The sequence below is a fragment of the Mustelus asterias genome, chromosome 10 (assembly GCF_964213995.1).
Source record: "Mustelus asterias chromosome 10, sMusAst1.hap1.1, whole genome shotgun sequence".
Taxonomy (NCBI): Eukaryota; Metazoa; Chordata; class Chondrichthyes; order Carcharhiniformes; family Triakidae; genus Mustelus; species Mustelus asterias.
Window position 1 is genome coordinate 55597429 of NC_135810.1, and position 64469 is coordinate 55661897.

At 46.3% G+C, this 64469-nt stretch overlaps 1 protein-coding gene across 1 annotated transcript; it reads left to right on the plus strand.

The window, feature by feature from the left end:
* Positions 1 to 36262: 36262 nt before the first annotated feature.
* On the plus strand, positions 36263 to 48070 carry LOC144499603 (collagenase 3-like). Its single transcript, XM_078221746.1, has 10 exons — positions 36263 to 36355; positions 36470 to 36726; positions 37595 to 37743; positions 39018 to 39143; positions 39657 to 39818; positions 41643 to 41766; positions 42756 to 42889; positions 43345 to 43504; positions 43595 to 43698; positions 47509 to 48070. Exons 2-10 carry the CDS (start codon positions 36527 to 36529, stop codon positions 47607 to 47609), a joined length of 1260 nt encoding a protein of 419 aa, XP_078077872.1. The 5' UTR covers positions 36263 to 36355; positions 36470 to 36526; the 3' UTR covers positions 47610 to 48070.
* Positions 48071 to 64469: the final 16399 nt, after the last annotated feature.

Here is a 64469-nt window from a genome sequence, read left to right on the forward strand (position 1 = left end):
CTCTCTCTCTCTCATTCAGAGGCATGTACACAGCCTGCTTGTTTCTTTTAACCCTTTACTCCCCTCTTTGGTCTATCACGCTTCAAACGAACCAATTTAACCTAATTTGAGTCCCTTCTGTCTTTGCAGCGGCACTGGCGCTGGTGTCTGTTATATTCCTCGGGGCAATGACGGCTACCTCAGATTTCTGGTGATTATTTACACTGGGTCGATTCCACCAATCCTCCTCCTCCTGTTCATCCATATCAGTACTTTGGAACAACATTGGCAAGCCAGATATTTCCGGTTTTTTATCTTTCCTTTGTTCGGCTTGCCGTACTAATCCTTTTTTCTCGGTCTCGTCTTTCCTTTGCAGTCTCTCTTGTTCTGCTCTATCTCTTTTGTCCTTCTCATACTTCTCACATTCCCACTTCAACATTACCCAAGTTTTAGGGTTTCCCTCATGATCACATACACTGATCCCTCTTCTACATGCATTCTTCCCCCTCTTAACTGTTTTGTTGTTGTATTTCTGCTCCAGGAAGTGGGAGCATTCCCTAATACCCTCTGAATCTACTCTCTGAATCTCTGTTTTAAACTGGGTGAAGGGTTTATAATTTGCTTTTGGCTGCGCATCTGTTTCCCTTCGGGTTACGGGCGCTAAGTTGTGTTCTAGCACTTCCCACTCCTCTGGAGGAGCGGTTGGTCCCTGTTGTGTGGACTCATTAGGAGATAGAGGAACAGTTTCCCCTCTCCATTGCTTGTCTTCTAACATGTGGTTTTGTTTCTCCAGTTCCCTTATTCTGGATTCTAACTCTCTAATCTTTTCTTTATCTTGCTAAATTAGACCAGCTAACTGATGTATTAACAATACTCCTATCTTCTTTGTCTTATTTCTCTTTTCTTTATCTATCCACTTTCTGTGCTGTTCTAAGGTCTGGGACATATCCCAGCCATCCTTTTGCATCCTCTTTATTAATGCTTGTTTCTCTGTCATGTACACTTTAATGAGAGAACCTGCAGATCCCCTCTTTACTTCATCATCTGCCATTTCGCAGACTTCACTACCCCCCTTTGGAGCCCTACAGTCTCAGGCGAAGTGGCCTGGTGTTCCACAATTGTAACAGGTACCTTTTGATTTAGTGGCCAATTGGTGAACTAAGAGAACTCCAATTTTCTTAGTTCTGTCTTTCTTTTCCTTTTCCAACCATTTTCGTTGTTGGTCTAGTGGGTGGTCTAAATCCCACCCCCCTTTGTTCATCTGTTTAATGAGTTTGTCCCTCTTAGTCATATATTCCTCTATCAGGGATCCCGGGGCCCCCCACTGTCCTTGTCCTGCCATAACATCGATAAGGTTATACTCACCACCTGGAGTCTTCTACTCTCCCTTCTCGCTCTCCCCCTCCTAGGTGCTCTTATCCGAGTTCGGTGATACCTGTCAGGGGTGATCAGATCCCTCCGTACCACCACTTATACTATATTTGTTAAGCTGGCTTTTACATGAAGGCTTTTCCTTCAACACCGGCGATCACTCAGACAGTTTCTTTCTCACTCACGTCTGAACATCACACCTCAGGCAACCTTTTTCCAAACTCTAACACCCATTTCAATTTCCTGACCATCGCGTGGGGGATTTCCCCTCTTAACAACCAGTCTAAGGCTGCGTGTCAGAGTCAATTGCCTCCTTGTTTGTATGTGTTCAGTTCAGATATCTTTCATTAGTTCAGACATGCTCTCATCACAGATGATCACCTACTGTATCTTGACCCACTCTATTAAGTTCGGTAATCTATTCCGGTGCCCCGGTCGTGGCCATTCAACTGGACCCGTAAACAGATCCCGGGTTTCGGCACCAATTGTTGTAGGTAAAATAATACCTCTGAGACTAGGCGTGAGTCAAAATACAGTGGTTTATTTTCACAATTGTGGAAGAAGTCCGATCCATAACATGGTCTCCAGACTTCTTACTGAATACAGGTCAAGAGCAAACATTTATACATATATTTTCGCCCCTGGTCACGTCCTGATCTTCCCACAATTATTGCTGCCTCGGCGGTTCCGTCCTTCCCATGTAACCGTGGCCATCTCAAGGCTGCGAATATCTGTTTTGTCGCGTTACTTATCTATTACACAAGATTATAAGTTTGCATAAACAGGTTAACTAAAATACAGGGGCCTATATAACAATTTATATCAACAAGGATGAATGGTACATAATGAATATATATGAATCTATCATTATACGATCACAGAAGGCATGCATTTAAGCTCCACCATGTTAAACGGCAAAGTACATAATATAAAAGAACACAAAATGGATTCTAACTGAGCCACATTCCTGAACACGATTAGCTGGGAAACAGCATGGGCTTGTACTCAGCAGCTGCTTCTCTTATCTGTTTGGATACATGAAAACAAGCTTTACAGACATGAAAACACCGAGCTCTAACGAAAACATGAGCTCTACAGTGCTTCTCACAAAATCTCTAAGTATTACAGAGTTCATTAACCCACTCCCGTCTTCAGTGGCATTGCATTTGCACAGTGCATCAATAGAGTCTGTATCAACGTGCTTGGATGATAGAGGTGGCACAATGGGGATCTCTCATACACCTACTACCTATCACACAGCTACATGGCATCCATCATCCATTCATGTTGATCTGATGGTAACTGCCAATTAAATCACAGAATCACCACAGTGCAGAAGGAGGCCCTTCGGCTCATCAGGTCTGCACCAACAATAATCCCACCCAGGCCCTACCCCTTAACCCCATGTGTTTACCCTATTAATCCCCCTGACAATAAGGGGCAATTTAGCATGGCAAATCAATCTAACTCGCACATTTTTGGACTGTGGGAGGAAACCGGAGCACTTGGAGGAAATTCACGCAGACACAGGAAGAATGTGCAGACTCCACACAGACAGTGACCCGAGGCTGGAATTGAACCCAGGTTCCTTGCGCTGTGAGGCAGCAGTGCTAACCACTGTGCCACTGTCAGCCCAAATACAATCTCATACATGATGATTCAGCTCATTGAACCTGTACAGCAAAGATTAATTTAAATCTTCTCCAATTCTTGATTCTTCCCTTGACAATTCTAATTCAGACATGTCCCTCTGAAGATGGTGCAGAATCACGGTGAAGACTCCTCACAGAGGGTCACCCTGAGCCTGCACAATCACAGGACTCAGGGAGACCATGGGCCTACTTAGATATGGATCAAAAGTGAAACCAGACCAAACTTCCCCTGCCCCCAACACTTCAACCTCTAGTGCGGCTGTGAAATGTGCTACCAAAAAGTCCCTTGGGACTATCGCGTAACATATCGGTTCCTAGCTGTTTTAGGGTATTTGTTGATAATACAACAATATCTAACAAATACAAATATATAATCTGTCAGCAAAGCTTCTGAAGGAGTAGGACTGCACAGCAACTTTCTAATTTGCATGTTTAACTGCACTGGTGTGGTTGCAGGATGTTGTTATTGATTTCCATTTTAATAATGGTGACTGTGGATAGGCTCACTGGTATATTTACTACAAAGTCCAGGCCAATGTGATTAGGCTGTATTGACTGTAACGTAAAAGAGATTAATATACAGGTGAAATAACAGACTTCAAAAGCAGTATACAAATGTCCTCACGTTCATACATTCCGTCCTGTAACTCCTACAACTATGTTAATAATGGAAGCAAGTAGTTGGGATGTGTTTGTAGGGGAGATCGAGCAAAGAACTATGCGAGCAGCTTACAAATCAAACTCTGCAGTTTATTTATCTCGCTTCAGCAGCCTCCTCATGCTATTCACCATTTCCTGGCTGGCAGGATCATGGCAAATCTGCTGATTCAACTTTATAATGAGAGGCCACAAAGTGTTGCCAGTAAATTGTGAAACATGAAATGTTGACATATGATATCTGAATCACTGCTGCCACAAAAATGTACACAATAATCGCTTTGAAACCCACAAGAAGCAATGTCACAGAGCTGGCTGAGTGCTCACTGTTGACAAACATCTGGATGTCCTGTGTACTTCTTTTTGTTCACCAAATAAACTAAACCAGCAAAGTGTGGGATAAATTAAAAATGCAGCTCCTTAAAGGGATTCTGCATCAGAGCAAACACAATCTCAAAGGAATCTTAAAACATCAAGTCATAATGTGATTTCCAGTACAGGAGCAGGGATGTGTTGTTGTAATTATACAGGGTCTTGGTGCAGCCACGCCAAGAGTATTGCGTGCAGCTTTGGTCTCCTTTTCTGAGGAAGGATGTTCTTTCTCTCGAGGGAGTGCAGCGAAGGTTTACCAGGCTGATTCTGGGGATGGCGGGACTGATGTATGAGGAGAGATTGACTAGGTTAGGATTGTTTTCGCTGGAATTCAGACGAATGACGAGGAACCTCATAGAGACTAATAAAATTCTAACAGGACTAGACAGAGTAGATGCAGGGTGGATGTTCCTGATGGTGAGGTAGTCCAGAACCAGGGGTCACAGTCTGAGGATACAGGGTAGACCATTCAGGATGGAAATGAGGAGACATTTCTTCACCCAAAGAGTGGTGAGTCTGTGGAATTCATTACCACTGGAAGTGGTTGATGCCAAAACATTGAATGCATTCAAGAGATGGATAGATATAGCATTTGGGGCAAATGGGATCAAAGGTTATTGGGGAGAAAGCAGGATTAGGCTATTGAGTTGGACAATCAGCTATGATCGTGATGAATGGCGGAGCAGGCTCAAAGGGTGGAATGGCCTCCTCCTGCTCCTATCTTCTATGTTTCTATTTTAAGGGATCAATAATGAATCCCCAGTCCTCGTGGTACCCACCAGGCCAAGAAAGCCTCAATTGTGCTGCTCCCTTTCCAGGGGCACCCAACAGTGAACATAGCTTCGGAAGAGAGGCAGATGGTCAAGACGGATGAATCCCCCCTTGACCACCTGCTGCTTGGACCTGTTAATAATCAGCTTGGCTAGGTTAAGGAGCAGGCCCACGAGGAGGTCCTCCTTCCTCCTTGCCCTCTTCCCTTTCGTATCGGGTGCCAGAAGCTCAGGAAGGTGGGGCTGAAGTGCAACCAAAAAGGAAGTAACAGATTTTCCAGGAAACTATACTGGATGCCTTGTGTGTGCATGCTGGAAAATGTTACTCATAATTAGAGCGTCAAGGAGCACTAGTAGGAGATAAATTGCAATTTGCAAAGAGCTGTCCTGATTTGAGGAGGTGACATTTTGGACAAAAGTCATGGAAATAATCAGGGAAGACTTTCATTGCCTCATTGTTGGAAATACTTATTCTTTTACCCAGTATCCACGAAGCGTTCACTGCACAGGAGCAGTGAGACACACTGGAAAATACAGCTCTGTGCAGGCCAGGCTGCAGCAGATGGCATTGCTCAATAACAGGCTCCCTACTCATGCAGGGTTGGTGGAGATATATCTTCTTTGACATAGTTGGTCAGTAGTATTAGGCACTGTAGTTCTGGGTCCAGGTAAACCACACAGTTAAGAACATTGGTTATAACCTGATTCATTAGTCTTTGGAAAGTGGCTGGAGTAGTTTTTAGTTCAAATGGTATCACTCGATATTGGTACAGTCCATTCAGTGTGACCAAAGCCAACATCGCTTTATCTTGGGGTGCTATAGGTACTTGCCAAAGTCCTGTCAATAAATCTATCTTAGTGAGGAACATGACACTGACAATCCTTTCAATACAAGAGACTGGATAAGAGTTTGTTTTTGTTGCCGTGTTAACCTTTCAGCGATCAATACGGAATCAGATTGACCCAAATCAGCTTTAGGCAGGGTGGCACAGTGGTTAGCACTGTCGCCTCACAGCGCCAGGGACCTGAGTTCGATTCCTGGCTTGGGTCACGGTCTGTGTGGAGTTTGCACATTCTCCCCGTGTCTGCGTGGGTTTCCTCTGGGTGCTCCGGTTTCCTTCCACACTCCAAAGATGTGCGGGTCAGGTGCATTGGCCAGGCTAAATTGCCCCTTAGTGTCAGGGGCATTAGGTGGGTTGCGGGGATGGGACCTGAGTTGGATTGTAGTCAGTGCAGGCTTGATGGGCAAATTGCCTCCTTCTGTGCTGTAGATTCTATGATTTAGTGGAGAACTCCAATTGCTTTGACTCAGTTCAATTCAGCGATTGTTCAACATGTGCTGGGTTTTTACATCGACCTGAGCCTGTTTCTCTGGGCTTTCTCTGGGGTGTTGTTTCACAGGAGAAGACCTCCCGACACCCGCATCATGCGTGACTAAAGCTGTATATTTCAGTTCATCCCTGCAGATTCCTTTGAAATTCATAATTACCCTTACTAGATCTTCTTATTGTCCTGTTTATAACTGTCCTCATAGTTCAGAATTAGCACATCAAGTCGCAGGAGAATCAATTAGTGAATTGTCGAAATCTCCTTCTCACTGTCTCCATCATTTTCTTCGAATACTTATTTTCCCTATTTGATTCTGCAAGAAACATATTGGCCGTGATTCTCCCATCCTGCTGTGCTAATCTTTTAGCTCAGTGGGCTGGGAGAATCCCGCTGCAGCTGATTCGTGGGGTTTGCACGAGTGTTTGCGCCCCGCTTGCGTCCCCCAGCGCCGGATTTCTGGTGGCGTCGGCTCTGGTCTGGGAATCGGTGGGCAGACACACAGAACATTATAAAAGCCATTTTAATATTATTTGAATATGATTAGCGGGCCCAGGACTGAAGTCTCTGGGCCCACTAGCGACTCCCACCCCACCAGAGTGTTTCACTCCAGCGGGGATTACAGTAGCTCCCCGGTTCTGGGGAGCTAGGGGCCTGATGCTGCTGGTGTGAAGGGGGCAATTGAGGCCCCCCATGGGGTCGGGTGGCAGGGGAGTGGTGCCCTCTGGGCATTGGCATCCTAGCAGTGCCAGCCTGTGCCCCCTGGCACTGCCCATCGGGTATGGGGCAGTGCCAAAGGGGCAGGGCCTATGGATGGAGTGGGGCCTCGGTGGCGGGGCCTGATGGGGGTGAGGCCTAGAGGGCAATCGATGGGGGTGGGGTGGGGGGGGGGTGCCACTGCCTCTCTGCATAAGGAACGGTGGGGGAAGGAGGGAGGCCAGCGATTGGGGCAGTCTGGGGGGCCAGCCAGGCGGGGGGGGGGGGGAGGGGTCAGCCTGCTGGGAGAGTCGGCACTGCACTGGGGAGTGTGTTGGGACTGTGGGGGGGGGGGAGGGGTCAGGACCGCAGGGGAGGTTAGGTTGGAGATCGTGGCGGGCCGAGAGGGGATGTCGGGGCCAGGGCTGAGCCTGGGAATGGGGCGCCAGCAATCGGGCCGTGGTGGGTGGGGTGGAGAGCCAGTGTTGCGGGGGATGCGGGACTGGCCAGCGATCGAGCTGGCCAGCAATCGGGAGGCCGGCAGTGTGATCTCGGCACTGACAGATTGGTGCATGCTCAGTGGCCTGCTCAGCGCGCTGATTTCAGCCTCTGTAGCGGGGATAGGCTCCACCCCCTGAAATTGAACATGATTCATACTCGTGGCCTCTGCAGTGCACAGAGTGTGGGAGATTCTTCTCTAAACTCACACTGAAAAAAAGCAGCACGAATTACGCCAGTTTTCACACAAACTCAACACTTAGAATTTTCTTTGGAGAATTCCATTCATTCTCTTTGCCTGTTTTAAATTTCAATAGTCATATCGGCACTTCTGTCAACTCCACAGACTAACCTTCATCCTTTTTAAATTAAAGAAGCTGTTTATTAACCGCTCCAACCCTCACAGGTTCTATTCCCCTTCTTTCAGGCCCCTGAATACCCTTTTGCTCTCTGTACCTCTGCAGATGTTAGCTGTGTTTCCACGCTCTTCAATTGCAAATTGCCCTTCCCTAGTCACTCCAATCCTTACAGGTTCTATTGCCCTCTTTAAGGCCTCTGAACCATCCTTAGTTCCCTGCATTTCAACAGATTCCGAATGGCTTCTCCCAGCCCTTTCAGCTTCTTTTGATTCAAGTGGCTTCTCCGTGATGTTATCATTTTTGATCCCGTCAGGTCATTGCTGAGGATAAGGTTGATCCCATCCACAGACAGACTGGGGATGACTCTGATGGTGACCGGTCCTGACACAATGTTGCACTCCAAGTGCACCCAGGATTTAGGCATGTGTCCTCCTTCAGTACCCTTGACACTTACTGCACTTCCTGGTGGAAAAGGCAGGCCTTTGTCCAGCAAAAATAGTTTGGGTACCCCATGTATCCCTAAGTTTAGGGATACATGGGGTACGTTTACCTGCTTCACTTGAGGAATAAGGAGTAATTTTTCCTTCTGACAAGATTTCCCTGCTGCTTTCGGTTATCTTGTTCACTTCCCCTGCACTCCCAGCAATGTTCACACTTGGACTCAGCTACAGTTCATATTACAACTTGATCAGTTGCATTTTCAGTCATGGCTCTTTTTTCTGAATCACCTTTACAAACCTCAATAAATCCCATGGATTTCTCATGCAACTTCCAGCAATTTGCCCAAATGTGTCCCATTGTGTTACAATAGAAACACTTCGTCCTTTGGATGTCTCTTCCATCCTCAGGACTTTCCTTCCTGGTCTGAGGGGAAGATGTCAGCACATTCCCGGTTGTGCTTTCTTTTCCCTGGTTACTTGCTTTTCTTCAATTCTCTCACTTTCTATCCTTCTCGGGTTTGGAGGGGGGCGGGTAATAGAAAAAGAGTTCTGGATTTAGGAACAAGCATGGAATCATCAACCACTTCTAATGCCGACTTAATTGTTGAAGCATTCTGGTTCTCTGCGTGACATCTTACTTGTGGAGGGAGTGAATTTTTAAATTTCTCCAGGAGAATGATTTCCCCTAAGTGTCTCAAATGTGGCCTCTACATTTTGTGCCCACGTCCAACAATCAAAGTTAGTTTGCTTTCCCATCTCAAATTCAATGTGGGTGTGGTGAACCATCGTTGGTTCCCACTGGATAGTACTGAGCCAGGGTCTGGCCAGTACTACAAGGATGTACATATGTTACTGTTGGGTTGTGCTACTTGTTGCTGTTGGGGTTAGGGTGGGGTTGTTACACCTTTGTACTGTAGTGTTGTGGTACATCCCAGTCGGGCTCCGCCTCCTGGGAGAGGTATAAAAGTCCCTGCTCTGGCTGGGACCCCTCAGTCTGGGATTGTGTATATAATTATTGGCTTCCCGTACCTGGATAATGTCACCATCTGCGGCCATGACCAGCAGGACCATGACACGAATCTCCTGAATTTCCTACGCACTGCATCTCGCCTGAACTTGACCTACAACAGGGAGAAGTGTGTGTTTCGTACGCGCCGTTTAGCCATCCTAGGATACGTGGTGGAAAACGGGGTAATTGGCCCTGATCCAGACCGTATGCGCCCCCTTTCTGAACTTCTCTTGCCTGCTAGTGCAAAAGCACTGAGAAGATGCTTAGGCTTCTTCTCTTATTATGCGCAGTGGGTTCCCAATTACGCGGACAAAGCCCGTCCGCTCATTAAGTCCACGACTTTTCCCCTAACGCCAGAGGCCCGGGTGGCCTTCGATAAATTCAAAGCCGACATCGCGAAAGCCACGATGCACGCTGTTGACGAGTCCATCCCCTTTCAGGTGGAGAGCGATGCATCTGATTTCGCCCTGGCCGCCACACTTAACCAGGTGGGCAGGCCCGTCGCATTTTTTTCCTGCACCCTCCAAGGCCCCGAAATCCGGCATTCAGCGGTGGAAAAGGAGGCCCAGGCCATTGTGGAGGCCGTCAGGCACTGGCGCCATTACTTGGCGGGAAAACGGTTCATCCTGATCACGGACCAACGGTCCGTGGCATTCATGTTTAATAACACGCAGAGGGGCAAGATCAAGAATGACAAGATCTTGCGGTGGAGAATTGAACTCTCCACCTATAACTACGACATCATGTACCGTCCAGGGAGACTCAATGAGCCCTCGGATGCCCTCTCGCATGGAACATACGCCAGTATACAAGAGGACCGTTTGCAGGCTCTCCATAATGACCTATGCCATCCTGGGGTCACTCGGCTCTACCGCTTTATAAAAGCCCGCAACCTGCCCTACTCGGTGGAGGACGTCAGGTCCGTAACAAGAAGCTGTCGGGTTTGCGCGGAATGCAAACCGCACTTTTACCGACCTGACCGGGCACATTTAGTCAAGGCCACTCGTCCCTTCGAGAGACTGAGTGTCGATTTTAAGGGCCCCCTTCCCTCAACAGATCGGAATGTGTACTTCCTCAATATCATTGACGAGTACTCTATGTTCCCTTTTGTTGTTCCCTGCTCTGATAACATCCGCTGCCACGGTTATCAAGGCATTCCGTGATCTCTTTACCCTGTTCGGGTACCCCAGCTACATCCATAGCGACAGGGGCTTGTCGTTCATGAGCGATGACTTGAGGCAATTCCTGCTCTCATACGGGATTGCCTCTAGTAGGACCACGAGCTACAACCCTAGGGGTAATGGACAGGTGGAACGTGAGAATGCTACAGTCTGGAAGGCTGTCTTACTGGCGTTGAAGTCAAAACGTCTTCCAGTCTCCCGTTGGCAAGAGGTGCTCCCTGATGCGCTCCATTTTATTCGCTCCCTCCTGTGTACGGCAACCAATGCTACTCCCCATGAGAGGATGTTTTCATTCCCTCGGAAGTCTTCCTCGAGGACCTCATTACCGTCTTGGTTGACGTACTCAGGACCCGTCCTCCTGCGGCGACATGTAAGGGCCCGCAAGTCCGACCTGTTGGTCGAACAGGTCCATCTCCTCCACGCCAACCCTCAGTATGCCTATGTGGCATACCCTGACGGGCGAGAGGACACGGTCTTGATCCGAGACCTGGCGCCAGCAGGGGACGTAGCAACTCCTGTCGCTCCCATACCCCCTGTTACAAACCCCTTAACTCTTGTTTCTACCCCGGACACGGCGCGGGCAGCATCGGGACCATTACTTAACCCTTTTACTCCCGTGTACAGCTTGCCTGAGTCCAGAGGATGGTCGCCACTGCAGGGCGTGTCAGGACCCCACGGACTACTGTCACCTCAGGGTCAACCGGCCTGTGAGTCCGTGGAAGAATAGCTGGACGTCGCCTTGGGGAGAACGCCACCGCAAGTGCCTACTCCGGTGTCACCGCCGGTATTGAGGAGGTCACAATGACGGTGCGGTCCCCCTGACCGTCTGAACTTATAGACTGATGACACTTTATTCTGTTTTTTGTACCCCGCCGGCCTTTGTTCTCAAAGGAGGGGTGAATGTGGTGAACCATCGTTGGTTCCCACTGGATAGTACTGAGCCAGGGTCTGGCCAGTACTACAAGGATGTACATATGTTACTGTTGGGTTGTGCTACTTGTTGCTGTTGGGGTTAGGGTGGGGTTGTTACACCTTTGTACTGTAGTGTTGTGGTACATCCCAGTTGGGCTTCGCCTCCTGGGAGAGGTATAAAAGTCCCTGCTCTGGCTGGGACCCCTCAGTCTGGGATCATGTATATAATTATTGGCTGCTTCATTACAGTAAATAAAAGCCTTTATTTCCCGAGCATCTAGCCTCGTGTTTGATAACGCGCATCAGTGGGCCTGAGACCTCTGCCTATATGTGTAATATGCACTAAGAAAAGCTTTCTTTACTGCATCATAATCCACAGACAACCTTCTGAGAGTGATGCATAAACCTAATGAGCTCTGTCCACTAACCTGTTTTGCAGGGGCAAATGTCCACTTTTCTTTTGGCCACTCAGCTTAGCTACCTTTCAAATGAAATGAAGAATGCCTTTACATCCTTTTCCTCAAACTTTGGAAGGGCTTGTGCAAATTTAAACATCAGCCCACTGGGCTGTGATCGATTCTTCCATCTGCAAAATATTTCCCAACATCTGATTCCTCTGTTTTAAATTCCAGCCTTCTAAGCCGGTGTGCTAATCCCCAGGACTTGCATGGTGAATCACTTATTGACCTCCCTATAGGACTCGTAGAATACAAGTTCCATGGTAATTGGTAATTCCCTTACCAAATGGAGCTCATATACTGAGCCCTGTAAAAGCAAGCGCCTGAGTGGGTCCATTGATGTATATTGTCCCAGCTGGGTCCTGTTGTGTTAACCACAAGTTGCGGTTTTGCTTTACTTTATTTTGTGCAATAAAGCACTGATCCTTTACTGACTCCTGCAGTTATTATAGCCGGTATTCCCTTTCTCCTTCTATCTCTCTTGCCTGAAATTCCACTTCTTGCTTCTTAAATGCTCTTTCTTTTTCTCTTTCTGCTTTTTCCTGTTCAAGTTTAAGTTTCTCCATTTATTGTTCGTATTCCAGCTGCTTCATTTACCACAGAATCCAACTAAGTTGACTGATTCACCCCCCCTGGGGAATGTGGTCTCTCCTGTATCCCTTCCAATTTCAAATGATGGGCAGTTGTCAGCTTTGTCAGCTTTCCAAACCTCTTTCGGTAATTCTAACTGAAACGCCCCTGCCAATTTCCTTAGCTTAGGCTTGGTAACTTTCTGTAAAGCAGCCAGGGATAAATCTTCCATCTTTAAAAAAGTCATAGCAACTTCCAAAGCCATGTAGGTTACCAATTAATCAGAAACCAATTGGTTTCAACGTTCAATTCTAGTCCCATGTCTCCACTGGACGTAACAAAAGTTTAAAACTGACCTATCTTTGATACTGTTATTCTCCACATAAAAAGTCTCTAACCAGTCCTCTTTCAATAAACACAAAACGTTGATTTATTATAAAACTAACTTTTTTAAAAAGCAAGTTCTGAAACTGGTTAACATGCAAGTTGTAGTTTATACGCCTAACAATTTTCCAATTTAAAAAATAAAGATACTTGAACCTCCATACACTCACACACAAACACAAGACAAAGCAAACACAGTCCCCTGCCAAGGCTGGAGTATGGGACTACCCCTTTTAAAAAAAGTATAACGTTTGAGAATAATCTCAACGCTGTTAATCTGACAGAATTCTGTCGGAGATTTGGTGAAACTGTCCATGATGACTCTTGCTTATTGCAGATTTCCTAAAGTTATTCTGATGCAATGTTTCTGATGAAAGATGAACTCACTCTACACCACATACAACACAGATGGAGCGGAGAGCGAGGAAAAGATAGTCTTCCTGTAGACAGCTTCTAAAGCACACGCATACACACTCGGATGCATGGATGCACACACACATGCACACACACATACACACACACATATACATATACACATACACACACATGCACGCACACACACATACACAAACACACACAGATACATGTACGCACACATTCACACACTTATGTACACTCACACACTCTCTCCACTGAGAGCTTTTAAATCATAAAATGCCCACGGAATACTTCTCTCAGGCCATTTGCCTTTTACCAATCTGTGAGGGTCTTTAGTCTGTATAAACACAGTATAAACATAGACATGGAAAAATAGCAAATCAGAGCAGGAAGAAGCCACTCAGCCCATTGAGCCGACTCTGCCATATAATCTGATGGCTGATCCTCTACCTCAAGACCATACTCCATGCAATCCCCATACCCCTTGATACCTTTAGATTCTAGAAATCTATCTATTTCCTTCTTACATATATTCAGTGATTTGGCCTCCACAGCTTTCTGTGGTAGGGAACATCACTGGTTCACCATCCTCTGAGTGAAAAAGTTTCTCCTCATCTCAGTCCTAAACGGATTACCCCATATCCTGAGACTGTGACCTCTTGTTCTAGACCCCCCAGCCAGAAGAAACAAAATCCCAGCACCAATCCGTCCAGCCCTGTCAGAAGTTTAAACATTTCAATTAGATCCCCTCTCATTCTTTTAAATTCCAATGAAAACGGACCCAGTTGACCCAATCTCCTTATATGGCATACACGAGAGGTTGTGGTGTCGTAGTATTGTCACTGGACAAGTAATTCAGAGACCCAGGGTAATGCTCTGGGGACCAGGCTTCAAATCTCACAACAGCAGATGGTGTAATTTCAATTCAATAAAAATCAGGAATTAAAAGAAAAAGCCTTTGCTGATTGTAGTAGAAGCCCATCTGATTTGCTAGAAATCTGCTGTCCTTACCTACCTGTGACTCCAGACCCATGGCTGACCGTTAACTCTCCTCTGAAATGGCCCAGTAAGCCACTAATTTCAAGGGCAATTAGTGATGGACAACAAATGCTGGCCTTGCTAGCAACAATGCCCACATCCCTTGAAAGAATAAAGGAAAAAACCCTGCCATCCCAGGAATCAGTCTAGTGAGTGTTCGCTGCACTTGCTCTATTAAATAAGAAGATCAAAACTCCACAAAATATTCCAGATGTGGTCTTGCACCATGGCCCTGTACATTCTTGCTCTTGCACTCTGGTCCTTTTGCAATGAAGGCCATTTTCCTTCCTAACTGCTTGCTGTACCAGCATGCTTGTTTCAGTGACTGGTGTACTAGGACACCCAGGTCCATTTATACGTCAACACTTCGCAATCTATCACCATTTAAATAATACTTTGCCATTATGTTTCTCTGTCCAAACTGGAGAACTTCCCATTTATCCACGCTATACTGTCATGTATTGCCGACTCATTCAACTTATCTAAATCATCTTGAAGCCTCTTAACATCCTCCTCACCACTCACATTCTCACTAAGTTCTGTGTCATCAGCAAACTTGGAAATATTACACAAAAACAGAAAATGCTGCATCCGCAATACTTTGCTTTCATCTTGGAAATATTACATTCGGTTCCTTCATTTAAATCATTGGTGTATATTGCAGATAGCTGAGACCAAAGCATTGATTCAAAATCCCACTTATTCTTTATTGGGGGTTATCTGACAACACAATAAAATTCTCACTCTTATTCTAAATGCGTCCAGGCCATGCTTAAAATTTCCACATTTAACTGGTCATTGAGTTCCTATAAATCCATAATTAAACCTGGCATAAATTAACCTAGTAAGAAGTCTCACAACACCAGGTTAAAGTCCAACAGGTTTATTTGGTAGCAAATACCACAAGCTTTCGGAGCGCTGCTCCTTCGTCAGATGGAGTGGAAATGTGCTCTCAAACAGCGCACAGAGACACAAAATCAAGTTGCAGAATACTGATTAGAATGCGAATCCCTACAGCCAGCCAGGTCTTAAAGGTACAGACAATGTGGGTGGAGGGAGCATTAAACACAGGTTAAAGAGATGTGTATTGTCTCCAGGCAGAACAGCTCGTGAGATTCTGCAAGTCCAGGGGGCAAGCTACGGCATCTCATCCAGAGCCTTCAACATGTCATTGATGAAGACGAACATCTCGCCAAGGCCATCCCCACACCCCCACTTCTTGCCTTCAAACAACCGCACAACCTCAAACAGACCATTGTCCGCAGCAAACTACCCAGCCTTCAGGAGAACAGTGACCATGACACCACACAACCCTGCCACAGCAACGTCTGCAAGACGTGCCGGATCACCGACACGGATGCCATCATCTCACATGAGAACACCATCTACCAGGTACACAGTACCTACTCTTGCAACTCGGCCAACGTTGTCTACCTGATACGCTGCAGGAAAGGATGTCCCGAGGCATGGTACATTGGGGAAACCATGCAGACGCTACGACAACGGATGAATGAACACCGCTCGACAATCACCAGGCAAGACTGTTCTCTTCCTGTGGGGGAGCACTTCAGCAGTCACGGGCATTCAGCCTTGGATCTTCAGGTAAGCGTTCTCCAAGGCGGCCTTCACGACACACGACAGCGCAGAGTCGCTGAGCAGAAACTGATAGCCAAGTTCCGCACACATGAGGACGGCCTAAACCGGGATCTTGGATTTATGTCACATTATCAATAACCCCCACAGCTTGCCCTCTGGACTTGCAGAATCTCACTAGCTGTTCTGCCTGGAGACAATACACATCTCTTTAACCTGTGTTTAATGCTCCCTCCACCCACATTGTCTGTACCTTTAAGACCTGGCTGGCTGTAGGGATTCGCATTCTAATCAGTATTCTGTAACTTGATTTTGTGTCTCTGTGCGCTGTTTGAGAGCAGATTTCCACTCCATCTGACAAAGGAGCAGCGCTCCGAAAGCTTATGGTATTTGCTACCAAATAAACCTGTTGGACTTTAACCTGGTGTTGTGAGACTTCTTACTGTGTTTACCCCAGTCCAACGCCGGCATCTCCACATCATAAATTAACCTAGACACACGTTTCCAGGTAATTTAAAATAAATAAACTCTCTATTGAAATGGTTAACTTTCCTACAGAACCTAAAGGAGCGTAGTGTGGGCAGAGAAAACCTGGTACGCAATTGCATCAATTTACATAATTTTTCTCTCATTTTATTTTCTTCAATTTTGCTTAAATTTCACTTTCTGTCTTTATCCTTGTATTTTCAATGTCCTATGTTCACTACTTAATCTAGTTTGAAAGAAATCTTAACAATTTCTTTCCGTGCAAATAGTTTGAAAAGTTGAACTTGATCATTGCCAAACTGTAAGCTTTCCCTTAACTCGCCAACTTGAACAGAAACGCACAACTGCCTGAACTAAATGAATTTTCACAAGACTCAGATTCAGAGAGTTGAATGCAAGAAGTGTTTACCACAAGCTTGTATGTCATTTACATCCTATGTTTTCTTCTTTGGGGATGGGTACCTCCTAAAAGAACATTTGTCTATGTGCAGTTGTAAGAAGCACTGTTACGATGTTCCTCATCCATTGGCTAAGGGATCACATATGCCACAGGGCAGTGGAGTTTAAGGATTCTTGTCTGTTGCAAATAAAGGCTTAAAATTATGACAATGGCTTTGTCTGTCTTGTCACAAGTTTCAGCCTCCCGCCAGTTTTTACTGTACAGTGGAAGATCGGTATGAACCCGTCCTTGTTTTTATATTTTCTCAATTAGCTTGTGATATTTTCCAGCTAGATGAAGGGACTAGTCCCTTCACCTCGCCATTCTGTAACAAACTTGAGTTCCACCTTTCAGTATTTGGCGCCATGGCTTGCCGGCTCAAGGGAAACTTCACAACGAAAGTACTTTGTTTCCCCTTTACTCAGGCCCGCAGTACTTCAACCGCTCTGGGCTCACCCCACGGTTTGCTGCAACTTTTGGTTCAAGGGGAACATCATAATAACGTACTTTGTTTCCCTCAACTTCTCCCTTTGCCTGGTCTATGCACGGCTTGCATCCACTCTTTTAATCAGCTGCTGGTCCACAATAGCACTCAGTGGGGAGTATAATCAAAGAAAATACTCACCAATCCATGCATCAGCGCTCTGAATGGGCCACTGTGTACGTCAATTTGTCAGTAGGGAGATTGGTGCATGTGCATTGATCCCCATCACTGGCCTACCAATCACCGGTTTCCCAGTGTCATCCCCAATGCCCCCCCCAATCACAGGCCTCCCCAACCAGACCCCCATGATCAGCCCTGACCCCCCCCCCCCCACCAACCCCCCGTGGCCAGTCTTATTCACCCCCCCCTCCCTGCACCTCTGATCCACAGTGCAGACTGGGCAGTGGTCACCCCTCCACCACCAATTGGCCCCGCTCCCAGTAGGCCCTACCCACTCATGCCCCACCCCTTCGGCAGTGCCTGGTGCCAAGTGGGCAGTGCCAAGGTGAAGAGTGGGCAGTGCCAGGTTGGCAGTGCCAGGCTGGGCAGTGGTCATCCCTCCACCACCAAGCAGCCCTGCTCCCAGTAGGCCCCGCCCCCTCATGCCGCACCCCTTTGGCAGTGCCTAGTGCTGAGTGGGCAGTGCCAAGGTGAAGAGTGGGCAGTGCTAGGATGCCAGGTTGGCAGTGCCAGGTTGGCACTGCCCAAGGGATACCCCTCCTGCCTCCGATCTCCTAGGGGAGCCTCAATAGCCTCTGAACCCAGCAGCAAGGTCATAATTCCTCGTCCCCATTGATGGGGACCAGCTTTAATCCCTGCTGGTGGGAACCTCACTCAGCAGGGTGGGTGGGGAGACCATTAGCGAGCCCGGATGATACCATCCTGGGCTCGCTAATAAGATGGAAATTAAGATTTCCATGTTGTAATCAGTCTTGCGCTGATTTCCAGCACGAGGCTGATCACATTTAAAAACAAATGGCCTGGGAAAGTCGCAGTAGGCTGGATGCTGGTCGCAACTCCCACTCATGGGAGGCTAGTTAGGAAGGTTCAGTCGCTAGGTATACATGGGGAGGTAGTAAATTGGATTAGACACTGGCTCAATGGAAGAAGCCAGAGAGTGGTTGTGGAGGATTGCTTCTCTGAGTGGAGGCCTGTGACTAGTGGTGTGCCGCAGGGATCGGTGTTGGGTCCATTGTTGTTTGTCATCTATATCAATGATCTGGATGATAATGTGGTCAATTGGATCAGCAAGTTTGCTGATGATACAAAGATTGGAGGTGTAGTGGACAGTGAGGAAGGTTTTCAAAGCTTGCAGTGGGATTTGGACCAACTAGAAAAATGGGCTAAAAAATGGCAAATGGAATTTAACACAGACAAGTGTGAGATATTGCACATTGGAAGGACAAACCAAAGTAGAACGTACAGGGTAAATGGTAGGACTCTGAAGAGTGCAGTTGAACAGAGGGATCTGGGAATACAGGTACAAAATTCCCTAAAAGTGATGTCACAGGTGGATAGGGTCGTAAAGAGTGCCTTTGGTACATTGGCCTTTATAAATTGGAGTATCGAGTATAAAAGTTGGAGTGTTATGGTAAGGTTATATAAGGCATTGGTGAGGCCGAATTTGGAGTACTGTGTACAGTTTTGGTCACCTAGTTACAGGAAGGATGTAAATAAGGTTGAAAGAGTGCAGAGAAGGTTCACAGGGATGTTGCCGGGACTTGAGAAGCTGAGTTACAGAGAGAGATTGAATAGGTTGGGACTTTATTCCCTGGAGCGTAGAAGATTGAGGGGAGATTTGATAGAGGTGTATAAGATTTTGATGGGTATAGATAGAGTGAATGCAAGCAGGCTTTTTCCGCTGAGGCGAGGGGAGAAAAAAACCAGAGGGCATGGGTTAAGGGTGAAAGGAGAAAAGTTTAAAGGGAATATTAGGGGGGGCTTCTTCACGCAGAGAGTGGTGGGAGTGTGGAATGAGCTGCCGGATAAAGTGGTAAATGCAGAGTCACTTTTAACATTTAAGAAAAACTTGGACGGTTTCATGGATGAGAGAGGTGTGGAGGGATATGGTCCAAGTGCAGGTCAGTGGGACTAGGCAAAAAATGGTTCGGCACAGACAAGAAGGGCCAAAAGGCCTGTTTCTGAGCTGTAATTTTCTATGGTTCCACAGGCTCCCCACTGAGATTTCCTGGTGATTTCCATATTGAATCAGCTCCACGCCAATATCCGGCACGGAGTTGATGGTGCTGAAAAAACCTGGTTCCAGAGACGCACGGAGGCCGTGGCGCCCAGCGGGAAGCCCACGAACCTGCCTCTGCTAATGTCTCCCGGCCGCTGCGCTGCCTGGGAGAATCATCTCCAATACCTTTGGAGATTTAAAAACCAAGGAGTGAGCATGGACCTTGTGGCTAGAAGTCAGTGTGAGGATATTCAGAAGACTGAGTGAGGAGACTATCAGAGAACACCGGAAAAGTTCTGTTGACTCAAAAGGGAGAAGGGTGTCTACTGGAAAAACCGAGGGGGGGAGGGGGGTGGTTTTTTCTTGAATCTACAAAGCTACAAATCTACTGAGAGCATGACAAAATGTATGAAGAAGTTAGAAAATATTTCATTTGCGCTAATTAGTTCCATAGGAAGGAATTAATTTATTTTAGCTGATGTTGATTTTAGTTTGTTTGTTGAAGTTATGGACAAAGTGGAAGAGAACTGCTAAAATCCCTGTCATTTTATAATTGTTTGTGTGTGTGGTCTGTATAAAATTTGAAGATGTGGAGATGCCGGCGTTGGACTGGGGTAAGCACAGTAAGAAGTCTCATAACACCAGGTTAAAGTCCAACAGGTTTATTTGGTAGCAAATACCATAAGCTTTCGGAGCAATGCTCCTTTGTCAGATGGAGTGGTCTCTGTTCTCAAACAGGGCACAGACACACACTCCATCTGACAAAGGAGCATTGCTCGGAAAGCTTATGGTATTTGCTACCAAGTAAACCTGTTGGACTTTAACCTGGTGTTGTGAGACTTCTTACTAAAATTTGAAGAACCAGAAGTAAACATTTGTGGCTTTAAATAAAGAAAGACGATTGTTTATTTAAGCATTCACCCCAAAGTATAATGCTATGACATCCACTCACACAATCACAAACGTACTCAAGGACAGTACAGTTGAAGAGAATACTACACTTTTATCAGTGATATACAAAAGGAACAGTTCAGAATTCACGTGATTGTTTTGTTCTGGAAAATAACCATTGCAGGCCTGATGAAGGTGTCTTCATTCCCGAAAGATTGTTTCGGTGAATTCATCAGCCAAAGTCATATGCCAAATTAGAACCATAGAATCCCTACAATGCAGAAGGAGGCCATTTGGCCCATTCCATTGAGTCTGCACCAAATTAGTTTCAGGATTCTCTAGGAGGTGGACTTTCCGCAGGTCATGAAGTTAGTTGCTAGTCTTGTTACCAGGGTTCAGTTTGCTGTATTAGTGTCAATGAAAGACCTGTTCAATTTGGGAATGTCTTTTGATGGTTTTAGGATTTGTGTAGTTGACACTTTTTTGCCTGGGACATGCCCCTGTTAGACAGTGAGATAGTCTTTGAATATACAAACCAGGTCGTCTGATTTTCGATAGCCACTTTTTAAAGGAAAAGTCAATTAGAATCCACATTGAATCAAAATTGTATCTGAAAATGTGGGAATAGGAAATGCTATTGATATACAGAAATGCATGACAGAGTTAACATTTTAAAATCTGATATCTTGGGCGGAATTTTACTGGCAGGTCCACCAGAGGTTCGTACGATCCCGCCCGTGGCCAATGGAGAATTGAGTCTGATTCTTTCCAATTGGTTGCTGGGAAATTTATACCTCTTTTTAAACTATATCAGTCTCCTCATGGATCATAGCAACAGCGCTGATTGGATCTGCCTTCCCTATGTCCTTCAGCAGTTCAGCCGCTGTGTAAAAAGGTTGACCTCACGCTGCCATTGGTCCTTTTAATATTCACTTTAATCTGTGAAACCCTCACTTTAAACTCTCTTCCAAAAGGTGGCACATCTGTCACTCCAGAGTTTGCATCTTATATTCTATAGCTCCTTTAAAGTAATTAAAACAGCCCAAGACATTCATAGGAGTGTTTGCAGACAGAATTTGACACCAAGCATTGTAGAAATGTTATACGGAATCTTTACAGACCTGAGCCCCGGCATGCGGTCGGTCAGGAAGTTGTTGAGAATCCGATTTTAAAAAAAAATTCATTCGTGGCACATGGGCAACTCTGGGCAGCCGGCATTTATTGTCCATCCCTACTTGCCCTTGGAGAGCAGTTGAGAGTCAACCACATTGCTGTGCGTCTAGAATCACATGTAGGCCAGGCTGGGTAAGGACGGCAGATTTCCTTCTCCAAAGGATATTAGTGAACCAGATGGGTTTTCACGACAATCGACAATGGTTTGATGGTCATTGGTAGATTCTTAATCCCAGGTACTTTTTATTAAGTTTAACTTCCACCATCTGGGATTCGAACCCATATCACCAGAACATTAGCTGAGTTTTTGGATAAGTAGAGTTTTTGGAGGGTGGTAGCGATAATACCACTGGGCCATCGCCTCCTGCCCGATCAGGGCAGGAAACCAGACGGTGAGACAAGGAAGTAGGGTTTAAGGCAATGGTGGGCAACCTATGGCCTTTGGGCAATCTGTGGCCCATTAGGGCTCTGACTGCGTCTCACGAGACATTTTGTCGTGAGGGTGAGAGCAGAACCGAGGAGATAAAAAAATGAGAGAGAGCGAGAGAGGAACTGGGAAATATAAAGGCACGGGAAAGAGCGAGACTGAGAGCGGAGTCGGGAAAATAAAAGAACGTGAGAAAGAGTGAGAGTGAGAGAGGAGTGGGAAATATAAAAGCACGGGATAGAGCGAGACTGAGCAGAACAATTGGGCGGCATGGTAGCACAGTGGTTAGCACTGCTGCTTCACAGCTCCAGGGACCTGGGTTCGAATCCCGGCTCGGGTCACTGTCTGTGTGGAGTTTGCACATTCTCTCTGTGTCTGCGTGGGTTTCCTCCGGGTGCTCCGGTTTCCTCCCACAGTCCAAAGATGTGCGGGCGAGGTTGATTGACCATTCTAAATTGCCCCTTAGTGTCCCGGGATGCATAGGTTAGAAGGGTTAGTGGGTGGATATGTGGATAGGGCCTGGGTGGGATTGTGGCTGGTGCAGACTCGATGGGCCGAATGGCTTCTTTCTGCACTGTAGGATTCTATGATTGGTTGGTGTGCATTTTCTTTGGTTTCCTTATTGATCTTTAAACACTTTTATAATTTATTGGCAGCTGCAGCTTCTTCATAATAATAGTGTTTTTTATAACAGCAGTAGCAAAGTATCGGGAGCAATTAGATGTATTAATTAAAATAAATCAAGGTAAATAAATAAATATCTAAAGCACATATCTGTGTAATTAGGGAATGTATAACTTCTGGTTATAGCTGGTAATCGCTTTGTTAAGCAGAGTAAGTTGTAAATATGTGAGGTAAGTGTCAATATTTGGTTTTTCCCTTGTGAAGTTGAACATGGTTTTGTCAGAGGGAGATCATGCCTCACAAATGTGATTGATTTTTTCAAGGAGGTGACTGGGTGTGTAGATGAGGGTCGATGTAGTTTATATGGGTTTCAGCAAAGCCTTTGACAAGGTTCCACATGGGAGACTTATAAAGAAGGCAAATGCGCATCTGATACAGGGTAATTTGATAACGTAGATTCAAAATTTGCTCAGTTGTAGGAGACAGAGGGTGATGACAGAAGGCTGCATGAATGACTGGAAGCCAGTATCCAGTGGTGTACCACAGGGATCTGTACTGGGTCCACTCTTATTCATCATTTATATAAATGGCATAGATGACTATGTGAGGGGTAGGATTAGTAAGTTTGCGGATGACACAAAGATTGGCCAGGTGGCTAACAGTGAGGCTGAGTGTCTTGGGTTGTGAGAATATATCAACGGAATGGTCAAATGGGCGGATAAGTGGCAGATGAAATTTAAGCCTGAAAAGTGTGAGGTGATACACTTTGGAAGGAGCAATTTGACAAGGGTGTATTCAATGAATGGTAGGACAATAGAAAGTTGTGTGGAACAAAAGGACTGTTGTTTGTCCATAGATGTCCGAAGGCAGAAGGGCATAGAACATAAGAACATAAGAAATAGGAGCAGGAGTAGGCCATCTGGCCCCTCAAGCCTGCTCCCCCATTCAATAAGATCATGGCTGATCTGATAGTGGGTTCAGTTCCACTTACCCACCCGCTCCCCATAACCCTTAATTCCCTTATTGGCTAAAAACCTATCTATCTGTGACTTAAACACATTTAATGAGGTAGCCTCTACCGCTTCATTGGGCAGAGAATTCCAAAGATTCACTACCCTCTGGGAGAAGAAGTTCCTCCTCAACTCTGTTCTAAATTGACTCCCCCGTATTTTGAGGCTATGCCCCCTAGTTCTTGTTTCCATTGTAAGTGGAAATAACCTAGCTGCTTCTACCCTGTCTAGCCCCTTCATTATCTTATATGTCTCTATAAGATCTCCCCTCAACCTTCTAAACTCCAAAGTGTACAGGCCCAGTCTGCTCAATCTCTCCTCATAAGCCAACCCCCTCATCTCTGGAATCAACCTAGTGAACCTTTTCTGCACCCCTTCCAAAGCCAATACATCCTTTCTTAAATAAGGGGACCAAAATTGTACACAGTACTCTAGGTGCGGCCTCACCAGTACCTTGTACAGTTGCAGCATGACCTCCCTGCTTCTATACTCCATCCCTCTCGCGATAAACGCCAACATTCCATTTACCTTCTTGATTACCTGCTGCACCTGCAAACTGTGTTTTTGTGATTCATGCACAAGGACCCCCAGGTCCCTCTGCACAGTAGCATGTTGTAATTTTTCACCATTTAAATAATAGTCCCTTTTCCTATTATTCCTTCCAAAGTGGATAACCTCACACTTACCAACGTTACACTCCATCTGCCAGATCCTCGCCCACTCACTTAACCTATCCAAATCTCTCTTCAGACTCTCTATGTCTTCCAAGCAATTTAATTTCCCACCCATCTTAGTGTCATCCGCAAACTTTGTTACCCTACACTCGGTCCCCTCCTCCAGATCATCTATGTATATGGTAAATATTTGAGGCCCCAGCGGCACGTCACTAGTCACGGATTGCCAACCAGAAAAGCACCCATTTATACCTACTCTCTGTTTTCTGTTAGATAGCCAATCTTCAATCCACTAATAACACTTTACCCCCAGCTCCGTGCACCTTTATCTTTTGCAGTAATCTTTTGTGAGGCACCTTATCGAAAGCCTTCTGGAAATCCAAATACAATACATCCACCGGTTCCCCCCTGTCAACCGCATGTTAGTAGAATGGCGAAAAAGGCATATGGGACATTTACCCTTATCAATTGAAGCATGGATTACAAAGGTAGGGAAGCCATCTTGGAGTTATATAGAAGTTTGGTGAGGTCACAGCTAGAGAACTGTGTGCAGTTCTGGTCACCACATTATAGGAGGATGTGATTGCACTGAAGGAGGTGCAGAGGAGATTTACTAGGATGCTGCCTGGGATGGAATATTTACATTATGAAGAGAGGTTGCCTAGGCTTGGGTTGTTTTTGTTGGAGCAGAGAAGACTGAGGGGCGACCTGATCAAAGTGAATAATATTAAGAGGGGCATGGACAGAGTGGATATGGAGCAGATATTCCACTTAGTTGAAGGGTCAGTCACAAGAGAACATAGGTTCGAGGTGAGGGGCAGGAAGTTTAGGGGATATGAGGAAAAACCTTTTTACCCAGAGGGTGGTGATGGTCTAGAATGTGCTGCCTGGGAGGGTGGTGCAGGCGGGTTGCCTCACATCCTTTAAAATGTATCTGGATGAGCTCTTGGCACAACATAATATTCAAGGCTATGGACCAAGTACTAGTAAATGAGATTGGGTGGGATGTCAGGTGTGTTTCTCGCGTATTGGCTGAATGGCCTCTTGTATGATTCTATAATTCTAGGATGACAGTGCTATTAAATATAAATGATTTAGCATCAATATGAAATATTCAGTGTGTATTAAATGCATTTATCCTTTTGCATGGGGTTATAGTTCGTGAACATGCTTGATTCTAATCTTGTAGCCCACTGAGACGAAGGAATGCCACTCATGCTGCCTATTCACTAATCTAGGTTGCCCATCACTGATTTAAGGAATACCTAAAAGGAGAAGAGAGAGTTGAGAGATGGACAGGTTTCCAGAGAAAATGATGGAGCTTAAGACCCAGGGTGCTGATAACAGGGTCACTGATACTGAACAGTAGAGGCTGGATTGATGAGAATGTGAGGAAGTCCAGAGGTAGAGAGCGATGATTACACCCGCAAAGTCGGTTGATTTGAGGCGTGGTGTGCTGGAGGAGGCTTGAAAAGGCAGAGTGAGGAAGTTGATGTGGCGCCAATTGCCATTATCATTGTCATTGTACCTACATTTCCTGTTCTGATTAGAACTTTGTGGTGAACCATCGTTGGTTCCCACTAGATAGTACTGAGCAAGGGTCTGGCCAGTACTACAAGTATGTATATATGTTGCTGTTGGGGTTAGGGATGGGTTGTTCTACTTGTTGCTGTTGGGGTTAGGGTTGGGCTGTTACACCTTGTATTATAGTTATTGTGGTACATCCCAGTCGGGCTCCGCCTCCTGGGAGAGGTATAAAGGTCTCTGCTCTGTCTGGGACCCCTCAGTCTGGGATTGTGTATATAATTAGTAGCTTCATTGTTACAGCAAATAAAAGCCTTTATTTCCTGAGCATCTCAAGCCTCGTGTGTGATAACGCGCATCAATTTTATTTGCTGTAAATAAACTCTCGTCGGAAAAAAAACGATATAGAGAGTATGGAGCAGATACTGAAGCCTGAACGCCTTACACTGGATCCACGTGCGGCGGGCGCCTCTAACACCTTCGACCACTGGTTGAAATGTTTTGAGGACTACCTGGCAGCCTCCGCAGCGGTCACCACAGATGATGACAGACTCCGGGTCCTCCATGTGAGGGTAAGCGACACCGTCTACCTCGCGATCCGTGCGGCCACCGACTACACAAAGGCCCTCGGGCTTCTTAAGAAGCGTTATATTAAACCGCCCAACGAAATGCATGCTCGATACCTCTTAGCCACTCGACGACGGCAGTCCGGCGAAACGACGGAAGAGTATGCGAACGAGCTCCTACAGCTAGCCAGGGGCTGTAACTGCAAAGCAGTGTCGGCAGAGCAGAATATGAACGACCTCGCCCGAGATGCGTTTGTGGCGGGAGTCGGATCATCTTACATTCGACTCAGACTACTGGAGAAAGGTAACCTTGACCTCACCCAGGCAATAGAACTAGTGGATATGTTGGAGACGGCCTCCAAAAGCCTAGTATTGTGTCCTGAAGAACACGTGGAGACAACGTGGCAGGAGCAGTCGCTGATCCCTCCTCGTCCCTCGGGTTCGAAAAGCTGCGTGATGGCGTGCTCACACTCGGGCCAGACGACGGCAGCAGCTCCGGGCGGCCCGCGGTGTTACTTCTGTGGGGGAGCAAAGCATACTCGGCAACGGTGTCCCGCTAAAGCTGTGTTGTGCTCCGCCTGCGGTAAGAAGGGGCACTATTCGAAAGTGTGCCGATCTAAATCTGCTTCTCGGAACAGCAGTGCGGCCTGCGATTCCTCGGAGCCCGGTTCTTCGTCGTCGGCATCGTCGAGGGTTTCGTCCACGTGCGAGGCCAGGACGACGCCATTACGGTCGACGGAGTCGGAGAGGTGTGACCACCAGGGGTCGCTGAGTTTGGCGCCATCACCCACGTGCGACCTATGGGAGCGGCCATGTTGGTCGGTACCAACCGCAAATGACAAGCAGGGGTCATCCTCGTCAATCTCAGCCGCCTGCAGTGGCGCTCATGAACCAACGGTGGCGTCGATCATCCTGGACCAGGCCAAGCCTCATAGACTTGACAAGTCTATGATGGACATTCAGGTAAACGACCACTTGATTTATTGTCTGTTTGACAGCGGGAGCACTGAGAGTTTTATCCACCCAGACGCTGTGAAGCGGTGTGGACTCCGGATTCAACCTGTCAAACAGACAATTTCTATGGCATCAAAGTCCCGGTCCGTCACCGTGCTAGGGAGTTGCGTGGTAACTTTAACGGTGCAAGGCACAGTTTACGAGTGTTTCAGGCTCCTGGTGTTGCCGCACCTTTGCGCGCCAATACTTCTCGGACTAAACTTCATGGTCCACTTGAGGAGTGTAACCCTACAGTACGGTGGGCCACTCCCTTCACTTTCAGTGGGAGAACAGCAACCTCCAAATTGCCCAACGCGCCCCGCCTGTAGCCTCTCGATGCTGAGGATTACCACACCCTCCCTGTTCCAGAATCTTGTGCCAGGCTGCAAGCCCATTGCGACTAAGAGTAGGCGTTACAGCGCTGAGGATCGGATCTTCATTCGATCTGAAGTTCAGGGGCTCCTCAAGGAAAGGATCATACAACCTAGCGCTAGTCCGTGGAGAGCGCAGGTCGTGGTGGTCAAGAGTGGGAACAAACCCCGGATGGTCATTGACTATAGTCAGACCATTAATAGATGCACGCAGCTGGATGCGTATCCCCTCCCGCGCATATCTGACATGGTCAATCAGATTGCGCAGTACCGGGTGTTCTCCACCATAGACCTCAAGTCTGCCTACCACCAACTCCCCATTCGCCCAGAGGACCGACAATACACGGCTTTTGAGGCGGATGGTCGCTTGTATCACTTTCTCAGGGTTCCCTTTGGTGTCACCAATGGGGTCTCGGTCTTCCAGCGTGCTATGGACCGAATGGTGGACCAGAACGGGCTGCGGGCTACCTTCTCGTACCTGGATAACGTCACCATCTGTGGCCATGACCAGCAGGACCACGACACAAATCTCCTGAATTTCCTACGCACTGCATCTCACCTGAACCTGACCTACAACAGGGAGAAGTGTGTGTTTCGTACGCGCCGTTTAGCCATCCTCGGATACGTGGTGGAAAACGGGGTCATTGGCCCTGGTCCAGACCGTATGCGTCCCCTCTTTGACCTTCCCCTGCCCACTAGTGCAAAAGCACTGAGAAGATGCTTAGGCTTCTTCTCTTATTATGCACAGTGGGTTCCCAATTACGCGGACAAAGCCCGTCCGCTCATCAAGTCCACTTCGTTTCCCCTAACACCAGAGGCCCGATTGGCCTTTGATAAACTAAAAGCCGACATCGCGAAAGCTACGATGCACGCTGTTGATGAGTCCATCCCCTTTCAGGTGGAGAGCGATGCATCTGATTTCGCCCTGGCCGCCACACTTAACCAGGCGGGCAGGCCCGTCGCCTTTTTTTCCCGCCCCCTCCAAGGCCCCGAAATCCGGCATTCAGCGGTGGAAAAGGAGGCCCAGGCCACTTTGGAGGCCGTCAGGCACTGGCGCCATTACTTGGCGGGAAAATGGTTCACCCTGATCACGGACCAGCGGTCCGTGGCGTTCATGTTTAATAACACGCTGAGGGGAAAGATCAAGAACGACAAGATCTTGCGGTGGAGAATTGAACTCTCCACCTATAACTATGACATCATGTATCGTCCAGGGAAACTCAACGAGCCCTCGGATGCCCTCTCGCGTGGAACATGCGCCAGTATACAGGAGGACCGTTTGCAGGCTCTCCATAATGACCTATGCCATCCTGGGGTCACTCGGCTCTACAACTTTATAAAAGCCCGCAATCTGCCCTACTCGGTGGAGGATGTCAGGTCCATAACAAGAAGCTGTTGGGTATGCACGGAATGCAAACCGCACTTTTACCGACCTGACCGGGCACAATTAGTCAAGGCCACTCGTCCCTTCGAAAGACTGAGTGTCGATTTTAAGGGCCCCCTTCCCTCAACAGATCGGAATGGGTACTTCCTCAACATCATTGACGAGTACTCGAGATTCCTTTTTGTTATTCCCTGCTCTGATACATCCGCTGCCATGGTTATCAAGGCATTCCGTGATCTTTTTCCCCTGTTCGGGTACCCTAGCTACATTCACAGCGACAGGGGCTCGTCGTTCATGAGCGATGACTTGAGGCAATACCTGCTCTCATACGGGATTGCCTCTAGTAGAACCACGAGCTACAACCCTAGGGGTAACGGACAGGTGGAACGTGAGAATGCTACAGTCTGGAAGGCTGTCTTACTGGCGTTGAAGTCAAAAAGCCTTCCAGTCTCCCGTTGGCAAGAGGTGCTCCCTGATGCGCTCCATTCCATACGCTCACTCCTGTGTACGGCAACCAACGCTACTCCCCATGAGAGGCTGTTTTCATTCCCTCGGAAGTCTTCCTCTGGGACCTCATTACCGTCTTGGTTGACATACTCAGGACCTGTCCTCCTGCGGCGACATGTAAGGGCCCGCAAATCCGACCCGTTGGTCGAACAGGTCCATCTCCTCCACGCCAACCCTCAGTATGCCTATGTGGCATACCCTGACGGGCGAGAGGACACGGTCTCGATCCGAGACCTGGCGCCAGCAGGGGACGTAGAAACCCCTGTCGCTCCCATACCCCCTGTTACAAACCCCATAACTCTTCTTTCCCCTCCGGACACGGCGCGGGCAGCATCGGGACCATTGCTTAATCCTTTTACTCCCGTGTACAGCTTGCCTGAGTCCAGAGGATGGTCGCCACTTCAGGGCATGTCGGAACTCCATGGATTACCATCACCTCAGGGTCAACCGGTCTGTGAGACTGTGGAGGAACAGTTGGACATCGCCTTGGGGAGAACGCCACCGCGAGTGCCTACTCCGGTGTCATCGCCGGTATTGAGGAGGTCACAACGACGGTGCGGTCCCCCTGACCGTCTGAACTTATAGACTGATGACAAATTATTCTGTTTTTTTGTACCCCGCCGGCCTTTGTCTTCAAAGGAGGGGTGAATGTGGTGAACCATCGTTGGTTCCCACTAGATAGTACTGAGCCAGGGTCTGGCCAGTACTACAAGTATGTATATATGTTGCTGTTGGGGTTAGGGATGGGTTGTTCTACTTGTTGCTGTTGGGGTTAGGGTTGGGCTGTTACACCTTGTATTATAGTTATTGTGGTACATCCCAGTCGGGCTCCGCCTCCTGGGAGAGGTATAAAGGTCTCTGCTCTGTCTGGGACCTCTCAGTCTGGGATTGTGTATATAATTAGTAGCTTCATTGTTACAGCAAATAAAAGCCTTTGTTTCCTGAGCATCTCAAGCCTCGTGTGTGATAACACGCATCAAACTTTAAAGAGCTTTTGGCCCAAAATCCAGGGGCATGGCCCCCACACACCTGATGCTCACCTCTTGAGTAAACCTCAGCTATAATCGCTTATATTTATTGTTTCTGTTTCTTACTGTTCTGCTTCTGCATTGATTTGATTTGATTTATTGTCACAGTGAAAAGTAATGTCTCTTGTGCGCTATGCAGACAAAGAATGCCGTTCATAGAATACATAGGGGAGAAGGAAAGGAGAGGGTGCAGAATGTAGTGTTACAGTCATAGCTAGAAAATAAACCTAATATAAGGTAGGTCCATTCAAAATTCTGATGGCAGCAGGGAAGAAACTGTTCTTGAGTTGGTTGGTACGTGGTGTCAGACTTTTGTATCATTTTCCTGATGGAAGAAGGTGGAAGAGAGAATGTCTGGGGAACATGGGGTCCTTGATATTGCTGGCTGCTTTTCTGAGACAGTAGGAAGTGTATTTGGAGTCACTGGATGAGAGGCTTGTTTGCATGATAGACTGGGCTTCGTTCACAACATTTTGTAATTTATTGTGTCTTGGTCAAAGCAGGAGCCATACCAAGCTGTGATACATTTGAATAGGATGCTTTCTATGGTTGTGTTGACATAAGGGCTGCTATGAATGGCATTTAATCCAATAGGAAAACCAGACCATTGTCTGGCTCCAGTATGCCTAAATCATGGAGGTGGGAATATTCCCGTAATTTCCAAATTTGAAAAGCCAGATTCTGAGTAGTTACTGAAAGTGTATACAAAGCAATCATATTTCTCGGCTGAGTGTTCTGGTTGTGTGCCAGTCAATGATGAACATCGGGAATTAGTGAGTGACAAAGCCCCTCAGTGGAAAACCCCATCAATGACTTACTGCCTAATGCAAGGTAAGCAAGCTCATTGCCATTGGTAGAAGTGTCTCCGAACTATTGCTATTTGTTACTTTGTATCAACAGATTGAATTAACTAAGGAGTACCCTGAGGCATTGAGTGTGATGTTTATGAGGTGTGAACACTGAATCCATCCATAGATTGCCAATTAGATATTAACTGAAATTAATAAAATTATGGTTTTTTTCAGTCTTGTCCGATTGAGCAAGAATTTATTCCATGCCTTCCACACAACAAATGCAGCAACAAGTTAACAAGCAACCAAGAATATTGTCATCATTTGCGAATATAGTTCTCATTTAGAGCATTCAGTTCTCAAAATATCTCCCAAAATAAATAAAGAACAATGGCAAAATGACAAATCTTGCGAATTAGAAACAATTGGTGAGATCGTTTATATTGTCAGGTTCAGGCTCTGAACAATTGTGATCCTTTCTTTTGGAGGGTTTTTAAAAAATCTCTAAAATATTACTGGTGTGGCAAACATTTACCATCCTTCCTGAATTGTCCTTCAGAGAGTATTGGTGAGCCGCTTCCTTGACTCACCGCAGTCTGTGTGGTGAAGTCACTGCCACAGTGATGTCAGGTAAGGAGTTCCAGGATTTTGACTCAATGACAATAATGGAATGGAGATATATTTTCTCCTGGCAACACTACCACAATACAAATGTTCACGACCAGATCCTTCCATTTATTTCTACATCAGCAACTAGAAATCAAAGCATCGTTGTGACTCCACATTTCCATATAGTATGATGTTGGTCAGCTGATTTACATTATGGAGTTGAACTGACAGAAGAATAGATCATCTTCAGTCAGCCCTCTCCATTACAGGAAAGGACATTCATTGTTCTCATTGTCAACCACACTTAGAGTAGAGGGGATGGTTTGGGTGGGACAGAAAGAGAGGGGAGAAGAAATGTGAAAAGCAATGAACAGGAGGAGAGATGAAAGAAGCAGTAAGATGGAGAAGAGGGGAGTGAAAGGAAGGAGTGTGAAGGACATGGAGGGGAATCAACAAAGTGGAATGAGAAGGGAAGAGTGAGGGGAAATGAGAGAGGAAGAGGATCAGGATGGATAAATATATGAGAGGGTGAGGAAGAGAGGAAAGGGGAGATGGGGTTAAGAGTGTGGGGGAAAGGAGAGGAAGTGAATGATAGCGGAGAGATGGGAAGAGGGAAGATAAAGTACATAGTTTGTCGTTATACTAACCCTACAGTGCAAAATATGATGGGAAACGTTTCCACATCCCTGCGTATTTCACTTGCAGGAAATGTGGTGATTATGCACTTTGTGGGATAACGTAAATGTCAAAATGTATTCTAAGAAAAACCCAGCACCGCTTGTTTTCTAATGCAATCAAGCTGGCAAGAGGGATGTCTTATTAAACTCTGGATCATTTCCTGACATTGATGGTTTATGTGAACTTCCAAGTGTAGCTGATAGCCACAGGGAATGGACAAGCACCAATGAGACAGCAGTCATTGCTGAGATTTGAAGAGCAGCCAATTCATTTTTGGTTCTCAGTCTGTGAAAGGATTGGGGCTGATGGAGTTTGCAAGTTTGTCAGCACTGTCCAGCACAGATCCTTTTAATTTATTCTCATTAGTAATCTGATTTAGTCTAAACATTTGCGAAATAGTTAGACACATTGCACAACAGTAGATGGCACACAATATATTGGTTCTTTAAGAACATAAGAACATAAGAAATAGGAGAAGGAGTAGGCCATCTAGCCCCTTGAGCCTGCCCCGCCATTCAATAAGATCATGGCTGATGTGAAGTGGATCAGTTCCACTTACCCACCTGATCCACATAACCCCTAATTCCCTTACCGATCAGAAATCCATCTGTCCGTGATTTAAACATATTCAACGAGGTAGCCTCCACCACTTCAGTGGGCAGAGAATTCCAGAGATTCACCACCCTCTGAGAGAAGAAGTTCCTCCTCAACTTTGTCCTAAGCTGACCCCCCTTTATTTTGAGGCTGTGCCCTCTAGTTCTAGTTTCCTTTCTAAGTGGAAAGAATCTCTCCACCTCTACCCTATCCAGCCCCTTCATTATCTTATAGGTCTCTATAAGATCCCCCCTCAGCCTTCTAAATTCCAACGAGTACAAACCTAATCTGCTCAGTCTCTCCTCATAATCAACACCCCTCACCTCTGGTATCAACCTGGTGAACCTTCTCTGCACTCCCTCCAAGGCCAATATATCCTTCCGCAAATAAGGGGACCAATACTGCGCACAGTATTCCAGCTGCGGCCTCACCAATGCCCTGTACAGATGCAGCAAGACATCTCTGCTTTTAACCCCATCTCTTAACATCTCTTAACCCCATCTCCCCTTTCCTCTCTTCCTCACCCTCTCATATATTTAGCAGACATCCCATTTGCCTTCTTGATCACCTGTTGCACCTGCAGACTGGGTTTTTGCGTCTCATGCGCAAGAACCCCCAGGTTCCTTTGCACAGCAGCATGTTGCAATTTCTTTCCATTTAGATAATAATCCAATTTGCTATTATTTCTTCCAAAGTGAATAACCTCGCATTTGTTAACGTTATACTCCATCTGCCAGATCCTCGCCCACTCACTCAGCCTGTCCAAATCTCTCTGCAGACCTTCTACGCCCTCCACACGATTCACTTTTCCACTTATCTTTGTGTTGTCTGCAAACTTTGTTACCCTACACTCAGTCCCCTCCTCCAGATCATCTATATAAATGGTAAATAGTTGAGGCCCCAGTACCGATCCCTGCGGCACGCCACTAGTTACCATCTGCCAACCAGAAAAGCACCCATTTATTCCGACTCTCTGCTTCCTGTCGGATAGCCAATCCCCAATCCACGCTAACACCCTACCCCCAACTCCGTGTGACCCAATCTTCTTCAGCAACCTTTTGTGAGGCACCTTATCAAACGCCTTTTGGAAATCCAAAAACACCGTATCCACCGGTTCCCCTCCGTCAACCGCACTAGTCACATCTTCATAAAAATCCAACAAGTTCGTCAAGCACGACTTTCCCCTCATGAATCCATGCTGCGTCTGCTTAATTGAACCATTCTTATCCAGATGACCTGCTATTTCTTCTTTAATGATGGATTCCAGCATTTTCCCAACGACTGACGTTAAGCTAACCGGCCTGTAGTTACCCGCCTTTTATCTATTTCCTTTTTTAAACAGCAGCGTAACATTAGCCATTTTCCAATCCACCGGCACTACCCCAGAATCCAACGAATTTTGATAAATAACCACTAACGCATCCACTATTACCTCTGACACTTCTTTCAGTACCCTGGGATGCATTCCATCCGCGCCTGGGGACTTGTCCACCTTCAGTCCTGTTAGTTTACCAAGCACTGCCTCCCTGGTAACATTAATTGTATTGAGTACCTCTCCTCCTACCAACCCTCTATCGTTAATATTCGGTAAACTATTTGTGTCTTCCACCGTGAAGACCGACACAAAAAACTTATTTAAAGTTTCAGCCATTTTCCTCATTTCCCACTATTAAATCCCCCTTGCCTTCAGCTGAGTGTCTATAGTTTCTTCAGTGTGGGTGAGACATCGCGCAGCCATTCTCACAATCATCAGGGATGAAGCGCTGAGTGCCTGTAGGGGTTTACATTGTTTTCGGCACCAAATGACATGGTGAAGGCTCTGTGGGTTAACAGAGTGAATTGTTATTCTAGAAGTAAGTACAGTGGTGACTTTTCTACACTTATGCCTACTTTCACCCATGCCAACTCGGGGCCCATAACTTCCTACCCTTCCTTACTCTTGCATTACGTCTAGGTGCTTCCCTAGAATCCACAGCTGAGGTTGGAGAGGCTTGCTGACTTCTACACCCTGTTGTCTGAGTTTACCTTGGTGAGCGCCCCCTGGTGGGCCTGGACCTTACGGGTCTTGGCCTGCTTTCAGGCAGCACGGGTGCTGCCCTCCATGGTATGTTGGTCTGGAGGCATGTTGCTCACAGGGAGGGGGGGGTCACATAGTCTGGGCACCTCTGAGGTCTCCAGGGCAGATGGCCCTGGGCTGTGCCCCAGATCATCCTCATCCCTTCTGGTGCCTATGGCTTCAGTACTCCTCCATGGGATAGAGGGGCAGCTGGAGTGAGATCTAGAAGCCCCAGCATCCTCTGGCACTGACATTTGAGGATTCCAATTGATGCCTGCACCATGCATTTGAAACCCTGCACCATGGACCTCACACCCTCATGTGGAGGTCATGAGCTGAACCATTGTGCCAACATCCCCTTTCATGGACTGCATGTCCTGTGCCAAGGTCTCCACTGTGAATGCCACCCTTGCTGTGTTGGTCTTGTTATGCTGAATTGATGGCACAATCTCCTCGGACAGAAGGCGATGGGACTCCTCTGGTTGGCTTTGCACTCCGAGGAGGGATGCAGTCATCCCTTCCTGATGCTCGTGAATCTGCCTTTCCAGCTCCATCAGCTCTGAGATGACCAGACTCAGGGGTACATCATCGACCAGGGGCCCAGCAGGGTCCTGGCCTCTGGCATCCCTCTGAGAGCTGGTTTCCTGCATTGGGAGGAACCCCTCCTTTTTTCACCCAGAACCGACACTGCCAAATTCTTGTAAGATTCCACCCAACTGTTCAGTATCATCAATAATTTCCTGGATGGTTACGAAATAAGAGTTTCCTAGAAACTCAACCATTATCTTGGTTTATGCTGTCATCAGACAAAAAACTACACTGATTTTGTGGACAATCGTTCATTTAAATACAGCTTAAACTGTTTCTTGGTAGATATATATTTAAAGATACATCAAAGAATTGTAAATACTGGGCGAGGGAAGAGAAGCACGTCCTTTAATGACTTCCTGTCTTTGCTTAACCACTCATGACATGTCTGTGGTTTTCGCTCTTACTCAAACCTGAATCATTCTATAATTAGCAGAACATGGGACAGACAATACTATAAAAGCTGTAAGGAGAGAATCAGAGGCAGAAGTTTCTCTCTCAGTTTCAGTTGAGAACAGAAAGATGAAGCACTTTTGCTTTTCAGTGTTGTTTGTTTTACTTTCTGTAACTTTTTCTTCTGCTGTTCCACTACTTTCAGAAATCGAGAGAGATGGAGAGGATTGGCAATTTGCAGAGGTACTGTGTGGAATGTAACTAACATAATAAAACTGTTCAATGGATTTAAACAGATGCGTCTTCTTTCACTGAAAATGTCACGATTAATAATGTTGATATTCTGTTTTCTTGAAGGCCTATTTGAACCGATTTTACAAGCTCGAAGACAGTTCACCACAGTTTTCTTCAAAGATGCTAAACTACGTATCGAAGAGTTCCCTGTCCAAAAAGATTAGGAAAATGCAAAAATTCTTTGGTCTTGAGATAACTGGAAATCTGGACTCTGCAACGATGGAAGTCATGGAGAAACCTCGATGTGGAGTCCCTGACGTTGCTGAATATAATCACTTCCCAGGAACTATTAAATGGAAAAAGAATAAAATAACATACAGGTAATACTTTTCACAGCACTTCAGAGCATCATTTCCGTGGTTGATTGGGTCAAATGTTGCTGTAAAGGTAAAGGTGTGTTAAGAATGACTGATATTATTAAGGCACAATTGGGCAGGAAGTTCAGGGGGTGAAGAGATCCTGTCTGTGTTGTAAATCTGTAAAACATGCACATTTGATTTGTTCTGCTTAACTGTTTCCCTTAAACAAACGCCATATAGTTTTAACTGCTCTGTTTTTGTGATTTTGCATTAACTGATTATTAGATGGATACTGAGGCTGGAATTTTACCACCTTGCCCCCTTTGGAATCGGGTCTGGCAAGGCTCGCAGAACGGAAATCTCCGTTGGCCTCAGGCGAGCGTAAAATCCAACCCCAAAAGTTTTGATCCGATGACTAAAATCATGAATGAGGTTAGAATTGTGAATTCAATTCAAATCAGGCCCAGTGTCCTAGTAGGGGATAAGCTGTATTCTGCAATCTCATTCATCATATTTTTAAAAATATTGAAATCCTTAGATTTTAAAAAAGTTAAATGTAATTTTTCTTTTTAAATTTCTATTTTTTTTTCTCTTCTTTGAATTCAATGTATCCTGCACACCTTCAGTCCTGTTCTCCCCACTTCCTTGTCACTTGTTCCTTTATTTTGTTCTCAGTCCTTAGATCACATTGTTCAAGTAAATAGACTGTTGCTGCTAATGTTTACTGAGGTTTCATTGTACTTATGGTGCCATTCTCAGCCCTCATGTGCAGCAAGTTAACGGGACAGTTGATTTCTGAGCTGAAGGGTGTCGGGATGCCCACTCCAGCAAGATTTAGCCCAGTACCTTTGCAGGCACAAAACCTTACTTTCTGTTTTCTTTCGTGAAGAATTTTAAACTACACCCCGGATATTTCCTCCACCAAAGTGAACGCCGCCATTAAAAAAGCTTTCAAAGTTTGGAGTGACGTCACGCCTCTGAAGTTCAGAAGAATCTTTGAAGGAGAAGCTGACATCATGATCTCATTCGGGGCTCAAGGTATCAACACAAATCATTTCCATTATTGTTGCTTTCAGGATACATTTAAAAATCAAAATTTCTTGTTAGTTTGTGGATGAAATTGCAAGAAAATGAGCAGTGTGGATGGAATTGAAGGGAAACGTATAAGATCCTGGTTTAATGACTGTTTGATATTGTAAGTTGCCCACAGTTGTTAGGAATGGAAGTACACACATACAGTATATCTCATAACCTCATTCTGAATATACAGCTCCTCATTTGTGTTGTTGAAATTGGATTTCCCATTTGAAGAAAGAGATGGGGCTCCGCAGTTGGTTTAGAGGACAGTGCATATGGAAGCATTGGAACCTGTAGGATTGCAATTTCACTTAATGACCAATGTTGCAAAGTCAATGTCAATTGTACCAGTGTGATTCACTCTATTTCACCTGGATTAGAGCAGGAGAAAACTGGAGAAAACCATCTAGAGGTTCTCATTTCAGTTCAAATAACGTACAAATTGATGGAATCCCGGTAAACATGGTTACCAATGAAGTATAACACTGAGTGCTTATCCCTGTGCAATACAGCAAGTATCAGTGAGTAGACCATAATTTCAGCTGCCCTATTTAGATGGAATGGTTGAGTTGAAAATGCGTCCTTTTATACAATTGAATGGCCACCACCAATTTCAAAGGAACCTTTCATTGGATTGCCGCAGTCCAATGTTGGTTCTTTGAATATTGCTGAATAACTGGAGAAATTGCAGTTTCACCAGCAGAGGTGACAAGAGGAGGGTCAGTTTGAACTGATCTCTGTAGGGCCAGGGGGAGCAGGAATCCTCTTTAACACTCCTTAAGAATAATGCAGACACAGGCATTACAGGTTCCACTGCTGTGTGTTCAACTTTCCACAGAAAGCTTCCAGGTGGTGGGCATTATACTGGTCGGTAACACTGAGCTGGGTTGTTATAATCATATCGATGCTCCCCACTCACTGGCTACTTGCCAAAGATGTGGAAATGCCGGCGTTGGACTGGGGTGAACACAGTAAGGAGTCTAACAACACCACGTGTTGTTAGACTCCTTACTTGCCAAAGAGGACAGCCTTCTTCAAAATGGACTGTAGAAAGGGCAACCTACCACCTGGGTGGTGCGTTCTCATAGTCGGCTGCCTGGATCTATCCTTTGTGCCCTCTGTGAGGAGGGAATGTTGCTACACTGTGAAAAGTGGGTTCTTTGTGAATATTTACCTTACAGATTTTGCACAGTTTCAGAATTCACATTGACGGTTATCTGTTCCATGATTTTCAGAACATGGTGACAATTATCCATTTGATGGAGCTGATGGAATACTGGCCCACGCTTTTCCTCCTGCAGCAGGCATTGGGGGAGACACTCACTTTGATGAAGATGAAACCTGGACAATGGGGTCAAATGGTACAGAAATTGAGCAATGTTATTATCATAATTAGTGGCAAAAAGATGAAAAAATGAGTAGGGTGATTCTAGTTAGAAAACAGTTAACTTAGTCGGTAGCTAGCAATGTTAATTAGTAATTTTTGCAATATCTGAATGCAAGATTTTAATTTTGATGTCAACATATATGCACTTAAGGGTTACAAATTCTTCAAAAGCCTCTGAAAAATACAATATTGTTAATAATTTGTTAAAGCTTTACATTTGACGTGTATGTTCTGAATATTTGCCCAGTTACCTTTGGTAAGTGTAAGATTTGGAAGTGTATTGGAAATGCTTTAAAGGTATGAAACACTCCAATCTGAGGAAATGGACAAGGCAGTCACATGAATTAAAATTTATATTCCTGTTCTAAACCATTCAATAAATAGTTTGGATGCTCAGTTGTTAGTTTATGAAAATTTGAAACCTCATAACCCTCGGAAGCATGTTCACCAGATTTTAAATTTGCTGTTTTGTGACTGTTTTGTTCAGGATATAACCTGTTCCTTGTGGCAGCCCATGAGTTTGGCCATGCATTGGGACTGGCTCACTCTCGTGATCCTGGGGCATTGATGTTCCCCACATACACATTTACAAAGCCAAAGTATTTCCGTCTTTCTCAGGATGATGTGAATGGAATCCAGGCTCTGTACGGTAGGTTGAAATATTCTTTCCTAAGCATTTACCGACCATACAGATAATTAAATTGTATCAAGGTAATAACATCACGTGATCTGATTGGAGGAGAAAGAATGAATCATTTTCATAACCAATAAGATATTCAGAGTAAGCTATTGCTGTAAAATAAAATATTAAAGCTTACTGGTGTCCTGAACTTGCTATGATTGGACATTTTAGGGTGGCAGGGTGGCACAGTGGTTAGCTCTGCTGCTTCACAGCGCCAGGGACCTGGGTTTGATTCCCGGCTTGAGTCACTGTCTGTGCGGAATCTGCACGTTCTCCCAGTGTCTGCATGGGTTTCCTCTGGTTGCTCCGGTTTCCTCCCACAGTCCAAAAGACATGCTGGTTAGGCGCATTGGCCATGCTAAATTCTCCCTCGGTGTACCTGAACAGGCGCCGTAGTATGGCAACTGGGGGATTTTCACAGTAACTTCATTACAGTTTTAATGTAAGCCTACTTGTGACACTAATAAAAATAAACTTAATAAACTTTAATTTGGACCGTACATGGGACTGAAACATTCAGAGCAATTTTTCCATGTTTGTACTTTTATCTTGTTTATTGTTTAAATGATGAGTTGAAATTAAAATTGGTAAAGAAATCCGCAGTTTTCCATATTGTGGAACCCTGTGTATCACTCGGAAATCTATTTCAAATGCCGAAGGCTTTTTATATAGATTAATATTTCCTGACATCAAACCAAAACTGACCATTAAGGAGAGGGAAAGGACACAAATCAGGTTTATTCCATTAATGAAAAGGAAGGTAATCGAAAGCTCAGCTTCCATGAAGAGGTCTCACATCTCACTGAGCTGGAAGCAATGATCTACATAAATATTTTGTCTAGAGTTAATTTTATTCTGTGCTTCCTTCTCAACCATTTTCTTTATCCATTCCTTCTGGCTCCCCTAATCCCTCAGTCCCTGAGTGGTCAGTGTTTTGCTCTTTGTTGGAATGGCCACCAGGAGTCCAGATAACCAAAATTGGACAGAACAAACCAAAACACTACAATTATACTGCACTGATTTAACACTTAGCAGCATGTTATACAATTGATTGATTGATTGTGGTTCCACATTAATCGAACATCTTAAACACCAAAACAAACAACAGGTTCAGGATGTTTTCAATTTTCCCATTAGCTGCTGCTCATCACTTTATAAAAAGCATGTGTGTTACTCACGTTCTCTTCCAGGGTGCACTTCTTTACTAGTGTATGCATGACATTTCTCTGTCTCATTCTTTGAAAGCATGTTAGGGTGAATTTCTGTGATGTTCATTCCAATCATCTGATGTAACTTTGGTGGAAAAGCCATGGAAACCCCAAATAAATGGCGTAAATTCCATATGTGCTGTTTTCTGGAATCTCTATTCCTCCTCCTCTAAAGGTACTGGGACAAACAGGCAAACTCTCTTGAAATGAAGCACCCTCATTTCTTCCTATCTCTTTAGGGTCCTAGGTTCTCTCTCCAGGGTAAATTTCCACCTTGTCTTCTATTTTGTCAGCTTCATCAATCATTGAAATAGTGCCAATCTTATTACTTTTATTAGAATTGGAGTCCAGCATTAATCTGCTTTAGTCTGGGATTACTAACTCTGCTTTGAACATTATGGCTGGAATTTTACCGCCCCAGCAGCCATGAAAAGCAGAGCGGGCAAGGGGCAGACAATGGGAAGGTCCGTTGACCTCAGGTGGGATTTTATGGTTCAGGACAAGCGAGGCTGTAAAGTCCCGCCCTATATTCGATATTGTTTAGTAATTGCTTGTTTAGTAATACCACCTTATGTTACTTAAGGTGGACCAAATGTTACTCTTCACCTTGGACCACCACCACCAAGAACACCAGAGAAATGTGATGCAGATTTGTCCTTTGATGCAGTTGCAAGTCTTCGAGGAGAGATCCTTTTCTTCAATGACAAGTATGAACTACGTTGAACACACCAGAACATTTATTAAAATTTATTTTTGATTTGTTTTCTAGTTAATAGTCATACAGTTTCATATGGGAAGGTTTTAGCAAATATATATCAGTTACATTTTCAGTGAACAATCCTGGCTTTTTACCTTGAATAGTAGCTTGAGGGTTTTTTTGTCCACAGTTCTCCATTTGTCAGCTTCTTAGTGCATCAGATTTCTGGAAGTGGTGATTATTTAAGTCAAAGTGCTTTCTTTTCATTCATTATTTTATGGGACGTGAGCATAGCTGGCTGGGCCAGCATTTATTACCCATCCCTAACTGCCCTCCATTCCAGTGGGCATTTGATAATCAACCACATTGCTGTGATTCTGGAGTCACATGTAGGCAATACTAGGTAAGGAAGGCAGATTTCCTTCCCTAATGGACATTACTGAACCAGATGGGTTTTTACGACAATCAACGATAGTTTCATGGTCAGCATTAGATTTTTAATTCCAGATTTTTATTGAACTCAAATTTCACCATCTGCCGTGATAGGGTGTGAACCCAGGTCCCTGGATCTTGTCCCTGGTCTCTGGATTATGAGTCCAGTGACAATACCACTACGCCACTGCCTCCCCTTCACTGAATGAGACACTGAAAACGAATCAACCTGGCTAATCTGCCACATGTTCCAGGGACTGGTTATAGGGTAATAACGCTGAGCAAGAGTTTGCATTTAAATCACATCTTGTGGGGTTTCAAGATGTCCTTAAGTGCTTCCAATCAATGAAGTGTAGTTATTGCTGAAACCTATGACTAGGATTTGTATAGCCTGGAATCCATCATATACCTACTGTTTGTCTAGGGAACAGTTTTAAGACATATGATGTACCTAGAAAGATAACGGTTTTTAATGAAGAGTTTACTCATGCTGTATTATGGAATAACTAAGTATAATGCCAGTGGACTACTTTTAATATATCCCAACAAATCCTTGGTTTTGATTAGGTTTTCCTGGAGGAGACATCCACAACTGCCTGAGGCTGAACTGAATTTAATTCACGCATTCTGGCCAAAGATTCCTACAAACATTGATGCTGCGTATGAAAATGTGAAGAGGGATTTTCTTGTTGTTATTAAAGGTTGTGTACTGTTACTTTTCTTGGCCAAAGAAGAGATAAGTTAGTGATAAGTTAGTGCTGCAAACAAGAATGCTATCATGAAGGGGGACAGAATGTTCTGGAATTTGGGTTCAGTTCACATTTTTGAATGTGTGTTTTGGAATTGAAATTGAAGAAAATTTCTTCTTTGGGATTGAAATTGAAGACAACTTCTTCTTTGGGATTGTACCAGTGGTGATGTGTAATGCTGTGTGCCAAGGGCTGAACTTTATCAGACAGAGCCAACAAGGGAGGGAGGGAACTGCAATTCTGGCAAAAAAAAAATCAACGTGAGTGCAATGTCAGAAGAATGGAACTAGATTGGCAGTCCAGCATTTTAGTCAAGAAATGGTGCCCAGATGAGGAGACATGGAGGATAAGGAAAATGTATTTCTTAATTATGCAGATATAACAACATTGTTTCTGTAATCCTATAGGAAACAAATACTGGGCCATCAGTGGCATTGATGTCATGCCAGGTTATCCAAAGTATATCCATCGATTTGGAATTCCAAAATCCGTCAGGAAAATAGATGCAGCTGTTCACATTAGGTCAACTTCGAAGACTTTATTCTTTGCAGGAGGCCAATACTGGAGGTAATGGTTCATTCTTTATATCAATATTCAAGTCAATATTTTTCCATCACTGTCTCTCTGTTTACATAAAATATGTGCTTCTCCTTCCAGTTACGATGAGACTAAACGAGCCATGGATGAAGGTTACCCACGCCCGATAGCAGATGACTGGCCAGGCATTCCTGGAAGATTGGATGCAGCATTTGAACAGCACGGTAAATTAAAAAACAAATATTCATTGAAGTATTGAGATAATCAGAGTATTAATGTACTCTTTTCTGATGTAAAAGTGACTTTGAACTGACTTTGCCTTGAAAAAGTGCATGCGATATTTTTTGTTCAGTTACCACGGTACAGAATTTCTCAATGCTCAGTGAGTTAACCATTCAGTATGTGAGCCATGCAGACAACCAGCTCCAGGTTTGATCCTTGGTCTATTCAGGAATGTGACCTTAGCTTGGGTATTAATAGGGTCAGTACAAGTCCAGTGAATTCCTCTGCTTCAGGGGCAATGAAATCAATCATAGTTCCTGTTCTGGATTGCTATTTCTTGACCCCTGGAAGTGTGTACGTGAGTGTATGCTTGGTCATTGAGTCTGAACTGGCCTTCTGTTTGTTATGATGTGGAGATGCCGGCGTAGGACTGGGGTAAACACAGTAAGAAGTTTAACAACACCAGGTTAAAGTCCAACAGGTTTATTTGGTAGCAAGAGCCACACAAGCTTTCGGAGCTGCAAGCCCCTAGGGGCTTGCAGCTCCGAAAGCTTGTGTGGCTTTTGCTACCAAATAAACCTGTTGGACTTTAACCTGGTGTTGTTAAACTTCTTACTTCTGTTTGTTGCCAATGTTAAGGCACGATGTATAGCAATGATGATGCAAAGTCCACTTTCATTTGATGTCTGTGTTAATATTATGACCTTCAGAAATATGAGAGATTTTCACTCCGTCAGTTTGTGGGAATGTTGTCCCTGACTGGACTGGAGCTGTTTAATTTAATCCTAGTTGTTCCACATCTCCTGTTATTAGGAGCAGTTGCTTGAGTTGGATGTTGATGGCAGCCTGTAGGGCAATGATCTGAATTCCGTTGATGTCTTTTCATTGGGATTCCACTGATCTATTGCAGATATTAGGGTGGGACATCAGGAGCAACCCTGCAAAAAATTCCTGGTGACAATGATTTCGCTTCTATGATAAAAAAAACAGGGAACAAGGAAGAAGACAGTTGGGGGCAAATAATTAGAATAAGCTAGCCTCAATTTAAAGGTTTTTTCAGTGCTTTGAAGATAGTATTCATACATTGAAACGATCATTGTGTATTCAATTCAGGTTCATTAGTTAAATTTAGCCATAATTCAGTGTTGAGCAGAAAAGGCAACACAGATGTCAGATATTCGATACCTTCTTTCTGAGAGCATGAAACGTTGGTGAAGACAACCATTCATTCCACAGATTTTCAGCCTTTCAGAAAGGCCCTCATATTCCCCGCTGCCCTGCTCCCCCCCCCGCTGCCCCGCTCTCCCCCCCACGCTGCCCCGCTCTCCCCCCCCGCTGCCCCGCTCTCCCCCCCCCGCTGCCCCGCTCTCTCCCCCGCTGTCCCGCTCTCCCCCACTCACTGCCCCATTCTCCCCCCCGCTGCCCTGCTCTCCCCCCCCGCTGCCCCGCTCTCTCCCCCGCTGCCCCGCTCTCTCCCCCGCTGCCCCGCTCTCCCCCCCGCTGCCCCGCTCTCCCCCCCCGCTGCCCCGCTCTCCCCCCCCGCTGCCCCGCTCTCACCCCCGCTGTCCCGCTCTCCCCCCCTCACTGCCCCATTCTCCCCCCCGCTGCCCCGCTCTCCCCCCCCGCTGCCCCGCTCTCTCCCCCGCTGCCCCGCTCTCCCCCCCGCTGCCCCGCTCTCCCCCCGCTGCCCCGCTCTCCCCCCCCACCCGCTGCCCCGCTCTCCCCCCACCCGCTGCCCCGCTCTCCCCCCCACCCGCTGCCCCGCTCTCCCCCCCGCTGCCCCGCTCTCCCCCCTCCTCACTGCCCCGCTCTCCCCCCCCCCGCTGCCCCGCTCTCCCCCCCCCCGCTGCCCCGCTCTCCCCCCCCGCTGCCCCGCTCTCCCCCCCGCTGCCCCGCTCTCCCCCCCCGCTGCCCCGCTCTCCCCCCCCGCTGCCCCGCTCTCCCCCCCCCGCTGCCCCGCTCCCCCCCCCCGCTGCCCCGCTCTCCCCCCCGCTGCCCTGCTCTCCCCCCTACGCTGCCCCGCTCTCCCCCCCACCCGCTGCCCTGCACTCCCCCCCCTGCTCTCCTGCTCTCCCCCCCCCCGCTCTCCCGCTCTTCCCCCCCCCGCTCTCCCGCTCTTCCCCCCCCGCTCTCCCGCTCTTCCCCCCCCGCTCTCCTGCTCTCCCCCCCCCCGCTCTCCCGCTCTTCCCCCCCTTCCCCCCCTTCCCCCCCCCGCTCTCCCGCTCTTCCCCCCCCGCGCTCTCCCGCTCTTCCCTCCCCCCGCTCTCCCGCTCTTTCCCCCCCCCGCTCTCCCGCTCTTTTCCCCCCCCCGCTCTCCCGCTCTTTCCCCCCCCCCGCTCTCCCGCTCTTTCCCCCCCCCCGCTCTCCCGCTCTTTCCCCCCCCCCGCTCTCCCGCTCTTTCCCCCCCCGCTCTTTCCCCCCCCCGCTCTCCCGCTCTTCCCCCCCCCCCGCTCTCCTGCTCTTTCCCCCCCCGCTCTCCTGCTCTTTCCCTCTCCCGCTCTTCCCCCCCCGCTCTCCCGCTCTTTCCCCCCCCCCTGCTCTCCCGCTCTTTCCCTCCCCCGCTCTTTCCCCGCCCCCCGCTGTACCGCTCTTTCCCCTCCCCGCTCTCCTGCTCTTTCCCCACCCCTCTATCATGTCGTGTCCAATTGTTTCTTAAACAATTTCTGCTTCTGCTGCTGCCCCCTGCTGTCCATTACTGATAGGAATCATTGTCCAGAAGAACTTCTTGACATCAGCTCTAAATTTCCCGATTGCCAGTTGGAGCATTTGTCCTTTTCGCCTATTCTCAAAGTATTCTGAAGAAACCTTCCATGTTCACACTGTCTTTTCTCCTGCAGCTCTCTTTACCATCACTCCTTAGCCACTTCCCTTTGAGGTTTAGAGTCGCTCTTTTTCTCCCAATTCCACACTGGATGCTCGGTATAAGCCCTGTGACTCCTCTTCATTGTCTTGAGTGTTTGAATATCTCCTCCACGCTTCAGATCTGAACCACATATTCAATGTTCCTAATCAGTTTGATTGTGAATTTGTTTAGCTCATACTCAGTTGTTTGGACTATACAGTTCAGCATTCTGTATTTATTTTATTCATTCGTGGGACATGGGTGTCGCTGGCTGGCCAGCATTTATTGGCCATCCCTAGTTGCCCTTGGAGGCAGTTGAGAGTCAACCACATTGCTGTGGCTCTGGAATCACATGTAGGCCAGACCAGGTGAGGGCGCAGATTTCTTCCCTAAAGGACATGAGTGAACCAGATGGGTTTTTCCGACAGTGGACAATGGTTTCATGATCATCAGTAGATTCTTAATTCCAGATTTTTTTTATTGAATTCAAATTCCACCAGCTGTGGTGGCAGGATTCGAACCTAACCCCCCAAAATATTAGCTTAGTTTCTGGATTAATGGTTGAGCGATAATACCACTGGGCCGTCACCTTCCCAGAGATGTTGGCTCAGTTGATTGCATCTATTAAATTGCATTTTCCCTGTCGTTGTTTGATCCGCTGTAATATTTTGTCAGACTCATTTGTGATTCCTTGGTTATCTCTGCTGATTCCATTGCTCTTCCTTGTTTGGGATCGTCTACAAGTTTATTCACTTGGATCTGAATTTTTGATTTCAAGTTTTGATCCAATTCAAATTTACTTTGTGACTTTGAAATTCATTACATCTGCAATCTGTAAAGGAAAGATTGCGGAATGGTCCATCTAAAATGTAACAATAATAAATATATTCTGTTTCCTTTCCTCTTTGCATCGGGTGAAGCTGTTTGTGGATCTCGGGCTGAGCGTTAACTTTTCTATTTTGCTTTGTAGGAAACATTCACTTCTTCTCTGGACCAATTTATTACGTGTTCAACATCAATGAACAACGAATGCTTCGTATTGGCAGAATCAACCAGTTGGTGGGCTGTTAGATACATGCCGTACACATTTATAGTTGACGAACTGAGAACAATATTAAATGGATTATACGTAACTTAATACGTGAAATATCTCTCAGAATAGCTTATTTTTATGGTTCTAACTAATATTGTTTTGAAGACCTATTATAATTATTATAAAGAAAAAAACTTTGATATAATTTAAGATAATTCTATTCTTTTGTACTTGTTATTTATTGTAGTGCTATTTGCACACGTTGTTTTATTGATTTTATTATTTAATATTTATGCTGCAAAATCTGATTTATTTATAGTATTTTCATTTATGCTGCTGTACATCTGTGTATGCAGTAAATTTGTAATTATGCTTAAGTATTAATGATCCCGTTATGCAGATTTTTGACAAATACATGTTCTTAACTTGGGCAAAATACATTGTCATGAGTAGATGAAATGCAGGAAAATAGGAAATTCCTATCGTTTTTAATATGTTGAAAACAAAATAAAACAATATGAAATTTAATTTGCTTACTGGCTCTTTGTAGTGTGTGTCACACATCATTTGACTTTGGGTAATATCAGATGTTTTAGAACTAAATAAATGCAAAATATTTTAATAACATGTTCAACCTTTTGTTCAAAATATTGGTCTTCAAATTGAGGTTTCCAAAACCTAGAATCCTCAGATATCCAGAAATTGTCATATTTTATTCACAATCATATCAGAATTCTGAATATTGTCATTGTCTTCCTACTACTTTCTTTATATTGCAGAGTAAGAATGTTTCTTATAATGTCACAGTGTGCCTATGTTCGGTGTAATGTTCATTTTCGGTGGTGGCAACAAATGACCAGTTTGGGCGGTCTCAGACCAGTCGCCTACTTCACACAGAGGGTGGGATTTTCTGGCCACGCTCGCCCCAAGACCGGAAAATCCCACCTTAGGCCGATGTACTTTTGCATGGTTTGTGTCCTGCCCATTACGATTCCCGTGGCAGGCGGGATGGGAAAATTCCACCCAGTGTCTGGTATTCAGTTCCACTGACCGTAACAGAACTCATTCTTCAACTGCCTTACCTGCTGAACACCTGATCAGCTCTTTCTATGAGACTTCCCCGGGTGAGATGAGGTTGAGAAATGGCTGGCTGGGATACTTGCCATGAATGTTAGAGGCAGACGTACTGAGATGGCTCTGATTCCCCTTGCAGGGGGCTGAGTGAAGGTTTTCATGGTAATCTTTTCCATGTTGTTCTGCCTGGAAAGCAGTTGGGTCACCTCTTTGGGAAAGTCTGTGTTCACAACTCCTCTTTGGGAATGTCTGTGTTCACAACTCCTCTTTGGGAATGTCTGTGTTCACAACTCCTCTTTGGGAATGTCCGTGTATACCATCTTTGTTTAAGTTGTGTAGGACACAACAGGCTAAAAGTATACATATTACCTGAGCTGAAGTATATTACTGAGACATTTTATATGCTCACAGAGATATAGACCTCATTGTAATGCTGCTCTGCAATTATTTAGGCCACAATTAGAGAGGTGATTATCCATGGGAGCAGATGGTATGCTTTGTCATGCCATCTGTTAAAATGATTGCATATGCAGAAGTCAGGGAGGACCAAATTTCAAAATATGTGCCGCATCTCAGCACATCTTTCATTGATGTAGAGGATCCTCTGCGTGTTATCACATAGTCTATATATTGAGATAGAAACCCTTTCACTCAGTTCTCCCGCCTTGAGTAACAACATCCCCTTGGTCAACATCATTGAATGAAGGTCAGCAGCAAATACCTTCAGGCAACAACAACTATCCAACAATATTGTAGGTGACGGCCCTTGTGCATTCTTTAGTGTCTGTCTTGCAAGCACCCTCATCAGGCTTAGAGCTTGTATTTGGTGGTTACAGCATGGACGGATGGATTGTTGCCTCTTTCACTGGAGGAGATTGCAGATGGCCTTGCAGGAAATTTGCTGGGCCATGAGGCCTTGGCCTCAGATTGCACTATCTTGGCATGGATGGCGGCAGTCTGGGTGGCTGGTTCGGAGGTAACACCAAGGAGATTGGCAAAATTGCACTGGTATGAGCATGAACACTGTCACCCTGAGAGAGTACTGCATGTTTGTACTGCACGGAGCCCCACTGCCACCCTCAGGGGGCGGGGCCTCAGTGTTCCCAATAACCTGCTGCAACATGCACTGCTGGACTGTGTGAGCCACCGTGCCCCTTTGAGCACTAACATCTGCACCCATGATGCCAGCTGTCAGAGGCTGCATGGCATCAGGCATGGATCACATGGTCTCCATCTGAGCTTCCACTGCAGCAGAGAGAAAGAGATCTAGAGACATTGTTACGTGCTGCAGTGGAAGTTAGGACAGTGAGCAGTAGACACTCCATCATGGGTTGCTCTGGTACTGCTACATTGGAATGGAAAAGATTAGCTCCAAGCTCTGCAATGCCCCATTGCTTCACTGTTCCAGACTCCTAGCCAACGACCACAGGTTCATAGAAATCATAGAAACCCTACAGTGCAGAAGGAGGCCATTCGGCCCATCAAGTCTGCACCGACCACAATCCCACCCAGGCCCTACCCCCACATATTTACCCGCTAATCCCTCTAACCTACACATCTCAGGACTCGAAGGGGCAATTTTTAACCTGGCCAATCAACCTAACCCGCACATCTTTGGACTGTGGGAGGAAACCGGAGCACCCGGAGGAAACCCACGCAGACACGAGGAGAATGTGCGAACTCCACACAGACAGTGACCCGAGCCGGGAATCGAACCCGGGACCCTGGAGCTGTGAAGCAGCAGTGCTAACCACTGTGCTACCGTGCCGCCTGGTTGTCTGGCAGACCTGTCAATGCAGCTGGTATCTTGATATGCTTTATCATCTGTCTTTTACTGTCAGATTTGCAATAGAACTCATAGAATCCTACAGTGCAGAAGGAGGCCATTCAGCCCATTGCATCCGGAGCACCCGGAGGAAACCCATGCAGACACGGGGAGAATGTATAAACTCCACACAGACAGTGACCCAAACTGGGAATCGAACCCGGGTCTTTGGCGCTGTGAGGCAGCAGTGCTAACCACTGTACCACCGTGCGGCCCCTAAAACTCATTTGCAGTTTTACCCACTGATGAGATAGGAACTGTCCTATCGCCCTGGCATGGCTGCAGTCTACTCTTGATTCAGTATGTGCAGCTATCAAGAGTGGAAGCATCTGAACTGATGGTAATGAATATAAGGTGAAGCGACTGTGCCTCCTGTTCACTGCAGAGGGTTTGTTCTTCCTCTTCTTTATAACTCAGTGGAGGCTGAGACCTCAGTGCTTGAAGGTCCAAAAAAACAAAAGAATAAGAGGTAGGTAACAATGAGAGAAGGGGAGGGTAGCAGTGAGGGAGGGGGGGGGGGGGTAACAGTGAGGGAAGGGGGGTAACAATGAGGGGAGGGGAGGGTAACAGTGAGGGGAGGGGAGGGAGGGAAAGGGAGGGTAACAGTGAGGGGAGGGGGTGTAACAGAGAGGGGGGTAACAGTGAGGGGAGGGGGGTAACAGTGAGGGGAGGAGGGGGTAACAGTGAGGGGAGGGGAGGGTAACAGTGAGGGGAGGGGGTAACAGTGAGGGGAGGGGAGGGTAACAGTGAGGGGAGGGGAGGGGAGGGTAACAGTGAGGGGAGGGTAACAGTGAGGGGAGGAGGGGCTAACAGTGAGGGGAGGGGAGGGTAAAAGTGAGGGGAGGGTAATAGTGAGGGAAGGGGGTAACAGTGAGGGGAGGGGGGTAACAGTGAGGGAAGTGGGGGTAACTGAGGGAAGGGGGTAACTGAGGGAAGGGGGGTAACAGTGAGGGAAGTGGGGGTAACTGAGGGAAGGGGGGTAACAGAGGGAAGTGGGGGTAACAGTGAGGGAAGTGGGGGTAACTGAGGGAAGTGGGGGTAACAGTGAGGGAAGTGGGGGTAACAGTGAGGGAAGTGGGGGTAACTGAGGGAAGGGGGGTAACAGTGAGGGAAGTGGGGGTAACTGAGGGGAGGGGGGTAACAGTGAGGGAAGTGGGGGTAATAGTGAGGGGAGGGGAGGGTAACAGTGAGGGAAGTGGGGTAACTGAGGGAAGTGGGGCTAACTGAGGGAAGTGGGGGTAACTGAGGGAAGTGGGGGTAACTGAGGGAAGGGGCAATAGCTGGGAGATCTCTTACTCAGCAGCATCATTGCTGGGAATGCAGCAAGGCAGAAGAAGGTTAAGAGATGTGATCGAGGTGTACAAAATTGTGACAGGGATGGACAATGTAAATAGGGAGAAACTGTTCCCTCATAAAAGTATCAAGAGTGAAAGGGCACAGATTTAAAGCCATTTGCAACAGAAACAAATGTGCCATGAGAAAAGTTTTTTTTCACAGCGAGCGGATTGGGTCTGGAATGCTCGGCCTGGGAGTGTGCTGGAAGCATTCAATAGAGCATTAGATGATTATTGGAACAGAAACAAGGTTATAGGAAAAAGGCAGGAGAACGGCACTGAGGCATCATGTTCATTTGAAGATCTAGTACAGACACGATGGGCTGAATGGCCTGCTTTTCTATAATAACAATTCTGTGATTCTGTAAACGCTGAACACCTCTGAGAGGAAGATATTCAGTGTTGCAGCTGGCACGCAAGGTGTGTGTGGGATCTTGCTGTGCCAGGGAGGCAGGGCCGGGTGAGGGCGATGGCGGGGTCATGGTTTTAAAAGATAAGGGATGGGGGAAAGCGAGGATGGAGGGCTGGCACATATTTAATTACCTCCGAAAAATGAATCATGTTTTATGAAATCCAGGCCTTTGACATGTTAACAACATTGTGATATAAATGCCTGGATGCAGGGAAAAGCATTACAATAAAAGGAAGAAGAGAAAATAAATGAAGTAGCACAGAGATGGACAGAGATGGTGCCTGGATGTGGAGGGGGGTGGTGGAGGTGGGGGGAGTGGGGGGGGGGGGGGGGTGGGGGGAGTGGGGGGGGGGGGGGTGGGGGGAGTGGGGGGGGGGGGGGGGGGGGGAGCGGTGAGGAATTGACGACAACCAAGGAAATTCTTACTGTAGAGTCAAGGCACATTTCCAAAGGCAACGCTTCTCAATGGCCAGAAGAAATCTGGAAAATAGTCTCTGCATTAGAAAAAAATATTATTTGGGAATAAATTTGAAATCTATGAAAAGTCATGGATGAAAAATGGTTTTCTGGTTCATTGAAGCTTCTTCTTTCAATATCCTGACTGGGAAGAAGAAAAAGCCCCAAACTAGTGAGGAGGGAAGGAGGAAGAAAGGGATGAAAGGGAAGGAATGCAGCACAGGGAGCGAGAGTAGGGCTCATCTGGGAAATCTGAGTGGTGGGACAAAGGGAGAAAGGTTTCGTCATTTGATCAAAATGTTAATCAGTAGAGCAGAAATTTAAGCTTCCTAAATGTTGATTTGCTGCTGTAGGGTGACAGTATTAAGTTGGACGTGGTATCATAGATATCATAGAATCCCTACAGTACAGAAGGAGGCCATTTGGCCCATCGAATCTGTAATGACCGCAATCCTATCCAGACCCTCTTCCTGTATTTACCCTGCTAATCCCCATGATACTAGGGTCAATTTAGCATGGCCAATCAACCTAACCCGCACATCTCTGGACTTTTGCTGTTGGTCATTATTTCTGTGGCTTAACTGGCTAGCTTGGAGAGAAATGAACGAATTTAACCTTACTCAGCTTTGCCCAGATGTCTGCCTTTCTCCACTTTCATTGATGCAGTGACATCTGGTGGTGAATATTTGGAATTGTCATGGTCTCTGTAAATAGAATAATAGCAATATTACCCAATGTTAGGTGTCAGCTCATTATATTCAATTAGTCATGCAATGTTACATTTAGAATGCCACCTACAGGTTACTGCCTTGAGACTAATCACCAATTTTAATATATACAAGATCTTTACATTTTTGTGGCTTGTGGCCAACATTGTGAGACTGAGTGGGAGAAATTAATTATGCTGGTTGGAATGATCTCGAAACATACCCAGAGATGTTGATCTGAGGTCCAGGCAAAATAGGGCCTAGGGCTTCATTAGCATTGAACTGGTGAGCTGTGGACTTCAATCGACCATCCTGCATTGCCTGTATAGGTACAATCTGACTGATTCATTTTGATATCGGATACACCCGTTCTTCTGCTCATCCCAGCTCCATTGAAATAAGATTATTGACAATTCTGCTTACTTTTTTGTTACAGAGGGATCCAGTTGTTTCCTATAAGAGTTGGAAGTTAGACCACAAAGATGCAAACAACTGCCAAATTTCAATAGGAGTTCTATACCCAGAGTTAGAATCCTGATTTGAACATAAAGGGCTCGATCTTACTGGCCCGTAATCTTACCCTCCTGCAGCAGTGAAGTCAGTGGACTGGATCCTCCAACCTCGCCCGAGGCTGGGAGTTTCCTCTCCCGCAGCGGTGAACAGAGATTTGGCTGAGTGCCAAATTGTCTGATTTCGCTGCAACGGGAGCATGGCGTGAACGGCCGGTAAGGTCATGCCGAGAGAATTTGGCACTCAGCCAAATCTCTGTTCACTGCAGCGGGACAGGAAAAGCCCAGCCGTGGGCGAGGTCGGAGAATCCGGCCCACAGGTTTTTCTTTCAAGTGCATCTCAAATGTCACCAGCTCCCACTTGTTCTCTTTCTACTTGAGTCTGGAATAGGAGTCAGGTATTTGTGACTAAAATAAACGTCGCTCTTGAGATGATGCCATCAAGTTGATCACACCATAAAAATGGAACACTTTTAATAGATGCTCATTCTCTCCACAAGCCAAATCTTACTTTTAAAAAAACCTTTCTTGCTTTTTATTGCTTAAAAACGAAACAACATTTTCGAAACAAAATTGTTGCAAATCAAGACATTCTATAGACAGTGCACAGTTATGCTTGCTTTCAAAATGTTATAAATACTGTTCTGTAACGCTGGAGGGTGTTTCTGCTACTTTAAATCAATAGCCCAGAACTCAAATGTTAATCTACCTCACAACATTTCAACAAGGTTTTTGCAACAATGTTAATTATTATATAACACAGCTAACACCGATATACTCATACCGATGTCCGTTGTGAACTTTCCTTCCAGGGTTTTTGAGGAAGAAATACAACTCACACCAGGTTCTTGCACGAGGTGGGCAATGAATCTCAAAATGAGCCTGAAAACATCAGCCTGAGGCCTGACTGAAATTGGGCCTGAACTTCAGTTGGACTGAACCAGCAATCTACAGAAGCCAATCATGAGCTCAAATTCGTTATCAATGGCCTCAGGATTTTGGGCCAATTCTGACACCCAGCCTACAGATAGATGGTAAAGCAGAGGGGATTGGCTAGAGTGGCAGCAGCCTGCGTTTTCTTTGTTGTTTACCGGCTAAGTAATGACGCCAGTGCCGTACAGCTTCCACTATGGCTTGGGCCTCTTTTTCGACAGAGGAGTGTCGAATTTCAGGGCCTTGGAGGGTTTGGGAAAAGAAGGCCACGGGTCTGCCTGCCTGGTTAAGAGTGGCGGCTAAGGCAAAGTCAGACGCTCTCCACCTGGAACGGGATGGATTCATCTATAATGTGCATCGTGGCCTTCGCGATATCAGCTTTGATGCGGTCGAAGGCCAGACGGGCCTCTGTCGTCAGGGAAAAGAGGCGGATTTGATCAGCGGACGGGCTTTGTCCGCATAATTGGGGACCCACTGGGCATAATACGAGAAGAGGCCCAGGCATCTTCTCAGTGCTTTGATGCTAGTGGGGAGGGGGAGTTCCAGGAGGGGACGCATACGTTCGGCCTGTCCTCCGGGCGGATGGGGAGCTGGTCGTATGCCGACTTCAAGTCAATGGGTGGAGAACACCCGATAGTGCGCAATCTGATTGACCATGTCAGATATGCGAGGAAGAGGGTACGCGTCCAGCTGCATGTATCGATTAATGGTCTGACTGTAGTCAATGACCATTCTGTGTTTCTCACCAGACTTTACGGCTACCACTTGAGCTCTCCAGGGGCTGGTACTGGCCTGAATGATCCCCTCCTTGAGGAGCCGTTGGACCTCGGACCTGATAAAGGCCCTGTCTCCAGCACTATACCGCCTGCTCTTGGTGGCGATAGGCTTGCAACCAGGGACAAGATCAGTGAACAGAGAGGGAGGAGTGATTTTAAGAGTCGAGAGACTGCAAGTTGTGCGTGGTGGGCAATTTCGAAACTGCTGATTGCAGACGGAGAGCGGGGAAAGAGGCCCATTATAAATCATAGTCACACTCCTCAGGTGGGTCAGGAAATCCAGCCCCAAGAGTACAGCCGTGCAGAGATGAGGCAGCACGAGGAGCCTGAAATTCTCACATACTGTGCCCCTCACCGTCAGGGTCACTACGCAATATCCGAGGACATTTACGGAGCGGGATTGCGATGCCATGGAGATCATTTGTTTGACGGGCTGCACGGAAAGGGCGTATCGACTCACCGTATCAGGGTGAATAAAGCTCTCCGTGCTCCCACTGGCAAACAAACAATGCTCCACGTGGCCATTTACCTGGATGTCCATTATGGACCTGGCGAGTTGGTGAGGCTGGGACTGGTCCAGGGTAATCGACGCCACTGTCGAGGCATGTGAGAAGTCACAGGCTGCTGACGACGTCGGAGATGGCGGCCCCCGCGGGTCGCACGCGGCCGATGTCGTCCAAGATGGCGGCCCCCGTGGGTCGCACGCGGCCGATGTCGTCCAAGATGACGGCCCCCGTGGGTCGCACGCGGCCGATGTCGTCCAAGATGGCGGCCCCCGCTGGTCACACGCGGCTGATGTCGTCCAAGATGGCAGCCCCCATGGGTTGCACGCGGCCGATGTCGTCCAAGATGGCGGCCCCCGTGGGTCGCACGCGGCCGATGTCGTCCAAGATGGCGGCCCCCATGGGTCGTACGCGGCCGATGTCGTCCAAGATGGCGGCCCCCGTGGGTCGGACGCAGCTGATGTCGTCCAAGATGGCGGCCCCCGTGGGTCGTACGCGGCCGATGTCATCCAAAATGGCGGCTCTTGCGGGTCGCACACGGCGCTACTGGACCTTGAGGTGGACTTTGCCCGGCAGACCTTCGCATAGTGGCTCTTCTTCCCACACGCAGAGCAGAACGAATCCTTCGCTGGGCAGCTTCGCCGGGGGTGCTTTCCTAGGCCGCAGAAGTAGCATTTCGGACCACTGGAGACTGCCGCGGCGGTAGAGTCGTGGACTGCACGTGGCATGGTGTGGGTCAGGGGCCCGCTCAAGTACTGGGGAGGTAGCGGCAGCGGTGCCCACGATGCGCTCGCGTGGTCGGGGGTGTAAGCTTCGAGATTACAGGAGGCCAGCTCCAGCGATTCGGCTAGCGCCACGGTTTTCTGCAGGTCCAGCCCACCCTGCTCCAGCAGCCGCTGTCGGATATAACTCGACCCGATGCCCATGACGTAGGCGTCCCGGATTAAGTCCTCCGCGTTTTGGGCGGCTGATACTGATGTACAGTTGCAGGCCCGGGCGAGTACCCGCAATGTGCGCAGAAATTGGTCGCACGACTCACCGGCTGTTGTCGGCGTTTAGCGAGTAGATGTCATGCGTAGACCTCATTAGGCCGCTTGTGGTATTGGCCTTTTAGCAGTTCGATTGCGGCCATAGACGTGTCGGCGTCCCGGATGGTAGCATACACGACGGCGCTTACTCGTGCGTGGAGCACGTGGAGTTTGTCAGCCTCGGACTGGACGACAGCGGAGGCGTCGAGGAAAACCTGGAAACATTTTAGCCAGTGATCAAAGCTATCAGACGCTCCCACGGCTTGAGGGTCCAGCTCGAGTTTGCCTGGCTTCAAGAGTTGCTCCATCAGAAGAAAATTTTAATATAGTTAATAAAATTGATGCACTATCAACACCCAGAGACGGAATCTGGAATAATAGGCTTTTATTAACTATAAAAGGGAACTAACTCTACAGTAAACTCTAACCGAGGGACCGGACCAGAATGAGGCGAAGGGGAGGAGCAGCCACCTTTATACCCCAGTGAACAGGGGAGGAGCCTCAGGCAGCACCGGTAGGGGTGTGTCCAGTCATCTGGACATAACAGTGGTTATCAGGACATAACAGTGGTTTACCACAACATTTGTGTACCAAGGAGAACTCTCACTTCCTTTGATTCCACAGAAGTTATGCTATTACTGCAGTTCTCTTTTAGAGTAGTCCTTTTAAGAATCACTGGTCACACCACTCAGGGCCTGGAACAAATGAGTAGAGCATGCATGACGTAAGATTTTCCCACATACTGATCAATATCGATAGGATTCTACAACTGGTCCCAACCAAGACACGGCGATGGGGCTTAAAAATAATTATGGAATCCATGTCTTTATGACTAGAGGAATTGGCTGGGGTTTTACCACCTTGCTTGCCCTGATTCCGGGACTTGCAGAACGGAATTCTCTGTTGGTCTCGGGCAGGATTTTACTAGCCTCATCCAAGCAAAGTCATAAAATCCTGCCCATAGCAACGACATTTTGCTTGACTTTTATAAACTACTACTTCAGTCTCAGCTGGAGGATTGTGTTCAATTCTGGACACCGTGCTTTAGGAAGAATTTTAAGATCTTAGTGGGGCTGCAGAAAAGTTTGAACTTGAGTGGCACTGGGGAAGATGGTTTGAGGTGAAGCTGAGGGGATGTTCTCTTTCCAGGAGAGAATGTTCAGGAGAGATTTCCTTGAAATGCTCCAAATTGTGAAGGTTTTTGGGAGAGTAAATGAGGAGGAACTTCTTCCACCTGAAGAAGGTTCAGTAACCAGAGGACTCATGTACGATAATTGGGTTATTAAGAATTTCTTTTTACACTGAGGTGAGGAACTTTAGAGAATTCGGGATAGTTCTCCTGAGAGCAGAGATTTGGCAGTGAGGGATGTGGTTTAATAGAGGTGATTAAAATGATGAGGTGTTCGATTGAGCAAATGAGGAAAAACTAGTTTCACTGGCAGGAGGATTGGTAAAAAGCAGAGAGAAGATTTTTACACAATGGATTGTTGAAATCTGGAATGCACTGCCTGAAAGGATGGCAAAAACAGATTCAATTGATAAATGCTTGAAGGGAAAGGCATTGCAGGGATAGAGCAGTTTAACTGGCAGTACAAAGAACAAAGAACAAAGAAAATTACAGCACATGAACAGGCCCTTTGGTCCTCCAAGCCTGCACCGACCATGCTGCCCAACTTAACTAAAACCCCCTACACTTCCAGGGACCATATCCCTCTATTCCCATCCTATTCATGTATTTGTCAAGACGCCCCTTAAAAGTCACTGCCGTATCCGCTTCCACTACCTCCCCCAGCAACGAGTTCCAGGCACCCACCACCCTCTATGTAAAAAATCTGCCTCGTACATCTCCTTTAAACCTTGCCCCTCGCACCTTAAACCTGTGCCCCCGAGTAATTGACTCTTCCACCCTGGGAAAAAGCTTCTGACTATCCACTCTGTCCATGCCTCTCATAATCTTGTAGACTTCTATCAGGTCGCCCCTCAACCTCCGTCATTCCAGTGAGACCAAACCAAATTTCTCCAACCTCTCCTCATAGCTAATGCCCTCCATACCAGGCAACATCCTGGTAAATCTTTTCTGTACCCTCTCCAAAGCCTCCACATCCTTCTGGTAGCGTGGCGACCAGAATTGAACGCTATATTCCAAGTGCAGCCTAACTAAGGTTCTATAAAACTGCAACGGGACTTGCCAATTTTTAAATTCAATGCCCCCGCCAATGAAGGCAAGTATGCCTTCCTGACTACCTTCTCCACCTGCATTGCCACTTTCAGTGACCTGTGTACCTGTACACTCAGATCCCTTTGCCTATCAATATTTTTAAGGGTTCTGCCATTTACTGTATATTTCCTATCTGTATTAGACTTTCCAAAATGCATTACCTCACATTTGTCCGGATTAAACTCCATCTGCCATCTCTCCGCCCAAGTCTCAAACTGATCTATATCCTGCTGTATCCTCTGATGGTCCTCATTGCTATCTGCAAATCCACCAATCTTTGCGTCGTCCGCCAACTTACTAATCAAACCAGTTACATTTTCCTCCAAATCATTTATTTATATTACAAACAGCAAAGGTCCCAGCACTGATCCCTGAGGAATGCCACTTGTCACAGCCCTCCATTCAGAAACACACCATTCCACTGCTACCCTCTGTCTTCTTTAGAAATCATAGAAACCCTACAGTGCAGAAGGAGGCCATTCGGCCCATCGAGTCTGCACCGACCACAATCCCACCCAAGGCCCATCCCCTTTGACTGATGTGGAGGTGCCGGCGTTGGACTGGGGTGAACACAGTAAGAAGTCTCACAACACCAGGTTAAAGTCCAACAGGTTTATTTGGTAGCAAATACCGTAAGCTTTTGGAGCGCTGCTCCTTCGTCAGATGGAGTGGAAATGTGCTCTCAAACAGTGCAAACAGACACAAAATCAAGTTACAGAATACTGATTAGAATGCGAATCCCTACAGCCAGCCAGGTCTTAAAGGTACAGACAATGTGGGTGGAGGGAACATTAAACACAGGTTAAAGAGATGTGTATTGTCTCCAGACAGAACAGCTAGTGAGATTCTGCAAGCCCAGGAGGCAAGCTGTGGGGGTTACTGATAATGTGACATAAATCCAACATCCTGGTTGAATCACCAGGCAAGACTGTTCTCTTCCTGTGGGGGAGCACTTCAGCAGTCACGGGCATTCAGCCTTGGATCTTCAGGTAAGCGTTCTCCAAGGCGGCCTTCACGACACACGACAGCGCAGAGTCGCTGAGCAGAAACTGATAGCCAAGTTCCGCACACATGAGGACGGCCTAAACCGGGATGGTGGACTTATGTCACATTATCAGTAACCCCCACAGCTTGCCTCCTGGGCTTGTAGAATCTCACTAGCTGTTCTGTCTGGAGACAATACACGTCTCTTTAACCTGTGTTTAATGTTCCCTCCACCCACATTGTCCGTACCTTTAAGACCTGGCTGGCTGTAGGATTCGCATTCTAATCAGTATTCTGCAACTTGATTTTGTCTGTTTGCACTGTTTGAGAGCACATTTCCACTCCATCTGACGAAGGGGCAGTGCTCCGAAAGCTTATGGTATTTGCTACCAAATAAACCTGTTGGACTTTAACCTGGTGTTGTGAGACTTCTTACTGTCTTCTTTGACTGAGCCAGTTTTGTATCCACCTTGCCAGTTCACCTTTGATCCCATGCGACCTCACCTTCTGCACCAGTCTGTCATGAGGGACCTTGTCAAAGGCCTTACTGAAGTCCATATAGATAACATCCACTGCCCTACCCTCATCAATCATCTTCATCACTTCCTCAAAAAACTCGATCAAGTTCATGAGACACGACCTGCCCTTCACAAAACCATGTTGCCTCTCACTAATACGTCGACTTATTTTCAAGTGGGAATAAATCCTGTCTCGAAGAATCCTCTCCAATAATTTCCCTACCACTGATGTAAGGCTCACCGGCCTGTAATTACCTGGATTATTCTTGCTACCCTTCTTAAACAAACGAACAACACTGGCTAGTCTCCAATCCTCTGGGATCTCCTCTGTAGCCAGTGAGGATACAAAGATTTCTCTCAAGGCCCAGCAATTTCCTCCCTTGCCTCTCTCAGTATTCTGGGGTATATCCCATCAGGCCCTGGGGACTTGTCTACCTTAATGTTTCTCAAGAACCCCAATACCTCCTCCTTTTTGATCCCAACATGACTCAAACTATCTACACACCCTTTCCCAGACTCATCATCCACCAAGTCCTTCTCTTTGGTGAATACTGATGCAAAGTACTCATTTAATACCTCGCCCATTTCCTCTGGCTCCGCGCATAGGTTCCCTCCCTTGTCCTTGAGTGGGCCAACCCTCTCCCTGGCTACCCTCTTGCTCTTTTTATATGTATAAAAAGCCTTGGGATTTTCCTTAATCCTGCTGGCCAATGCTTTTTCGTGACCCTTTTAGTAATTAAATAATTCTTTCAAAATATGGTTCAGATACCATTGTCTAATTGGCTTTCTTCTATGCTGTATGGTCCTCTGATTCCAGTTATTGTTAGATCTCTATTGATATATTCAAGCCACCTAGCACCTGCGTCAGGGAGGTGACCTCACACCTATAAGTCACTGGCTTCCAATCTGACCGAGAGTTTGGCATAGGAGGTCATGACCTGAAATTACCCCTCCTGACTTTCATTTTGTTCACAAAAAACCCAAAGAATGATTATTTTCTTCCTTTGCTTTTCTTGTTTTGTCAGGTCCTGAGCAACACACATGACTAAAAGAAAGTCAACTGCTTTAACCACCCAAAGATTGTTACAAAATAAGCAATTAATCCTATTACTGTACACATTCCTTCTCACTTTACTCATGCAGTCACTAATACACAGAATACACTGCACCACAGCAACCAGACACATGAGGGCTGATGTTACTAAACTGAACTTTTGGTTAGAAGTCTCGCCCTTCAGAAACAAATATTGACAAAGTGCCGTACACTCCCCGTGACTTGTCATCCATTAATTTTAATGGATGAAAAGTTGTGCAAAGGCTGCTTGTGATTTTCTGATATGTGCTCCCAGAGAATAAGAATGCTTTGAGTAAAGGGATATATTTCTGCCATCATTTAACATTGATTCTTTTCTGTTTCTTTAAGTTCCTCAAACGTCCAAGTACAGAAGTCAGTGTTGTGAGGAAAACTGCACCTTCCCCTTTCCCCTGTTTGCTCAACAACTGTTGGTCTTAAGCAGTAAATCCTCAGCAAATGTAACTGCTGAGATTCGGGAAGGAGCTACATTCTGGATGAATTCACTTCCAGTGGGACAGCTGGATATTTTCCTTTCCATGGTAATTAAGGTAAAGCAGATAGAACCATTGGTTGGTGTTTTGGCTTTCCAAGCACACGTAGCCTGAACTGTTTGTGAATTGGGTGGATCAGCTATCTAGCTAAAGAGATGCAGAAATTTTACCTGAAACAGTTTATTTTTTAATGGATGCAATGCAAAGCAAAATGCACTGTGGGGGAATAAGAGCAAGGTGATGCAGTTATTAGCACTGCTGCCTCACAATGCCAGGGACCCGGGTTCAATTCCCGGCTTGGGTCACTGTCTGTGTGGAGTCTGCACATTCTCCCCGTGTCTGTGTGGGTTTCCTCTGGATGCTCCAGTTTCCTCCCACAGTCCAAAGACATGCTGATTAGGTGCATTGGCCATGCTAAATTCTCCCTCAGTGCACCCGAATAAGCGCCAGAATGTGGCGATTAGGGGATTTTCACAGTAACTTCATTACATTGTTAATATAAGCTTACTTGTGACACTAATAAATAAACTTTAAAATACCCCAGGTGCTGGAAATCTGAAATACTGGAAATGTTGGAAAATGCTGGGAAAACATCAGTAGAGAGAGAAATAGAATTAACATTTCGAGTCCATGCTATAACTTCTTCAGAGCTGAAGAAGACGTTGGCAGAGTTTTCCTGGTACTTTCTGGTCAGAGAATGGGTTGCTTGTACACTGCATTATTGGGCACACATTGGGGTAATTTTGATTTTGGGTGCTATTGTGAAACAAAATCGATTCAGCCATCCAACGTACATATCTCCCAACTTCATTTCCATTGATGTTGATTGGCTGCTTGGCCTCCACCAGTGAGTCTGCTGATTGGTTGTTGGGTGGAGGGTATCCTGGCCAATGGGCTGCTGTCAGGTGAAGTTGTTTTGAACAAAAATAGATTTTTTCAATTTTCCATCTGGACCTAGGAACTTGACTAGAAATGGAAATGGATCATCTTGGTGATGGGGCAAAAATGAGGTCAGAGACCCACCTTGGAGTCCAATGTGATGTCAAGGTTGCTGTTGTAAGGAAATTTCAAGATGGTCAATTGTGTCTTAACTTAGACAATTCAAAACTTGCAAGGCAAATATCTCTGTGCAAAGATGTAACACCATTTATTTAACATAAAACATAAAACAAAACAATACAGCCGACTGGAGACTTCCAAAGGGTTAAATAGCTCTAAGAATAGAATGACAGAACCTCGCCAAAAAATCTGAAGTACAGAATCAAAAACAGATCAATTATACTTTTTTCTAATCAATAATTCCACCTTTCATTAGCTTAAAATCAATTTCATTTAATAGTCATACATCAACACAAATCTCTGTCAAGTACCTCAGCCAACCATAAGATTCTTAATAGCATGGTGATATCTCATTCACCCAGTTCATACGGATGTCACCTCCATTCTTGGCTCTAATTACATCTCTGTTGCCTAGTAACAGCAGATGCTCCTGCAAGGTCAAAATGGTCGTTCCCACTGCCAAGTTGAATATACATGTGTTCCTGCGTCGAGGGGCATATCTATCCTTGTACATACGTACCCTCATAGGAATTCATCCGATAAGACTTGCTGACTAACCTGTTCCCAGACCTTTGGCTTAAAACTATTGACTTTTACTACCATATCTTTCGGTAACTTTGCTTGACTAAAGTGTACTATACATTAAAATACATTTAAAATATTAGCATATATATGGATGAGTCAGTCTTTCACATTCTACCCTCTGTAAACTTGAGGTCATCCAAATCTCTGCTTCTTGGACCATTACTCACACCCCATTGGTTCCCAGTTAAACAATGTCGTGATTTCAAAATTCTCATCTTTGTTTTCAAATCCTTCCAATTTCCCCTCTCTATCTTTGTAATCTCCTCCGGGCCCACAATCCTGTAAGATAGGACAAGAGGTAGGAGTGCTAATGAGATTAAATTCTTGGATCAAGGGGATAATGGAATATTGAACAATAGGGATGTGATTGGATTGAGAGGATGGGAGAAAGTATGTGATGGGTGGAGGGAG

What these genes read in the sequence shown, in the direction of transcription:
- LOC144499603 (XM_078221746.1), top strand. Translation starts at nt 36,527, where the DNA reads ATGCTAAACTACGTATCGAAGAGTTCCCTGTCCAAAAAGATTAGGAAA. An exon ending in GATCTCATTCGGGGCTCAAG is followed by an intron (nt 37,744 to 39,017) that starts GTATCAACACAA and finishes CATGATTTTCAG; the next exon opens with AACATGGTGACAATTATCCA. An exon ending in TGCAGCATTTGAACAGCACG is followed by an intron (nt 43,699 to 47,508) that starts GTAAATTAAAAA and finishes TTTGCTTTGTAG; the next exon opens with GAAACATTCACTTCTTCTCT.